Raw genomic sequence first — 72,089 nt, forward strand, 5'->3', positions numbered from 1 at the left:
GGTTTCATTCCAATGACCATTTTAGACTATAGTATTTGCATTAATTATTCTATAGTTTTTTTTGTTATTTATCTCTCCTATGTTTTCTTTCATATGAAGGCTCCTAATTTATAGGGAGTAGAGAGCCATTGTGAATGGTTGCAATCATTTGCAATGGACAACCCCAAGATTTGATTAATTAAATCAACTATTTGTTTATTTATTTATTTTTCAATTTAAAAGGCCAACTAATTTATGGGTTATGTATGTCATCATGAACTTCCTATTCAAATAATTCCCCTACTTCAATGGTCAAGACTCTCCTCCTTCATTCATGAGGTTAGGGGTTCAATTCCCATGATCTTTTATTGTTTCTCTTTTCTCCTTTATCTCCACCAATTATTTCCTTTAACCTTGGTATTTGAAGAGTACAATAGGTGAGATAGTAGACAGAGTTTTTGGTAGTTAAGGGGTCAAGTGTTCAAGTCTCCAAAGAGAATTAAGGTGTGTTCCTTTTTTTGTTTTATTCAATTATTTCTAGTTTATTTCTTTTTCTTTATCCATTTACAACATTAATTAAACTAAGACCCACCAAATAGTATAGTTGATCTAATGCCACACATATACTAACTATAAATGTATATTTATTTGGGTATATATGTGTGCACCCATATATAATTAGATAAATATATTGGACATCATGAAATCAAGAGAACATAAATTATATGCAAAATATTAATGCATCAAAGTCTCAACTTAAGATAAAAACCATTGAAAAAACCAAGTATCACAAAATCAAGTTAGAGGAAAAATCCCAAAAATTCCCCAAAAGGGTAGATAACTCCCTAATCAGGAATTCTAGGCTTAGGGTTCCTATATGGATCATCATTTCATCTTCCATTTTAAAAAAACTAGTTCAAGGATTTTGAGGTATGCTCAGACCTATGTAGCCAAGTGGAGTCAATGTTTGGTACCTATAAACACTTGCATCACTAACTGACAAGATATAATACACACACACACACGCACGCGCGTGCGCACACACACACACACACATACACACACACACACACACACACACACACACACACACACACACACACACACACACACACACACACACACACACACACACACACACACACACACACACACACACACACACACACACACACACACACACATACATATACATACAAATAATGATAGGCATGGAAGGAGGAGTGTGAAATCATGTAGATCTCCTAAAGAAGTGACTAAAATTTCCTCCCTTCATCCTAAAGACATGCCAAGAAAACTAAACATACACATTTATAAGGTACAATGATTAGCAGGATCAGTCCAATCTAATCAAATAAATGTAATAATTCTTTAAAATAATTTTATTAAGAAGAATGTAAACATTGATTGATCAAAACACTTTCTTCTAAATAATAAAGAGGGATGAACTAGAAATATGTGTCTCTTTATATATTTAGAGAGATATTTTTTAAGGTTCTTATTACATATTAGCTCACAATAGAAATATTGATCCAACTGCATACATATTCTAGAATCCAAATAATAAAACAATAAACCTCACTCAACTCGTGTTAAATGACATATTGAAGGTGCTTATTACATATTAGCACAACATAAAAATTGATCTAGCTAAATACATATTCCATAATTCAAATAATAAAACAATAAAACTCACTCAACCTATGCTATGTGACTTAGCTCAAGATCTTGCACAAAAATAATGTAGACCATGAAAAATGGGTAGAATTCACAACAAAATTTACAAAAATATATCATAGCAGATTTGTTAGAAAAAACAAGCCATAACCTAGTTAAATTAGTCTAGTTTCTGATTAGTTGGGTTGATTCAAATTCCTATAGAACTGTCATCAGATTAGGTACAATAAAATGAACAATCAACTGTTCCCAGCTAGCAAAATCAAATACAATTTTTCAAGGTGATAAAATTGCATATACATATGCATCACTTGCATGCCAAATGTGAAGTGCATTCCCCAACATATAAAAAATGCTTAGATATAAAGGATTCATGCACTAGCCCAACAATGGAAGCCAAGGATGTAACCATGCATGTATTGGCTTAGTCTCCCTATGAGGATCCCAAGTATCTATATCTGCTATTAATTTGGGCATCCTATATGATCCAAAAAGTTATGAAGTACTAAATCTGGTAGTAAATTCTCCCATGTCTCTAGAAAATGTAACATAGGTTTAGGGTCCCTTGGCTTCCAGTAGGAATTTGTAGTAGCTATTCTCACTACTGGAAGAATAACTTGAGTAAAGAGTCACTAGTACATTTGACCCCATTTTTAGACCAAATTTTTTGACCATCTATTAAAATGTCTTAGATTGGTTAGACTATGGAAAGGAAAAATATGCTTTTTTTTAATCCATGCCCATGTTGGTCAAAATTTTGACCAACACAAGCTTAACATGTAAAAAGGGCAATTTCAACAAATTTTATTGTATTCTATTCTTTAACACACATGTGGGAATTGAAGTTCAGGGCATGGTTTTTACTCTGCAACCTAAATAATTGGAAGCACAGACCACATTAACACAAAAACAATAGCTCAATTTTGTTCTAGTCAACTTGCTTAATGGTTTATCACCTATTTATATCTCTATCTAGCTTGTTACCTATTGAAGCTATGAATTCCTTCTTTTGAAACTGTAGCCACTCCCTCTCTTTCTACTCTCGCTTGTAGCTATTTGAAGTTCACGGAGCTTTGTGGTGGGTGTGGTAAGAATCTACATTTCCAGATGCACTTAATTTTTTTTCAAGTAAATAAAAACTTTGTAGATCCTAAACTTCTGAGGTGTTCACTTTTTTGCATTTTCATCACTGATAGCAATTGAAATTTGATCAAATTCAAGTTATGCCTAGATTATTTCTCTTTTGGGTGGCTTATCGTAAGATCTATTATTAGTAACATATTTTCCTAGAATTTCTTCAAATTTCTTCAGCACCAATTGATTCTCTTTAATTTTATGCCCATGAATTTCATTTTCTCTTCTAAATTGGTCAATTGTTCTCAAAATCTGAAGTGGGTTGCTCATTTTTCTACATTTTCTTTCCCATTAGAAATTGAAGTTTGATCAAATTTCAACATCTCTATTGTTTTTTCCCCCCTGGAATGTCATTTCTAAAGAATTTTATTCTTCAAATGTGTCTTGGGTGGTTAGTTTTTGTGTGAACTTTGATTTGGATGGAGCATAAATATTAGGAGATTGGTACATAATAGAGGCAACTATGATCTCCAACTTATGTGCTATTTTTGTGCCATAATATTCTTTAAATATTTCTCCTTGCAGTGGGCTTTCTCTACTTTGTAGGCAATTTAGCTAGTGTCAAGGTCTATGTGGTTTGGGTTACCCGTCTAGCTTTGGCAATGGTCTAGAGCTAGAGAGTAAGCTAGGGTACTTTTTGTCTCTAAAGATAGGCACATTCTTGAGTTACATTGACCTAATTTTGTGGCTTGCAAACATTAATTTGATAATTTTCTTCCTTTCTACAATTACATATTTGACAAATGCTTGTTAATGCACTTTATCAATTTGCCAATTTCTCCTATAGCTTTATCAACTTTCTTTATCTCATATTGTTTAAAAAAATTCATTCAAAAAAATTCATTCATCTCATATTGTACCATAGAATGTTATGATAAGGTATTGTATTGTTAATGGGATTTGCAATGATGCCCTTATAGTTTATTACCAAATGTAGAGGACAAGGGTTTTCCCAAATGTTTTTACATTCACCCTCATTCTCAAGATTTGTGCAAATTAGGGTTTTCTTTTCCATAGTAAGAAATTTCTTGATTGCATACTAAAGAATGGGTTTGAGTTTGAAGATTATTTAGGGAGTACTCTCATTGACATGTACCCAAAATGTGGGGAATTTAAGGGTGCATGCCAAGTGTTTGAAAAAATGTGTTAAAGAGAAGTGTTTCTACAATATTTCCAAACTAGACATATCCATTCAAACTAGACATGTCACTTTAGGGAAACATCCATTTGATTTATCCACTCTCATACGGGACAACAAAAGCCTAACATTTTAAACAAAAGTATTTTGAGCCATTTCTTATAGTTCTGAGTCCTATTTTGATGAAGCATTACCTAGAATTCAGTGTTAATGGAAGTTATAAAATCAGGAGCATTTGGAAAAATAAGGTCTATAACTTCTTCTTTGTGAATGGATTTATCTATTCAGAGACATAGTCTTTGGTAGACTCAGTTAGTAAACATCAAATTTTAGATCTTTAATCAGTTAGTAAACGTCAAATTTTAGATCTTTTAATAGGAAAGAGAGAAAAATATTGATTCCTTCAAAATTTATACTCAATCACAGTTGTGACCTCTCACTACTAACATACTCAAATTGGCAGCGGATGGAATATCATTCAAAAAGAGCCTTTGTTAATCATAATATTTTCAAAAAGGGTAGAGCCAATATTAAAAACTTAGGAAAATATGATAGAGTGATCTCAAAAGCCTTTTATCATGCTTCAAAAACATCATTATCTATTTGTTAAAGCTGATCACAAGGAAAAATACAACATAATCAAGCAATGGGGGACAAAGGCTCCAAATTTGAGCCATCCTCACAATAAGGTAAATATACTCTTACTTAGTACACTCTCAAGAGTCTATATATTGTACTAAAAGTAGCTAACCCAACTCTGTTACCATATTAATATTGATAGAGGAAAAGTAGTATGTTTTAAGAGTGAGTGGAGTGAGCCAAATAAGTGAGAGAGCCAACTAATGGAGCATTGATATAGGTAGAAGGTTCAAACTGTTCATAATCATTTCTATCATCAAAAAAGTGATCATTGCAATTTGGGCCACCCACAAGTGCTCTAATTAGAAGATTTGGATTGGGGGAATTTCTATTCAGGGCTTGGAAGCCTACACTACACCCAGTGGCCTGTGGATGCTAAGAAACTAAAGGTAGAGATGAGCCTCTATGGTGAACTCTCTCTGGGTACTTTGATCCATACCCAACCATGTACAATATATTCATGGGATTCGAACCCAGGATGTAGTCCACCTGCCCAAAATGAAGAAACAATGTCAGTCAATATTCCTTCAAAATAAGACCTAAAAAGTAGGGGCCACTTGAATGTTTAGAAAACAAAGATAAAATAAAAAAAAGGCCCTTTTACACCTTTTTTTGATTGTTAGTCCCATCATTACAGTTTTGACATCTAGTCAGTGAGTGTTCTTCACACCTAGTGCTTTGCTAGTGCTCTAAGCTTGCGAGGAGTTATTGCCATCCCTCCACAAGACACAAGATGTTTGGAGGTGGTGAGGTATTTTGTATAGGTCAGAAGTATGAAAGATGCATATGTAATGTTAGATTTGCCCTCTTTATTTGTGTTGGCCAAGTTATTGAGAGGAGAAATAAGACCTCTCCCTACTGTGCTTGGTCTATTTTAGTCCCCTCTATAGGTGTATTGTGGTTTTGTCCATCAACCAATAATTGGAAAACACAGAATGTTTCCATATTTCATATTCTTATCAGTGTAATTATTGAATCATATTTCATATTCTTATTAGTGTAATTGTTGAATCTTTGAGTTAGTTTTAGACTTGTTCATGCTTGTAAAGAATTTATTTGTGCTACAATAAATAAATGTTAGGCCAGTATATTTGCTTCTTTATCTTAGTTATCTTCTTTCTTAGTTTAAATCCCAATTATTAGACATTTGTCCGCATTGGAGTTAGTTTGGCATAGAAAGCTACATATTTTATTATATATATTCCTGCACATGAATCCTCTAACAAATTAGAAAACAATCAAACAATAAAAATAAATTAATCACTACATACCAAGGAAGTCTAAATATTTGAGTGCACTTTGGTTAGAGTTCACTACATACCTTGCATTTGTTCAGTATAAACCTTGGGTTCATATTGATGTCTGTGCTGGTCTCTATTACCAAAAATGAGATAGTAGAGAACTGCTAGTGTTATGATGGGAAAAATATGTTTTTCATTGTGATAGACTATTTCTAAGTCATCTATGTTGTTTCTTGCTATTGTCAACCAGTCTTTGTTTTCCTTGAGACCATGAACAAAATAATCTACCATTTTTTTGGTTCCTAATTTGTACAAATATACCTATTTTTATATTGGAGTTTCCTGATAACTAAATGAAGAACCATAGACCAATGGATGCAATATACTAAGAGATAGAATATATCAAGCAAAGGAAATGCTGAATTTAACTTGCTAGTCATTTATAACTAACTAAATTTTGTGCTCCCAACACACATGCACAACAGAACAAAAAAATTCCAAAAAAATGTGAAAGAGTTAATGAGAAATAAAAAACAACAACTTGACAACTTACAAGTTAGACCTAATCAATGCACAAGTGAATCACAATGAGAATCATTCAGGAGAATATCACTATGTTAGAAGATTTTTGAAAACTTATAAACTTCACTAATACTAGCCACCACAAAAACAATTGAGTCAATTATGTATAGCACAACTGTAGATTAATAGATACCAAAACTTAAAAGAGATAGATGATGAAAGTTATAAATAAAAAGTTGATAGACCAATTTGATATACAATACATCATAGGCTATTGTGCAAATTAAAAAGGCAACTTGAATAAAGACTAGACATAGTTCATGTAGAGAAACTAAAGCTCAAACATGAATCAAAAGATCAAAGTTCTCAAGCAATATTTAAAAGTTGATTGAAATTGAAATGATATAGCTTATAAGAAAATAGTTATCTGGAAATCTAACATGGTATGAGTTGAACAATATGTAGAAATTACAAAGGTGCAAGTACCCCACAAAATAGGTGCATTTAATAAAAAAACTAAAAGAAATAAAAGTTAATGAAGAGACAACTAACTTAGGAAAATTTTTTAAAATACCTTAAGATAACATAAAGTTATGATTACATGATAAATGGTGAGCGAGAGTGGGAGCGGTCAGGGGAGAGGACGGGGAGCACCCATTCAAAATTTGAAACTAGTCCAAGGCTGGAATCTACAAGGAAGGGAAATTAGAAACTAGGATCAAATGAGGAGAGTTTGGAAAAGTGTGGAGATGTAGTGGAGAATGGGGATGGGAACCCATGTGACAATGGCAGAGGACTGGACAGGCCTCTTCTGACACCTAAGGTGGGTAGGTCTTCCCTTTTTGGTGTCAAACTATCTGGTAAGTCTTCTTTCCCTCTGGTTAAGATCTTGTCTACTTTGGAAAAGCGTTCATTTGTGATTGCTATACCAAACAAGCTTGTTGATCATAGTATTGCATCTATGGCCTCTACTCTGGTTGGGAAGTTCATTGGAAAAAGACTAAAGATAGATGTGGTGAGAGCTTTCACTATGAAGAAATGACACCTTAAAGGCTATGTCAATGTTACAACAATGGTAAAAGGATTTCTGTCTTTTGATTTTTCTTGCAAAGAGGACTTGGCTAACATTCTTTATGAAGGACCTTGGAGTATAGGTCATTCTACCTTAGTGCTTTAGAAATGGTCATCAAAATTGGATCTCAGTGAATCTTTCTTTCAACAAGCATTGGTTTGGGTTATACTTCTAGAGCTACCTCTAGAGTTCTAGAATGAGAATGTTTTTATGGGAGTGGCAAATTCTTTTGGGGAACTTTTATCTATTGATTCAATTATAGCTTGAAAGAGTAGATTAACTTATGCAAGGCTTTGCATTGGTGTGAGGGAAGGGGATGACATGCCAAAAGTGGTGTGTTTTCACTCTAAGCTTAAAAGTTAGATTATGAAAGTATCCCCTTTGCCTACTTTCATTGTCTAAAAATAGGGCATAAGGAATATCAATAATCAAAGGTTAAAAAGAATAAGAAGTTTCTTTCTTCTTCTTAACAGAGGGACAAATTGATCTAGAAAAAGAAGAATTTCAAGAGTGGTCAGAAGGAGGGGGTTCTCAAGGACCCAACGATAGAAAAGAAAAAACCTTCTACTACTTCTACAAGGAAAGAAAATGATGTCTTGTGTGGACCAAAGATCAATAATCAGGAAAAGCCTCCTCCAAAGCCAAATGCGGTTGCAGTTCTAGTAAAGGAAATGAAGATTTTGGAGAGAGTGGAAGTTATAGATGTGCCACTTCTGAAGCAAAATGAGGTTGTTGTTTCTATAAAGTCAATGGAGATTCTAGAGAGAGTGGATATAATAGATGATGTTGGGAAAGCTGCCTTTCAGCTAGTAAAGCTAGTGGAAGAATCTATGGCATTTTTTGATGATAGGAAGGAGCTAGTTTTTGAAACCAGAGAAGATGAGACTGAAAGTGGGGAGAAAGAATTTTGTTCTAGCATCTTAGATAGCATAGATGTTCTTTCTAGTGAAGGTATAGTCTTGGTTTTAGATTATTTTATTGAGGATAGTACAGTAATGGTTGGGAACCTCTAGGACTCGGAGATAGAGAATCAATCAAAGGTTGGGGGGATCTTATCTCTATCATAGATGATGAGTTAGTGAAGGAAAAACAAGTGGAGCCATTGAATATTCCCATGACCCCAAGGAAGGCCTTAACTATATCTCACTCTTTGGATAAAGAGTTGGAGAGGGAAGCTTCTTTATCACCAAAGCCAAGAAAGAAAAGCTATAGGGAGCCATCTATGGCTTTGCCAATTGAGACAAGAAGCAATAGCACACTATATGTGGGACTTCAGTCTAGAAGAGGAAGAAGATCTGAAAAACAAGCTAGAGAGGAGGAGACCAAAAGAAGTTTAGCAAATGGGCATCAAAAAATTCTTTTGTAATGTACTACGACTACAAAATGAAGTTAATCTCATGGAATATAAGGGGCCTTACTGGTGCCCATAAGTAGGAAATTATTAGGAACATGATTAGAGATTAGAGACCTGATATTATGTTGGTTCAAGAAACTAAGATGAAGAAAGAGTTTTTGGGGAAAATCAAATTGATGCAGGAGCATCTAAAGGTATAAGGGCAATCCTATGTCACCTAAAAAATGTACTTAGACTTAGTTTCTATTTCATGTCTTTACATTTTTGGATACCCATTTGGCTCAAATAAAGGTTCCAACTCTCATAGTTCAACTATTAGTGCGTTTGAAAATCTTGAAAAAATAGGAGCATGTATTTGGGCCATCATTTCGATAAACTAGAAGGTGTGAATTGGCTAGATGAATGTAATCATGATTTAGAGCATTCCAAAAAAAGAATCAGTTCAATAGGCCCCATGGTTTGAAAGTTATTGCAATTTTTCAGGTTTTGGAGACCTCCTAAGAATGCTTCAAAGTCAGGTTTGGGGAATTAAATGACCTTGAAAAGGGTCAAAAAATGAGGGACAAGTGAAGTTGGTCCATAGGGCTATAGAGCGCTTCGAGAGCTTTCTGAAAATGTAAACGGTTCATCAATCGGAGCTATGGTTCAAAAGTTATGCCTCCCGAAAGTTCGACTACCGTTTCTGGATTCTTCTAGATTTGCACCGAATTCTAATGCAGCTTCTGAAACCTTCTATTTCGTCGATGGATGCCTACTAGCACTTTCTAGAATGTACTCCTAGTCCTTAACCCTTTGGGGTCTATTTAAGGAGATTTCTGGCATTGTAAAAGGTAGTGCGGAGTGGAGTTTGAGAGAAGGTGCCATAAGGAGAATTTATCTCCAAATTTATGCTATTGTAAGCCCTTAGGGCATGTTCTGAAGTTTATTTTCTCTGTACTATTTGTACTAGCTTATTTTATCAGTTAATATAATTTCCCTTTTCTGTTGTGTCCATTTTGTTCTTGGGTTGTGTCCCCATCAAGTGGTATCAGAGTGGGTTTTCCTGAGTGTGTAGACAGAGCACCGACTGTGAGGTAGTTTGCACCAGGACCGTGTGGATGTGGGTTCGAGTTAGAAGATGCCTCCATGAAGAGAGCATGGAGAAAGGGCCAGAGCTATTGATCCTGAGGAGGTTAGAGCCCTCTAGAGGCAAGTACAAGCATTGCAAGAGGAGCTTCGTAGAGGAGCAAATGCTGTCCCAGGTGACAATAGTGAGGATGACAATGAAGAGGAAGTAATGGGACCAGAAGAGGAAGTTGACAGGGAAGTTCTGAATCCTGTAGAGGAAAGGCTTTTTAGGGCCATTACTAAGTTTGGGAAAAGACCTACAATTGAAGTGGGTATATTTTCAGGAAATCTGAAACTAGATGAGTTGATCGATTGGATCAATGAACTAGAAGAATACTTTGAGTATGAGGATATAAGGGACCCAGATAGGGTTAAGTTTGCAAAGGCCAAACTGAAAGGCCATGCCAAAATCTGGTGGCAAGAGGTTCAACTAGAAAGACTTAGAAGAGGAAAGGAGAAGATCAAAGGATGGGATCGCATGGTGGACAAATTGAAGAAGCAGTTCATTCCTGTGGACTACGAGCTTGATCTGTTTAAGAAGATGCATGGGTTAAAGCAAGCAGGAAGATCAGTCCAAGAATATACAGAGGAGTTTTACCGACTCTTGATTAGAGCGGGGCATGTGGAAGCAAATAAGGAGAAGGTTGCTCATTATATTAGTGGGTTGCAACCTAGCATCGAGGAGGAATTAAGTTTGGTAAGAATGACCAGCATTGAAGAGGCATACCAGTTTTCCCTATGAGTTGAAGAGAAGCTGAATAAAAGGTTTGAAGGAAGACAAAGAGGGCATGGTCAAGGAGGAAGGGGAAGCAGTAGATCATCTGGAGGCCGCAATGAAACTCAAAAGAAAAATGAAGATGTGGGTACTAGCAAAAACCAGAGGAATGAGGGTTTCAACCGCTCCCATGATCAAGACTTTGGAAATCAAAGAGGAAGAGGTAGAGGATGTGGACAAGGAAGAGGAGGCTTCCGTGGTACCTGTTTCCATTGCAATGAAGAAGGTCATCATGCCTTTGAATGCCCTCAACGACAAGGAAGGACAGATAGGAGAGCTGAGTGCCAAGCTAGGGTTGCTCATGTGGATAAGGATGCACAATCATCACATTCAGAGGATGCAAAAAGAGGAGAGACCTTGGTAAATGAAAGAGTCCTACTAAGTGGTGAGAATGAACTAGGAAAAAGAAGGAGTTTGTTTTGTACCAGATGCAAGTGTGAGGATAAATGTTGTGACGTGATCATTGATGGTGGTAGCACTGATAACCTGGTATCAGAAGAGATGGTCTCTAAGCTAAAGCTCAAGAGGGAGAAACATCCCCAACCCTATCAAATTTCTTGGGTAAAAGATGATCATAAGGTCCTGGTAAGTGAACAATGTTTAGTAAAATTCAAAATTGGGAGTTACCATGATGAAGTTCTCTGTGATGTTATTTCGATGGATGTTTGCCATCTATTATTGGGTAGACCATGGTAGTTTGATAGACATGCAATACATGATGGACATGCAAACACATACTCTCTGACAAAGGATGGAGTTTGCCACAAATTGAAGCCCATGATTAAGGAAGGTGAAAAGGTATGTAACAGTGCTAGGATTTTTCTTGTTGATGGAAGGAAGTTTTTAGATGGCATAAAACATCAACATATGTGCTATGCTTTGATTCCTAGGAAAGATAAAGAAGGTAGTAGTGCAATACCATTTGAAGTTTTAGATTTACTAGGGGAATTTGGATATATTATCTCTGATAATGTTCCAGATGGATTGCCACCAGTAAGGAAAATCAGTCATCAGATAGACCTGATTCCAGGAGCTAGTTTGCCTAACAAGGCTGCTCACAGGATGACTCCTACTGAAACAGAGGAGCTAAATAGATAGGTTCAGGAGATGTTGAGGAAGGGCTTGATTCGAGAGAGCCTGAGTCCATGTGCAGTACCTATAGTACTTGCACCAAAGAAATATGGAGAGTGGAGGATGTGTATAGATTCTCGAGCTATAAATAGGATAACCATCAAGTACCAATTTCCTTTGCCAAGGATGGATGATCTTATGGACTGCTTGAGTGGAACTCAATACTTCAAAAAGATAGATCTGAAGAGTGGTTATCATTAGATATGGATTTGAGAAGGAGATGAGTGGAAAATAGCCTTCAAGACCAAGGAGGGTCTTTATGAGTGGTTAGTCATGCCCTTTGGATTGACGAATGCCCCAAGCACCTTCATGCGGCTCATGAATGAGGTACTTAAGAAGTTCTTGGGAAAATTTGTTATTGTCTATTTGGATGATATTTTAATTTTCAGCAAGACTTTGGAAGAACATTTACTGCATATTCGTAGTGTCCTTGAAAGGCTAAGGGAAGAGAAACTATTAATTAATCTAAAGAAGTGTGTCTTTGCAAAAAGGGAGTTAGTCTATTTGGGATTTGTTATATCACCTGAAGGTCTCAAAATGGATCCAGAGAAGGTAAAAGCCATCTTGGAATGGCCTACTCCAAGGTCTGCTACTGAGGTAAGATCATTTCATGGTCTGGTTAGTTTTTACAGGAAGTTTATTAAGAATTTCAGTGGCATATGTGCACCCCTAACTGATACAATAAGAGGGGATAGAAAAGAGTTCAAATGGACTGCAGCAGCTGCGAGAAGTTTTGAATTAATGAAGAAGAAGGTGACTGAACAACCTGTGTTGGCACTTCCAAATTTTAGAAAAGTATTCCAGGTGGATTGTGATGCTAGTGGTAGTGCTATTGGGGCTGTATTAAGCCAAGAAGGTAAGCCTATTGCATATTTTAGTGAAAAATTGAATGATGCAAAGAAGAAGTATTCTGTTTATGATCAAGAGTTCTATGCAATAGTTCAGGCCTTAAAGAAATGGAGGCATTATTTATTGCCAAAGGAATTTGTTTTGTATACTGATCATTAGGCATTACAGTACCTAAATAGCCAAGGTAAATTAAATCAGAGGCATATGAAGTGGGTAGAATTCTTGCAGAGTTATACATTTGTGTTGAAGCATAGAAGTGGAAAATCTAATAGGGTTGCCGATGCACTAAGTAGGAGACAGTTGTTGCTTACAAAAATGCAGGTTGAAGTAGTTGGGTTTGATGAACTCAAGAATTTGTACCCCAAGAATCCTAATTTTGCTGAAGCATGGAAAGCTTGTAAAGAACCTATTGCTGTAGATAGAACCAAGTGGTTAGACTATTTGATTCAGGATGGCATGTTGTTCAAAGGTAGTTAATTGTGCATTCTAAGGAGTTCCATGAGGGAAAATTTGATTAAGGAGAAACACAGTGGAGGGATGGCAGGACATTTTGGTCAGGATAAGACCATTGCCATTCTTAGAGAACATTATTTTTGGCCTCAAATTACACAAGATGTGAAGAAGTTTGTACAGAGTTGCCAGGTTTGTCAAGTTGCCAAGGGGTTTAGTCAAAATACTGGCCTATATCAGCCATTTCTTGTTCCATCAAGGCCATGGGAGGACATAAGTATGGATTTTGTTCTTGGATTGCTAAGGACACAAAGGGGTAATGACTTAGTATTCGTGGTGGTTGATAGGTTCTCCAAAATGGCACATTTCATTCCATGCCACAAAACTCATGATGCTATCCATATTGCAGACCTGTTTTTCAAAGAGGTGGTAAGACTACATGGTCTTCCAAGGTGTATAGTTTCTGACAGAGATACTAAATTTGTGGGGTATTTCTGGAGGACATTGTGGAAGAAGTTAAGAACAGACTTGAAATTTAGTTCCACGCACCACCCACAGACTGATGGCCAAACAGAAGTGGTAAATAGAAGTCTGGGCAATTTGCTGAGATGTTTAGTTGGAGATAAGCCCAAGGGATGGGATTTGATTCTACCACAAGCAGAGTTTTCTTATAATAACTCTGTAAATAGGAGTACTGGAAAATCACCATTTCAAATTGTATATGGGAATAGCCCAAGGACTGCACCAGAATTGAGGAACATAGAAAAAGGGGAGAGGAAAAGTGTTGAAGCTGAGGAATTTAATGAACACATCAAGTGTCTACATGAGGAGGTTCAAGAACACATTATCAAGATGAATCAAGAGTATAAAGCTAGGCTGATCAAAGGAGAAGACATAAGGAATTCCAAGTAGGGGATCTAGTCATGGTGCACTTATTAAAAGAAAGATTTCCAGTTGGTACTTACAACAAGCTGAAAATGAAGAAATTTGGCCCCTGCAAAGTTTTGAAGAAACATGACTCAGGAAATGCATATGAGGTGGAGCTGCCAGATGGTATTCACATTTCTCCCATTTTCAACATTGCAGATTTAACAGAGTATCATGATGATGGTGCAGATGAGGAGCTGGTTTTAGAGCCATGTCCAATTCCTGCTTCTAAGAAGGAGGAGATAGAAGACATTCTAGATCATCATGTGGGTAGGAGTACCAAAAACAGGTATTATGAAGAGTATTTGGTCAAATGGAAAGGACGACCGATCGAGGACTCAACTTGGATTTCAGCAGCTGAGGTTTCCCATTTGGGATTTCCTCTACCATCCATAAAGTGACAGGGTCACTTTTCAATCTACCCTAGGTGTCTGATGCAGGAGCATCCATAGGTATAAGGGCAATCCTATGTCACCCAAAAAATGTACTTAGACTTAGTTTCTATTTCATGTCTTTACATTTTTGGATACCCATTTGGCTCAAATAAAGGTTCCAACTCTCATAGTTCAACTATCAGTGCGTTTGAAAATCCCAAAAAAATAGGAGCATGTATTTGGGCCATCATTTCGATAAACTAGAAGGTGTGAATTGGCTAGATGAATGTAATCATGATTTAGAGCATTCTAGAAAAAGAATCAGGTCAATAGGCCCCACAGTTTGAAAGTTATTGCAGTTTTTTGAGTTTTGGAGACCTCCTAAGAATGCTTCAAAGTCAGGTTTGGGGCATTAAATGACCTCAAAAAGGGTCAAAAAATGGGGGATGAGTGAAGCTGGTCCATAGGGCTATAGAGCGCTTTGAGAGCTTTCTGAAAATGTAAATGGTTCGTCAATCGGAGCTACGATTCAAAAGTTATGCCTCCCGAAAGTCCGGTTACCGTTTCTGGATTCTTCTAGATTTGCACCGACTTCTAACGCAGCTTCTGGAACCTTCTATTTTGTCAGTGGATGCCTACTAGCACTTTCTAGAATGTACTTCTAGTCCTTAACCCTCTGGGGTCTATTTAAGGAGATTTCTGGCATTGTAAAAGGCAGTGCGGAGTGGAGTTTGAGAGAAGGTGCCATAAGGAGAATTTATCTCTAGATTTATGCTATTGTAAGCCCTTAGGGCATGTTTTGAAGTTTATTTTCTCTGTACTATTTTTACTAGCTTATTTTCTCAGTTAATATAATTTCCCTTTTCTGTTGTGTCCATTCTGTTCTTGGGTTGTGTCCCCATCACAAATTTAGTAATACCGTGACTGGGGAAGCCTCAAATTTAGAGGGTACATCTAGAGGCTTGTTAACCTTGTACAACATCAAGCAGTTTAAACTCAATACTGCATATAATGATGGCAATATCCTTTTCTATAGGGTGTTTCATATGTATTCCAATGAAAGTTGGTTTTTGTTGAATGTATATGCTCCCAACAATAAGAGAGAAAGGAAGAATTACTAGTCTAAAGTTGGAGAGCTAGTGTAGACTAGTAACTTAAAGAAAGGTATTATCATGGGGGACTTTAATACTCTATTAGTGTATGAGGAGAAGATGGGTGGGTTGGCACCTAATTGGGAAAGTAAACAGGATCTCTGTAGTTTTATAAATAGCTTGGCTTTTTTAGATTTGGAACTTTTGGGAGGAAATTTTACTTGGTCAAATAAAAGAATAGGCAAGGAATGTATTTAGGTCAGACTGGATAGAGCTTTAATCTCCCCTGACTAGTTGCAGTCCTTCTCTTGTAAGTTATCTCTACTCCCAAGAATTAGCTCTGATCACTCACCTATTTCCCTTTTGGTTTCTCCTATTGAACCAAGAAGGAATTTTCCTTTTAGGTTTGAAAAGATGTGGACCTCTTACCCTGACTTATTAGACAAAGTGAAATTCTAGTGGGGGATAGATGTGGAAGGTACTGCTATGTTTAGAGTTGCTAGAAAGTTGAGTAATGTGAAGAGAATGATAAAAGTATGGAATAAAATGGATTTTGGTCATATTTTTCATGAGAATGAGGATATTTCTATTAAAATTTCCTCTATTCAAGATAATATTTAGCAGGAAGGTTATAATGATTTAAATAGGGAGGTTGAGCTATCTATATTATCTGATTTGCACAATATCATTAGTAAGGAAGAGAAATTCTGGTGGCAAAGATCAAGAATTAATTGGCTAATGGAAGGGGATTAGAATACAAAGTTTTTCCACTTATCCACTCTCAAACATAGAGAAAATAATAGAATTTTAGGGATTAAGAAAGGGTATGAATTGCTAACTCAAGAGAAAGGTATCTCTGCTAAGGCGATTTCCTTTTTCTCCTCTCTTTTTGTCTTGGGATCTCTTGTTATCTAAGATAGATCAAAATGATATTATGTCTTGTATTCCTAAGATTATCCAACCCCATCACAAAAAAATGCTTTAGGCTATCCCTAATGCTCAGGAAGTTAGGGAGGCTCTATTCTCTTTGCTTGTTGATAAATCCTCTGGCATGGATGGGTTTCCTACCTTCTTTTTCCAATTTTATTGGCAGGTGGTAATGGATGGTGTGTTGAAGGCTATTCAGGGATTCTTTGGAGCTAGGAGTATTCTAAAGGAGATAAATTACACTTTTTTAGTCCTCATTCCTAAATCTCCTTGGGCCGTTTCTCTAGCTAAATTTAGACCTATCAATCTATGCAATTTATTTTACAAGATTATTTCATAGGTGCTTACTTCTAGGATGTTGAAAATTCTCCCTTTGATTATTTCTCAGCAAAAAACTAGCTTTCCTGGTAGACGGATATTGGACTCGATCATGATGGTACATGAAGTAATACATTCAATGGAATCTAGTAAAAGAGAAGGTATGCTAATAAAACTAGATCTCTCAAAAGCTTATGATCAGGTTGACTGGTCTTTTCTTGATTTGGTGCTTCAGGCTTTTGATTTTGATTAGAAAGTTTATAAGATTATTTCCTAGATTGTTTCTACTTCTTCTCTTGCTATTTTGGTAAATGGTGCTCCTTCAATTTTTTTTAAACCCTCGAGAGGCCTTAGATAGGGAGATCTCCTCTTGCCAATTCTTTTCATTATTATGGCTAAATGTAGTGGAAGGCTAGTTGAGAAAAATAAGCATGAAGGAAGGTTAAAAGGGTTAAAACCTTCCTCTAGGTGTGCTCCTTTTTCCCATTAGCAATTCATGGATGATACAATTATGGGAGGGGATGCCTCTATTAAAGAGGCAAAGGTAATGAAGGAGATCCTTGATTTCTATACTAGAGGTTCGGGACAACTTATTAACTGGGATAAGAGCTCAATCTTCTTTGTTAATACTCTTGAGGTCAAACAGAGAAAAATTGTGAGGATCCTTGGACGTGGAGTGGGAAAGCTTCCTTCCACTTATCTTGGGCTCCCTTGGGAACTAAACCTCTTGACTCTTTCTGGAATGGGATCATTGATAGGTTCATAAAAAAGTTGGTGGGATGGAAAGGAGGTTTGCTTAGTCAAGCTGAAAAATGCCAACTAGTTAAATCCACTCTTCAAAATTTTCTTATGTATGCTTTGAGTCTTTTTGGGATACCAATTAAATTTGCTAAGAAAATGGAAAAAATTTAGAGGGACTTTTTATGGACTGGTCTTGAAGGGAGAAAAAGGTATCCTCTGATGGCTTGAGATAATGTTTGTCTTTGAAAGTGTTATGGTGGGTTGGGCATTAGGAAATTAACCCATCTTAATAAGGCCCTCCTGGAAAAGAAGATTTGGTGCATTTTTAATAGTATTGGAGAATGGAGAGATATCTTTGTTATTAAATACATCAAAAGACCTTCTCTTTAGTTTTCACTTAATAATGAGGATATTCCAAAGGCATCGATCATATGGAATGGTATTTAGAAGGCCAAGGATCTGGCTAAGGCTAGGGTTATTTGGAAATTGGGTAACAGGGAGGATACCCAATTCTAGTCTGATAACTAGCTAATCCAAGCCCCCCTTATTAATAATCCTATTTTTGAAATCTAGGAAAATTTTTTTATAAGGCAATTTGGGTTAAAAGTTATTAATTATAGAATTGGCCAGGAATGGAGAGATCTTTCTCTCATTTCTAAGGATCTTGAACCAATTATGACAATGTTAAATTCTATGGTTTTCAGCAATAGAATAGATGAGGTTATTTGGGGGGATAATCCTAATGGCTATTATTTTGTTGCTTCAGGCTATAAGTCTCTTTGGAGTTTAAAGGAGAAACCCCCATGGGTGACTACATGGATACCTGGTCTTATTCCAAAGATCAATATCTTTTATTGGTTGGCTCTTCAAAACAAAATTATAACCCAAGATAACTTAATAAAAAGAAGCCATATTTTTCCCAATAGATGTATTTTATGTAAAAGCTAGATGGAAATGGGTAATCATCTATTCATCCACTATCCTTGTTCAGGGGAGGTCTAGGATTTCTTAACTAAGGACTTAGGGATTTGCTGGTGCATGTCAAAAAAATTTCTAGATTTCTTTAGTCAGTGGAAAAGTTTGTGCAAATTACTTGGATTTTTCCTCATTTTTACTGGGGAATATGCAAGGAAAGGAACAAAAGAATTTTTAGAGAAAAAGAGGAGCCTACTTTTGTTCTTCGGGAAAAGATTTATAGGAGCATCAAGGAAAATGACTAGGTTAGGAAGGGGGGAGATATAGAGAATGAAGGTAAGAAGAAGGAGAAAGAAAAGGATAGGAGGACAAAAAGATAGGAAGTACAATGGCTTCTTCCCTGAAAGGGACAACATAAAGCAAACTTTGATGGTGCTTCTAAAGGTAACCTTGGACTTTGGGTTGTGGAGGAGTTATAAGGAATAATTTTGGAGAAGGTGTGGCAACTTTTTCTCTTCCTTTGGGAGTCCAAACCAATCATTTTGCTGAAACTAGTGCTGCTTGCCAATCTGTTAAGTTGGCCTTTGATATGGTTATAAGAAAACTTTGGTTAGAAGGGGACTCTAAAAATATCATAAATTGTATTAATCATATTTCTCAACCTTCTTGGTCTATTGCTAACTTAGTTGAAGAGACCTATGCTATACTTGATAAATTTGAAAGTGTCTATGTCACACATGTGTTTAGGGAAGCTAACTCCATGGCAGACTGGTTTGCCAATGAGGGTGTCAAGCTAGACAAGTTGTTGACATGGCATTCAGGAAGGAATATTCTGGTAGAAGCCAAGAGTCTCATCAAACTGGAAAAAATCTAGGGGTGTACAGTGGAGATCTAATTGCTATTATGATTATTTATGGATACTGGGGAATGAGTTCAAGTAATAAAGGTATTTACAAAAATTCAAGCAGTTGAGGTTATTTGTGTCATTTCAACAAGTATTGTGGGTCAAAATTTTCTTTTGCTACATTTTATGGGGTAATGTAAAAAAATTTGACACTTTTTAGAGGAATAGAAACCAAATTTTCCATAGGTCTAAGAAGGGTTTGCAGAGAGTAGAGTTTATGAGATTTGCTAGATTTGAGAGTGAAGAGATGGTTGGTGAACGAATTAGGAAGGAGCCTATGGGGGATATGGAAAAATGGAAAAATAGGGTAAAGTTTGGGAAAAACTAGAGAAGGGAGATATTGAAAAATACATTGCAAAACTCCATGTTTTTGACCTAGATGTTACAAATAGCATGGTGAATTCATGGAAGGATGGGAAGGTGAAAGTGAATGGTGTTCTTTTCAGGTCACAAAGGAAGTAGTTGCTACTATGTTTGAAATCCCAGCGGAGGGTTTTAAATTCTTCATAGATAAGAAGCTATTGACGAACATGGTGAAGGATTTTGTGAAGATCTTGGAGGAGAAGAATGACCTATTTAAATGCAAGATGTACTATGAAATGGAGTCCATCAAGAAACTTTGGAGGTATGTCTTACGAGTTGTTATTGATTACATCACTCTAGATACCAGATTTGATCAAGTGAGAACGTATCATTTTCTTCTTCTTAATCACTTCTACCATGATATTAAAATTTCCTTTCCATACTATTTATTTACATCTATGAGTAAGGCTATTTCTAGTTTCAAGAAGAAACCCTCAGTTAATCCTGCTCTGCATGAGGGATTATTATTGTTAATTCATGAGTATTTCAAAGCTTAGACAATTAGCAATAACCCTTCGCATGATGCAGATGCTACTAAAGACATGGGTAGCTCTAGTTTTTCTTCTAATTTTGATGACATCTAGAGTATTAGCTCAGAGGGGGAGGATCCTTAGGTAAGACAATTAAAGGAAAGGATACAAAGTCACCTTCTACCATAATCCCTCAAACAAAGAGTCCCAGAGGACATCAGCAAAATTTTTTAGGTTAGGATGATAAGGAAAGGGAGGACATGGTTTTTGATTAAGAGGGAAAGGAGGAAAAGGTTATCAAATTAGAAGATCTTGTAGGGAAGAAATGGAAGAGGGAAATAGGTATAGATGAAGAGAGGGTTTTGAGCTAGGGGTTGGATATTTTGACTATTCCACTTTCCCCTATTCATTCCCAGTTTCAACCCTAGGAGCAAGAAAAGGAGGATATTGGGGGTGAGGGTGGTGAAGTAGTAATGAAGGAAAGGTGAAAAGCTTGGAAGAAATTCAAAGTCAGAACTGTGACAATGGGTATTGTAAGAGAGGTTATGAACCCCTAGATTTTGGTAGATAATCAGGACCAGTCCAAGTTTGAAGAACTCATTGATCCTACTATTGTGGAAATAACTGATAATGCAAGGGATATGGGTATGAATTTATTGAATAATGCTCGTAACAACATGATTGATAACTTCAGATCAATCAAGTGGCTCTATCATGAGTTGGAGGAGTTTAAGGAGAAGATTGGACATATGGAGAGAAATAAGAAAGAGCCAGGTTACTATTATCAGAAGGACCAATAATAGGTGGCAAACCTACTATTACAAATCTAGAAAGTATAGGATCAAATGAATGATCTTTGAATTTTTTGGGAGAAAGTATAAGGTATATAGTGAGAAGGCATCCTATACCAAGGTATATAACATCTAGATTTCCTATACCCTTCAAAATAACTTCAAATTTAAATCCTATGTAAGTGATGAAATGTGGTTTCTATTTCCACTCACTACAATTTCATGTCTAATTTTTGTCTTTTTTATTATGTTATAAGTTTTCATTTCGGATAATTAGGCTTCTATCTTACATCAGTTAGTTGTATCTCCTCAAATACAACTTATTGAAATTCATTATCATCAAAGGATCATTTAGTAACTTAGTGCTTAAGTCATATTTGAGCCTATTGGGCCATCATCATTTTGATTGTAAAATTAAAAAAAAGTTGGTCATCTCTCCCTCCTCTTCTAATATTCTATTTTATCTTTAATTTACACCAAATAATATCAAATATTTTCAAGTGGAAATAAACTTGATGAGGCTATAGGCTTCATTGAAGTGCATGTTTCAGATAGACCATTCTTTAATATTGAGGAGTTTATTAATCCATGAATGGTGTGAAACAAGTACACAAATCTCTTTTTATTAGTTAAAAAGGTAAGAGTTGTGTTATTATAAGAACAAATTGTATCCATTTTTACTCATGTTTTTCTTACCATTAAATATTATTTAGCTATGTTTAGAATATTGAGATCTCATTGAGTTGGTTATTAGAAATAAAAAACTAACAAGGAATACATATTTCTATTTTTTTTGAGTAATTTTTTTTCATGCTCCTCTACTTCCTTTTACTCTATCATGGATAGTTCAAGAGCATCATTTGTAATACCTTCATTTGAAAAATGTGATATATTGACTAGACAATAAGAAAACATGTCAACTTGATGTATCTTCAAAGTCTCTTGCATTGATTCACAATTCAAGGGTAAAGGAAATATGAAGAGGAGTCATAAGCTAAATTCCCAAATGGAAGAGCATAATACTCACTTCAAGAACCTCATTTTAAGGTACAAATTTAACATCTCTGAACAATTTATTGCACTTAACTATTTAAAATACTTATTCCCACATTAGCCATCTCCAATACTGAACCACTACCCACAGGCTAGTAGGATGTTTGTGCTTTGATACCTCTGTAAGGTGTTGCGTTGTTTCATATTGAAATTTTTGTAACCTAAAATCTAAGAAATTTTGTCAAACAGTTTTTTTTATTTTACTATTGTGAAAACCCAACTAATTTTTCCTTCAAATAAAATATGAGGATTAGCTTCTATAGTTTGCACAAGCTCTGTCCTTTGCTACATGAGAGTTAGGAGTCATACTGGGCTGGATACTTGCATAGGTTCTTTGTGAAAAGCATTTTATTATTTTAAAATAAAGCATGGAGTAATTTTGAAACTAAATAGCAAACAATTTTTTTACTATAGATTTGAATTTCTAATATTTACAAAAAGTATTCCACCAATATGAACACCATGCACTGCTGACTACTGCTATGTAATATACTAGCCCTTGTAAATTTGATGTATTGCTTGAGAAAAGAAGTATATTATTTATAATTAGAGGGTAGAGCCATATAAAGAATAAATATACCTATTAAGAACACGCTTTCCCCTACTGAATGATTTTCAAAAGGTAATTTCCATCTGCGTAGAGCACACATAGATAAAATCTAATTCATATTTCCTTTTATATCTCACTGAAGACCATATATTTCCTCGAGAAAAACATTGCTATACATTAATATGTTTTGATATTTTAGTCATCTTTATTAGTTGATTCATTAATCACATTAGTCATTGCTATCAGGATTAGTCAAGGCATGTTGCTAACCCCCATCTAACTTCTACCTTCTCTAACTAAAGTCAAGGTGAACAGAATATTGTCAAAGTAGAAAGATTTTGTTTGAATAAAATATTTATAATGATTAGTCTACATTTAATCTATAGGTTGGAGATCTTAAAGGAATATTTGTACTTTTAATGGTCTAGATACATGTGTTACGTACAAAATTTGGTCCCTTGGACATGTCATATGGAGGTGGAATAGGCAAGTTCTTTAACTTAGGAACCATGCTATGGGTGGCATTTTCTTAATGCATGGTGATATTCTTTCTTTTAATATTTTATAAATGTGTCATTAGCTATATATTGCTTGTTGTGAGAGAAATTTGTTATGTTGGTAAGAGTTGATATTTTGGCATTTGCAATCTTGGCTTTTCTATATATTTCTTTACTCAACTAATCTGAGTTTTTCATATTATGCACCCAACACAACACTTATATATCATCATGGGAAGCTACTACACTTTCAGAGGTAGATAACCCTTGTAATACTTTCTCTTTCTTCCCTCTACCATTATAGTATTTCTAAATGGTTAAGCCAGGGAATAGAACCTATTTGATCTAGTGATCCTTTAAATATAATAAAAGTGATTGAATAAAATTTTAATGCCTAGTGCTATGTCTTATTACCATATAACAGCACATAAAACACACAAAGGTGAAATCTTCAAAATTTGAAAGCATATAATTCCTTAATCTCCACAACTAATGCTATTCACAGCTACACGGATATTTACAGTAGTATGTGACAATCTTTCTATTTTGTTCCTATCTTTATATTAATTTAACAAAAAATCAAATATTCTAGAAAACTAGCTATACTTAAAAGCATCTTTATCACTTATAAGGATGAGATTGAAGATTAGGCCAATTGACTAGCAAAAAATTATAGGTAAGACTTATTTGGCTAAATAAAATATTTCACTTAATCACTATAGTGACGTACAAGATAGATTAAGTCAAAGCACTTCGAACTTGAACACATTCACACTGAACCTGTGCATAGGTTCCTATTTGACCTAAAAATTTAATAGTGAAGTACCAAGAAACTACTAACATGAATGGAATTCTTCATCAATACCTTGTCTATTAGCATATTTTCTACCCTGTTGATTTTTTTCCTTTTTCTCATATCGCAATAGGATACAATAGATAAGAAACTATTTAGTGTTTCAGGGAAGGAAAAGTAATCCTATATTGAACTTATTTCTTATTTTCTCCTTTGTAGATGCTCTTCGAGTCTTTGAAGATGGAGATTTATAGACTCTTGGATTGATGGATTATGATGAGAAATTAACTCATTCATTCACTACACACCCAAAGATTGATCCAAATACAGGTAGCATAACAAGTTCTATTTTGATAGTTAAAACTTAATGCAGTTAAGAATGTTCAAGTAAGCTATAGGCTATTTTAGAACAAAAAAGAAGAATCAAATAATTGTAATGCATTGTCAAAGTTTAATCTGATCACAATAGCAGAACACGTTTAGATTTTATAGTTAATGTAATTACTCATAAAGGATGTTTGAGAAAGCTATAGACTGCTTTAAAATATAGATTTATGCGCTTGATCACTTTTTCCATTATGTGCAGGAGAAATGTTTACATTTGGCTACCAACATACTCCTCCCTATTGTATTTATCAAGTTGTCATGAAGGAGGGAATAATGCTTGATCTAGTTCCCATAACGCTTTCAAAGCCTATCATGATGCATGACTTTGCAATAATTGATAACTATGAAATTTTCATCAATCTTCATATCTATTTTTCCCCAAAGGTATTTTTATTTCAGAGTAGTCTTATATCATTGCCTTGCTGTTTAAAGAGTATGAAGAAGTTATTGGAAACTATCTAAACTCAAATATTTTAGTTGTATGAATAATGTATTTAAAGCCTTAGAACTTTATATCATTTTTATTCTTCATAAAAAAATATAGGATAGAGGTTGTCTATACATCTCTCCAAAATAAATCAAATTGCTCAATTTTACTTGTTGCTATCTTAGGATATGGTGAAGGATGGAAAATTCATTATTTCTTACAATATTATAATGAAAGAATGTTTTGGTATACTACCTTGATATTCCAAAAATATCTTAAGATGAGATGGTTTGAGCTACCAAACTGCTACATATTTCATAATGGTATTGTTAAGACACAAGCATAATATTTTAGTATTGTCTCAATAACTTGTAGATCATTTTTCCTTAAGTTTCCTTCAAGACTCATTTTTCCTTGCATTTTTTAATGTTATATTTAATAAAATTACATTTTTCTCTTTTACAAATAGTAGTGGATAAGTTCATATTACTATTGTCAATTTTATGATTATCCCGCATAGGCTGGTCAATCACTGTGAAAACAAGCTAAGATATCTCTTAGGAGTCTTATATATCTTTTCTGTTGGACACTGTCTACTAAATATTATCCAATGCATGGGAGGAGGGTGATGAATTTTTCCTTTACACTTGTCAATTGGTTGACTTGGACCTAGAACTAGTTGGTGGACCCATCAAAGAAAAATAAAAACTTAAGTAGTTCTTTTGTGCTTCGGTTACTAAACCATGCATAAATAAAGGATGAGTCATTAGATATTATCTTTTTTACTTTGGTGATTAGATATGAGATGCATTTCAATTTAAAGAGTGGGAAGGCTTCACAAAAGAAACTGTCAAAGTCTACAATAGATTTTCCAAGGATTAATGAAAAGTATATTGGCAGGTAAGACAATTTTGAGTGATTATATTGATACATACCCTCTTCATAGAACACTACTTCTCTAATTTTGTCTCCATTTCTAGTCGATCCTATTGCCTTGGATACAAGATTGATTGGGAAATATCTAATTCTACTTTATGATTGAAAATGCATGCAAAAAATAATGTTATGTGTATGGTACTAAACTAGATTCAGTAGCTAAGGTCAAGGGACTTGTAAAGTTTGGTCTTCATGTAGAACCTAAGGCGGGAAAGTTTCACATTGAAGTTGGAGGCAATGTGCTAGGGGTTTTTGACTTTGGACCTAGAAGATTTGGTTCCGGGGCAATATTTATACCTAGGGATTCTGGGTTAGATCTGGAGGAGGATGATGGTTACTTGATCTATTTTGTTCATGATGAGAACATTGGTTATGGTTCTAGCTTACACTCAATTTTTTTGCATCCTGAGTTGTCTTATATTTTTCTCTAGAGATGATAAGAAGAAACTTATATTTATGTGAAGGCTATTGTCTCTCAAATACATGATGAATAGGTTGTCTAGTACATGCCACTATTTTGAGAGATATAGTCTTTAACAAAATGGCTCAGAATAATAACAATACCGTAGCCAATATTGAAACCAAGATTGAGATAAATCATAGTATTTACTACTAATCACTATATTAGTAGGTGACATGTTAGGAAAAAAAAATTATGTTAGAGAAATCAACAGTTATGAGATGATCAATCAAGAGGAAACAATTGAGAGCTTAGAGTGACACAATTTTCAAATGATCATATGAAATGAAATGGGCGTGCAAGTAGAAAGAAACTAGAAAGACATTACGTATAGATGAAGGCATGAAATGAATGGTTTTGGAGCACTTAGCACAAACACTCAACATTTAGTACATATAATCATTTGAGATCAAATGGGTGTGTGGGATTATATGCATAGTGAACAATAAAGGAGGGAATTGAACCCTTCTTGAGGCTAACACTTGTTGAGGTCCACTTCAACAATGGCCCTTCCTATGAAATTGCTATCTAAAACCTTTCTAATGAGATAATGTGTTATGAGATCTTTTTCAGTGGGATGGAATGTGAATCCAGGAGGTAGTTGTGCATCACCCATTTCATGATTGTAACTAAAGTTAAGAGCCTCTATTATTGAATTTTCTTCCCTATCACCCATATTCATTTCCTTTGCTATTCATAATTCACATGATGCATTTATTCTATTTATTTTGATTGTGGAAATATAGTTTATGACTATAATCAAAATGAATTCTATATATAGTTTATGACATTTTTTTGAGGCATTCTATAAAATAGTTCACATGCCTTACCTATGATTTGATATTTTGCATGCATCTTGCACTCTCTCATCTGGTTGATGATGGACTAAAGAGAGTGATCTGAAACGATGATGCTAAAAAATGCACACAATCAAATCCAAAATGAACTTGCATAACAAATGGATTGTGAAAATCTGATATTGTTAATTTTGCATGCAAGTTCATTTTGGATTTGATTGTGTGTGTTTTTTAGCATCATCGTTTCAGATCACTCTCTATAGTCCATCATCAGTCGGATAAGAGAGTGTAGGATGCATGCAAAATATCAAATCATAGGCAAGGCATGTGAACTATTTTATGGAATGCCTAAAAAAAAATTCGACCAAGCATTGGTCAAAATTTTGACCAATGCTTGGGGGTTTTCTACCAAGAATTGGTCAAAATTTCAACCAATGCTTGACAGTTTTCCACCAAGTCTTGGTCAAAATTTCAACCAATGCTATGTAGTTTTCTACCAACATTGGTCAAAATATTGACCAATGCTTGGCAGAAATTGTGCCAACAATTTTGAAATTTTTTGACCAACATATTGGCCTAAATTTTGACTAGCCAATAAGTTGGTCAAAATTTTGATGAGAATTTTTTTGACCAATTGGTTGGTCCAAATTTTGACCAGCCTAGGTTGAAATTTCAACCAATAATGGTCAAAAAATGAGCCCAAATGTACTAATGATTTGAGTGAAAGGAGTTGAAGAAGAAAGTTCTACTTCTATATAAATGTCATAATCACGAGGCTCATTCCCTTGTAGAAGCCTCTTCCATAATGACATTACCTATAAACCATGCAAATGATGTTGAAGTGGTCCCCAACCTTGAAACACTCTTATAAGCAATGGTAAAGCAAATGTAGATGTGATAAATGAAAAATTGCACAACTTGTAGCCATTATATATAAAGAGAGATCTTTTTGAAGGTTCTTATTACATATTAGCACAACAAAAAAATTGATTGAGCTACATACATATTCTAGAATCCAACAAAAAAAAAAAAAAAACTCACTCAACCTGTGCTAAGTGATGTTATCTCAAGATCCTGCACAAAAATAAAGTAGACCATAAAAATGGGCAGATTTCACAAGAAATTTTACAAAAACATATCATAGAAAATATGTTTAGAAAGAAACAAACCAAAACCTAGTTAAATTGGTCTAGTTACTAATTAGCTGGGTTGATTACAAATTTCTATAGAACTATCATCAGATTAGGTAAGAATAAAATGAACAATCAATTGTTCCCAGCTAGCAAGATTAAATATAGCTTTTCAAGGTGATAAAATTTCATATGTAGATGCACCACTTGAATGCTAGGCATGAAATGCATTCCCCAACTTGTAACAAATGGTTGGATATAAAGGCTCCATACACTGGCCCAATAATCGAAGCCAAGGATGTAACCATGCATGTATTGGCATAGTATCCCTGCAAGGATCCTAAGTATCTGTTGGTGTTATTAATTTTGGTATCCTATATGATCCAGAATGTTATGAAGTACTGAATTTGGTAGTAACTTCTCCCATGTCTCTAGAAAATGTAGCATAGGCTCAAGGTCCCTTGGTTCCCAAGAATTTGTAGTAGCTATTCTCACTACTGGAAGAATAACTTCAATGAAGAGTTGAATGAAAGGAGTTGAAGAAGCAAGTTCTACTTCTATGTAAATGCCATAATCATGAGGCTCATTCCCTTGTAGAAGCCTCTACCATAATGACATTACCTCTAAACCATGCAAAGGATGTTGAAGTGGTTCCCAACCTTAAAACACTCTTATAAGCAACGGCAAAGAAAATGCAGATGCATTACATGAAAAATTCTAAGGTGATTAGATGTTATTTCAAAAAAAGAAAAAGTTTTGACATGATAATTATTCATGTTTAACACCATTTACTTGCACATCGATAAACCAATAGATGGCTAAGTTAAAGGAAAAAATAATTCCATTGTAATATGAACTAATGAAAGATGTAGAAGAACCAATTGAACACTAGCATTGGTGTTTGATCCTTGATAGCTTTCATTTCAACATTCAAGTTTTCAAGATTGGTCAACACCCTTGCTTATAGACCTCCCATGTCAAGCACTTTTTGTACTATTTCAAAACTATGTTCTTGCTTCTAAGCTAACAGTTCTTCAGGTGCATTTTCTTGTAAAACATTAATTATGTTGAAAAATTGTAAACTCTTAGAAAATGCATTCTTATTTTCTATTACAATGGATAGGCTTCACTTGAGAAAAATCAAAATGAAGAGGCATAAATACATTGGATTTTTTTGTCAAAACTATATGTGCAAATATAAACATTAAGTACAATAGATCTAACATTTTTGTAGATAGAAACATTAATTACAACAAAAAAAATTTCTTTCAAAACCATATGTGCAAATATAAACATTAAGTACAACATGTCCAATATTTACAAATATACACATTAATTACACCAAAGTTTTCTTTCAAAACCATATGTGTAGACTTAAACATTAAGTACAATATGTCCAATATTTTTGTAGATATACACATTAATTACACCAAATTTTTCTTTCAAAACCATTTGTGTAGGTATAAGCATTAAGTACAACATGTCCAATATTTTTACAGATATACACAACCAACTCAATAAGTGCACAAGAATAAGTTATTCCCATGAAGAAGGATCATGCCATATAATACAAGGGAATTTAATCAAAATAAGGTACCAATGAAGAGGTATTTATTAGATTCATCTTCCTCAAGTGAGGAAAATGTAGGAATGGAAGAAGAAAGTGAGACATTTAGTATGTCTTAATCAAGGAGATTGACTCAAGGTCAAAATATTAGAAATAAATTCAATAAGAGCATGAAATTTTTCCTTTCTCAAGGGGGCTCATGTTCTTATGATGATGAAAGTGAAGGTGAATCCAATGTGCCCTTTAGGTAAAAACTTTTGTTAGATACAATTGTTCAATTGTGTGTTGTCTTTGATGTCACATAAATGTCATAGTAGTCATTAGACAGTGTTTACTGAGCTTAGAAGGTCAGCAAGGAAATAGACAGTGTCTACCAAACTCAAAAGGTAAGCAGGTCAATAAACAGTGTCTACTGAGCTTAGAATGTCAGCAAAGTAATAGATAGTGTCTATCGAGCCCAAAAAGTTAGTAAAGATAGCTTGCAGTGTCTACCAAATAGACAGTTGGTTACCGAGCCTTCAAGGTAATCAAAGAAATTTAGTTCTTACCGAGCTCACTCGATAATCAAAGAAAATATGACACAAATAGTTCTTACTGAGTTCACTCAGTCATCAAAGGTAATTTGGTAAAAGCAGTTCTTACCAAGTAAACTCGGTAGCCAAAGGATTTTAAGATATTGTAATGTTAACCGAGTCATGAAGGTTAACTCTAGAAATTCTTGGAAGTAGTATTTACTGAGCAGGGTTGGCCAGTAAAGGACATTTTTTTTTTAAGAATAATATTTGGAGCTGATTGATGAATGGTTTATTGGTAAATATAACATGTAAAAGGGCTGAATTGACAACCTGGATGGTATAAGTAAGAAGTCAAGTTGTGAATTCAAAGAATGGTATGGAGATATGAGAAGTTAATGTGATATGAAGACTAATTATTGTGAAAGTGAATTTTGAAGAATGATCAGAGATCATTAAGGAGCAGCAGAGTCATATTTGATCAAGGAGGATCTAATGATGCTGAATAGAGATCTGTATCCAACATATTCAGTTGCATCTTGTTCAGGTCAATTCATTGTTACTTTCTAACCATTGTAGCAGTGATTTCAAATCTCTTAACAGAGTTGGTTTAATAGCCATTTGTAAATCCTGTAACAAGGTGACAGTTCAGTTGAATTGTTCTAAAGAGCTCTAGCAAGGCCACTCCTAACAAGGTGAATAAATCCTCTAACAAGGTCACACCTAATAGTGTGTATTGTAACCTTTAATAGAGTTGGCTCTTAATAGGGCTCACTTTAGAAGAGTGAAAATTGGTGACTAGTTACTTGGTGGTTTTTCTCATATTGGGTTTCCACATTAAATCTAGTGCCTCTTGTGTTCATTTTGTTTTCAGTTACATGTATGAATGCTTAAAGATAAGTAATAGCTTAATTTATCAAGTTGCAACTTTTGTTTACCAAGTATCAACAGTAACTAGTTCATTAAGACATCTAAGGGATTTGTGTATTAATTTTTGTGAGTAACTGTTTCACCCTCCCCTCTCTGTTACTCTATCTTTAATTCCAACAATTGGTATCAGAGCTTTTGATGCTTATAGGAAAAGATTTCAAAGATCTAAGCTAAAGATCAGGATGTCTTATAAGAGGGAAATTTCAAAACTTAATAGGGACAACTTCTTAGCATGGCAAGGATTGATGAGACTTCATCTAGCCTCTATTGGAGACACAGGACTAAAATACCTTGATAAAAAAATATGCAGAACCAGCTAGTACACTATATGTCAATGATATTTCTAAAAAGAAGACCCACAACATTATGATGATAGATATAGCATCTGCTCTAAGTTATGAAGAATTTGATGACATCAAAGACTACAAATCCGCCTTTGAAATGTGGGAAAAGCTAAAAGAAATCTATGGAGGAGATGATAATGTAAGAAGAGCCAAAGTAGAAAGTCTGAGAGGACAATTTGATCAAATGAGGATGAGAGAGGATGAAAATATTGCAAAATATGTTGAAAGATTCAAAGCATGTGTTAGTGCAATCAAAGCATCTGGAGGAGATATCAAGGAGGAGATAGTCATAAGTAAAGTTCTTAGAACTCTACTTCCCATTTATGAATCAAAGTCTCTGTAATTCAAGAAAGAATATGTGAAGCAAATCATAAGATAAATCTAGAAGCCATAGTTGGAAGATTGACTGCATTTGAGCTAGACAACTATGACAACTATGTTCCAGCTGCCAAGAATGTTGAATCAGCATTTGAAGCCAAGCTTTCACTTAAAGAAAAAGGGAAAAAGATGAAGGAACCACAATCAGAAAGTGATGAAGAATTAGAACAAAGTTTAGATAGTGATCTTGAAGTGGTTGAAGCTCTACTAGCAAGAAAATATTCAAGTGGCAAAAGAAAATACAAAGGTAAAGTTCCTTAAATCTATTTCTCTTGTGAAGAAATTGGACATATTGTTGCTAGGTGCCCAAATAAGTAGAACAAAGATGAGAATAAAGGTCACAAGTACAATGGCAAGAAAGACTTCAAATCATTCAAGAATAAAGGTAAGAAAACATGTTTTATGGCTAAAAATTCTAATGATTCTGATGATGAAAAAGAAGATGAAATTATCTACATTGTTGTAAAAGATGAATCTAATAATGATGAGGAAATGGCACTAATTTCCGTTATGAGCAAAAATGATGCATAGATCATAGATACATGGATCATAGATAGTGGTTGTTCTCATCACATGACTGGTGATAAAACTAAGTTTGAATACTTTGAAGACTATGATGGTGGTAGTGTAAGATTTGGTAACAATGAACCTTGTTGTATAAGAGGAAAAGGAAGAATCTCTCTAACCAAGGAACTTGTGTGTGATAATGCATATTGGGTAGAAGGACTAAAACACAATTTTTTGAGTGTGGCATAGCTACTCAATAATGGATTCAAGGTAGAATGCATGCATGGAAAAGCAAGATTGCTGGATGGCAAAGGAAAGCTTATTGGATTTGGAACTCAAACAAAAGGTAACTTATTTTATCTTGAACTTGGTGAATGTTCATGTTTCATTTCTCAAATTGAAGTAAGTTGGTTACGGAATAGGAGGTTGTGTCATGTAAACTTTGACAACTTAATAAAGATTAGTAAATTCAGAAAAGTAAGAGGTGTTCCTGACATAAAGAAACCTGAGGTTGGTCTATGCAAGAATTATTAAATTGGTAAAATGGGAAAGACTTGTTTTAAAAGCAAGAACTATCAGACTGAAGAAGTTTTAGAAATTGTGCATAATGATTTATGTGGACCTATTGGCACTGAAAGTTATACTGGTGAAAAATTCTCCATTCTATTTGTTGATGATTATTCAAGAATGATGACTATCATGTACCTTAGAGAGAAATCAGAAGCATTTGAAAAGTTCAAATGGTATTTGGCCAAAGTAGAAAAGGAAACATGCAAAAGACTGAAATGCTTAAGGTCTGATAGAGGTGGTGAATTCATTTCACATGAGTTCAATAAATTTTGCATTGAAAGAGGAATCAAAAGATAGGTTTCAGTACCTAGAACTCCAGAACAAAATAGAATAGTAGAAAGAAGGAATAGATCTATAATGGATTGTGCAAGAACCTTATTGATTGAGAAAGGCATTGCTATCAAATACTGGAAGGAAGCTATCAGCACTGCAATTCATACCTTGAACCGAGTACAGCTGAAAAAGGACTCATTCAAAACACCCTATGAATTATGGTATGGCTACAAACCCAATGTAAGTTATCTAAAGGTATTTGGAAGAAAATGTTACATTTTGAAAGAATCTAAAAAAGGTAAATTTGATGTAAAAAGTGATGAAGGAATATTTTTGGGATACTCTTGCAAGAAAAGCTTATAGATGTTTGAACTTATCTACTCACAAAGTCATAGAAAGTGCACATGTGAAAGTTGATGAGTTTGCAAAAAGAACAAAAGAAGAAAGCAAGAAGGAACCTGAAGACTACAAAAGTTTTGTTTACATTAAACCTGATACAATACCAAGTATTACTATCAACCAAGAATCTTCAACTCCCAAGCCTTCATTAACCAAGTTGCAAGAAGTTACCAAGTCAGCATCTACCGAGCTTCAAGAACTCAAGTTGCAAATAGAAGTTACTGAGTTTGAATCTACTGAGCCCGAGCAACCTGAATCAGAACCAAAAGTTGAGATACAAAAGGATAACAATGTAATTCATTCAAAAGGCAAGGAACCTGTGTTAGCCAAATATGTTAGAAAGCATCATGCACCAGATCAGATCATTGGTGATAAATTAGAAGGAACAATGGCAAGAAGTAAGTCGAAAGGCACTTGTTTACTTGCTGATTTTGAACCTAGAAATATCAAAGATGCACTAGACAATGAAATTTGGATTGAAGCTATGAATGAAGAGATAGAACTGATAGAGAAAAAAAAAACATGGACTCTTGTACCTAGACCCAAAGACAAGAATGTGATTGGAACAAAGTGGGTATTTAGAAATAAACCAAATGAAGATGGTAAGGTATTAAGGAACAAAGCTAGACTACTATGCAAAGGATACTCTCAAGAAGAAGGTGTAGACTATGGAGAAACTTTTCCTCCTGTTGCAAGATTGGAAGTGTTAGAACCATACTTGTATATGCTGCATATAAAGGATACAAAGTTTATCAGATGGATGTTAAGTTAGCATTTCTCAATGGCATACTAGAGGAAGAGGTTTACATTAGGCAACCTGAAGGTTTTGTAGATCCAGACAAGAAGGACATGGTCTGCAAGTTGCATAAAGCATTATATGGTCAAAAAGCCCCTAGAGCATGGTATGAAAGATTGCATAACTATCTTATTCAAATTGGTTTTCAAAGAACTAATGAAAATAGAAGTTTGTACATTAAGGAAGAACTAGATAATAAGATTGTTTTGGCAAAAATATTTGCAGATGATACTTTGTTCACAGGAAATGATGATCTTTGCAAAGAACTTTCAGAACAAATGGACAAGGAATTTGAAATGTCAATGTTTGGTGAGATAAAATTCTTTGTTGGTCTTCAAATTCAATAGAACAAGAATGGCATCTACATCACTCAATCTAAATACATCAAGAAGATACTGAAAAAGTTTGGTATGGAAGATTGCAAACCAGTTGGGACTCCTATGTGTACTAGATTAAAAATCACCAAAGATGATGAATTAAAGGAAGTGGATCAGACATTGTATAGATCTATGATTGGAAAGTTGCAATATGTAGCGCACACAAGACCAGACATTGCCCTTGTAGTAGGAATTGTAGCAAGATTCTTAGCAAAACCAAAAGAAAATCACATGATGGCAATCAAAAGAATCATGAGATACTTGAAAGGAACTGAAGAATATGGACTATGGTATAAACTTGGAGGAAAATTGGATTTAAAGGTGTTTACTGATGCAGATTGGGCAGGAAATATTGATGACAGAAAGAGCACAAGTGGAGGAGCTTTCTTTCTTGAAAAAAAGGTTGGTTTCTTGGACAAGCAAAAAGCATAATTGTACATCTCAATCCACAACAAAAGCTAAATATGTTGCAGCATCAGTAAATTGCTCAAACATTGTGTGGTTTAAACAATTATTGAAAGGTATGAAGCAAGAAATCATAGAACTAGTTGTTATGTTTTGTGATAACACAAGTGCAATTAACATCTCCAATAATCTAGTGATGCATTCAAAAACCAAACATATTGCCATAAAATATCACTTTGTTAGAGAATTGGTGCAAGAAAAGAAAATAATATTGGAATATGTGCATACAAAGGAACAAATTGCTAACATATTCACAAATCTTTTACCTAAGGATGCATTCTTGTATCTAAGAGGTAAGTTAGGGGTCATTCCCTTATCTGAAGCTCACTAAAATACAGTTTTAGTGATGCATCAATAGGAACAGACTTGAAGATCTATCAGTTGATGTAGCAAAATCAATGAAAATATTGCATATGAATCAATACATCAGGTATAATGCTATTAAGTTGTTTTGAGTTATCTTTGGCATGTGTTGTCAAAGAGGGAGAATATATATTGTATATTGTCATATCTTTCTAAAATTTTCAAATAATAAGAGTTTGTGTAAGAGGGAGAAATTATATGTAAGAAGGAGTTTTGCCATTAGAAAGACTTGTTTTCAAATTTCATTCTGCTATGACATATTGTGTTGCCATCAATGCCAAAGAGGAAGATTGTTGGATACAATTGTTCAATTGTGTTTTGTCCTTGATGTCACACAAATGTCATATCAATCATTGGATAGTGTCTACCAAGCTGAAAAGGTCAGCAAGGCAATAGATAGTGTCTACTAAACTTAGAAGGTAAGCAAGTCAATAGATAGTGTCTACCAAGCTCAAAAGGTCAGCAAGGCAATAGACAGTGTCTACCAAGCCCAAAAAGGTTAGTAAAGATAGTTTGCAGTGTCTATTGAATAGATAGTTGGTTACCAAGCCTTCAAGGTAATCAAAGAAATTTAGTTCTTACCAAGCTCACTCGGTAATCGAAGAAAATATGACAGAAATAGTTCTTACGGAGTTTAGTCAATCATCAAAGGTAATTTGGTAAAAGCAGTTCTTATCGAGTAAACTCGATAGCCAAAGGATTTTAAGATATTGTAATGTTAATTGAGTCATGAAGGTTAACTCTGGAAATTCCTAGAAGTAGTATTTACCGAGTAGGGTCAGCCAGTAAAGGATGTTTATTTGTTTAAGAATAATATTTTGAGCTGACTGATGAATGGTTTATTGGTAAATATAACATGTAAAAGGGCCAACTTGACAACTTGAATGGTATAAGTAAGAAGTCAAGTTGTGAATTCAAATAATGGTATGGAGATATGAGAAGTTAATGTGATATAAAGACTAATTATTGTGGAAGTGAATTTTGAAGAATGATCAGAGATCATTAAGGAGCAGCAGAGTCATATTTGATCAAGGAGGATCTAATCATCCTGAATAGAGACTTGTATCCAACAAATTTAGTTGCATCTTGTTCAGGTCAATTCATTGTTACTTTCTAACCATTGTAGCGGTGATTTCAAATCTCTTAACAGAGTTGGTTTAACAGCCATTTGTAAATCCTATAACAAGGTGACAGTTCAGATGAATTATTCTAAAGACCTCTAGCAAAGACACTCCTATTAGGGTGACTAAATCCTCTAACAAGGTCACACCTACTAGTGTGTATTGTAACCTTTAATAGGGTTGGCTCCTAACAGGGCTCACTTTAGAAGAGTGAAAATTGGTGACTAGTTACTTGGTGGTTTTTCCCATATTGGGTTTCCACATTAAATCTAGTGTCTCTTGTGTTCATTTTGTTTTCAGTTACATGTATGAATGCTTAAAGATAAGTAATAGCTTAATTTACCGAGCTGTAGCTTTTTTTTACCAAGTATCTACAATAACTAGTTCATTAAGACATCTAAGGGATTTGTGGATTAATTTTTGTGAGTAATTGATTCACCCCCCGCACACCCCCCCCTCAGTTACTCTATCTTTAATTCCAACAACTTCTATAGAAACTATGGGTCCCCAATGAACTTCCTCTAATAAAAACTAATTTTTGTATTGGAGATAGGATATCTCCCATAACACCATCCTCATTACATGGTTGGGCCTAATTTTCATGGATGACATAAAGGTCTCTTACAACAAGGTTGTTGAATTGATGGAGTATGCTAGACCTTTCTATAATTACAGTAGTTTGATGCAAATTTTAAGATAAAAAAAAAGTATGTATAGGTATGCATTCATTGTAAATTATATACAAAAAAAATTTAGTGAACAAAGTAAAATAGTAGCTATATACATTGGCAGAAGGCCAAAAACATCAAGGAATATTGCAAGTTTTATAAATAGTACATGACCTACATTAACTAAGAAGTAACCCAATTGCATATTTGAGGTGCGCAAGGGAAAACATGTATTTTTATGTGCAATAAAATCAATACATGAAGGCAAAGAGCTTCTTATTGATTACAATTCAAATCACATAGATACAAACAAAGTCACTATCATGGGTGAGGTGGTACATACTGTGCACATTTAAAATCAACTCCAATCAATGAATCCGACACACTATTAAATTTTTACATTTTTTTACAAAATTGAATAATAACACATGTTTTAAAATTTCTCAATGATTTGTTTTTAAAATGTAGGGCTACACTATGGATTAATAGCTATAGGATACACATGATGGTAATGGTTCTTCTTCCTAATAGGTAAAACTCATTTTCATTGTACAAATTAGATACAAGAAATATTTTAATGAATACTTTTATTATGATTTATTCTTCCCTAGTATTTTGGATTGATTTTAAATATAGAGCTAATAATATTGCTCTCACAAACAAGTGCTAATTAGGAAAAGGGAAAGGAAAAATTAGTCTATGAGGATGAGGAGCTGCATGATGATCTAGATGAATTTATTATTGATTTTGAGTCAGCCCCTGATCTTGTTGCTACATTGCAAAAGTTGATTCATGATATAGGAAGAAGGATATCACAATTGGCATCAACTCAACCTCAGACTCTTGCAATACAAAAGATGGAGGATAAGTTGATGAACCTAGTTTGCACATATACAATAAGTATTAATGTAGTTTTTAATTATAATAAAAGTTTAATAACAATTTTTATGGTATACTCTTTTCTTTTTGTCATTAAATAAAATTCTTATATTTTATTTTTTAAGAGGACATTGAGAACGTATAGGGGCGATCCCCCAAAGGATGAAATTTTAGGTGGTTCAAGTACATTGCATGTTTTATCCTACACTTGTGTTTTTGCTCAAACAATTTTTTTTTTAATAGCTCTAAAAATCTTGTTTTATTATGCTCCAACAATCTCATATTTTAGATCCTACCAATGATCCTCTGTTCACTATGCTTCTTGCTACAAGTAATAGAACCAAAGAGGTGCTATCGACTACAAATTTGACAACATGTAGCTCAATGATAGATGTAGTGGCATTGCCTATTGGAAGTAGATTCCTCTTTTCCTCTCTCATTTTTCATGTTTTTATTTCACTTGAACTATTATTTCTTAGGCATAATTTTGTAATATTGGACTCATTTTATGCAGAAGGTGATCAGGACCTTCCTAGGTGTTCTCGTGTTAGATGTATAAGAACAATAAAGAATTGTGACCAATTTTGTGTTAGCAATGATGATGGTCTTCCCCTGAAAGTAGCCCAACTTCTAAGTACTTTAAAGATTGATCCTTTCTTTCACTATACAATCTTATACTCATAATCAAATGCACTAACCTCTCGTGTAGTCCCTTGCAATAACTAATAATCCCATTATTATTTTGTAGGGAATAATATATTTTATGAAAAACTTAATGATGAATGTTTGTATATATTTGAGCTAACCATATGCATAGGGTATCATATTTTGATTTCATCAAGTTAGATCATTTTTCCTTAATTTGATCAATTTATTGAAGTAAATCAAAAGGTAGCTTTAGTTCATTTATGAATCTAACTATTTTTTTCTTTTCTTAAAAGGTAGAATTTGCAAGTGAAAGAGTTAAAGGACTAACTCATTGATTCCATGAAAACACTTTTTGGATCGAATATCTTTCAAATACTTAGGATTCTTGAGAAAACGGGCCAAGATTTGAAGTATATTAGGAACAACTATAGGACCTGACTGAAAAAACCCCTTGTTATGAGTGGCCCCCCTATATTCCTATTATTGAGTGGGAGAATCTCAAAAAGGATGCCACTAAGATAAAAGCAAGAGATGATGGAGAAATGGCACCACTCTAGGAAAGAAGGTATGTCATAATATTAAGAATGAAATTACGTAATAATTACTCTTATTACTTATGTGATCTAACATATTTCAAACTACACATAGGTTTCTTGACATATCAAAGACAACCAAAGCAAGAAAATAGAAGCATGGGCAACACAAGCTTAGCTCAGGTGGATATTCAAAATTTGCTGCATGAGTTGTAAGTATAAGTAAACAAAAAATTATATGTAGATATTTATAAACTATACAAAATTTGGTCTTTATGAAATTGATTACAAAAAAATTCATGATACCAAGAAAAAATGTAGGCCATAGAGTTTTAAAAAATAACTTCTCAAGAGGACAAGAAATTAGGCTACAAAAAAGCTATACTATCGTGGTTGAATGACTTCGAGCAATGAGTGCGCAAGGTTCTTCTACTGGATCTATCAATGAGTTAAATAAGTCAGTCAATTTTTATTTCAAATTGAATACTTTAGCAATTACTGTATTTGATATTAAGTTCCAAAAATATAAATCTTTATATTTGTTTTAAGTAAGGAAACAATAATTATATATTTGTTTAAAACTTTAAAGTGAATACATTTATATGTATTAAAATGAATGATTAAGATTTCTCCGTATTTGTCTTGTATTTATATATATATATAGTTGATAAATGCACTAATTATTTACATTGGATTGTAGCCTATCAATCCTAATACATTAGCCGAGCACCATAGAGGCAATGATTCAAATGTAGATCCTAGTGCTTAAGGTATATATTTTCTATTCAATTTTTGATTTTTGAATTATTAATACAAGTAAAAATTTTAAATTCAATTTGGTGTAGTAATACAAATTTAACTATATTATGTGTTGGGATTAAGAAAACATCTTGTGTTACAGTTGCAAGGGATGTAGAGGTTGTTCCTAAAGAGGGTGTTGAGGTCCAAGCTGATGGGAAAGATGACATGGTTGGGCAAGGTAAAGAGTGCTACAATGTTCTTTAAAATATTTAAAGTCTCAACCTTTTTAAAAATTTAACCCTTTTATTTGTTATTGCAAAGGACAGTGAGTGCATGTCCATGGGTAAGAAGAAATATTGATGATGACATGGATATGCCTTAGCAAAAATATAGGGAATGACAAAAAAAGTAAAAAAGTAAAAAAGAAATGATTCATGTGAACTTATGTAACTTATTTATGTAACTTATTTGATAATGATTGATGTTTATGACTAGATGTTTTATTTATGTTCTATTGAATGTCCATGTGAATGTTTTAATAAATCTTATGTTTTAATGTTAGTGTGAATATTCCAATGAATGAATAAATATATTTATGTTCTATTGAATGTTCATGTGAATTCTCTTATGTTATATTTTATTAATAGAATGAATGAATTTTATATGTTAATAGGGAATTCAAATGTTAGAGGGGGGGTGGTGGGCAAATAAGCTTCCACCTTCATGTGGTTGGCCTTGATTAGTAGAGAATATTAAACTATTCTTGAAACCAAGTGAAGCTCAACATTAAAATATGTTTGGATGGCAACTAACTATGTGAGTCTCTTGGTTTAAGGAAATGTAGAAGGACACCATAGTCAAACTCATTGATTTATGAAATTTAGTTGAAGTGTATGAAGTATGAAAGAATGTCTTTATATGGGATTTCCTTAAATTATTCCTCTCTAAGGTATTCTATTATTTCTATTTATATACAATCATGTTTGATTGCATTATTATTTTTGCATCAACATCTTGGATCACATTCTATGATTCATTTTATAAATAAGAGAAATATATTAGAAAGTATGATCCAATGTAAATAACATAATTAAAGTATTTAGCTTGATTTCTTCTAAATTGCTTGCAGAAATGATGTTGTTGGGATTTATCTCTCTTCTGCTTACTATTGGGTAGACAAGAATTGTAGAGATTTATATATCTAAGAGCTTAGGGGACTCTTTCCTATAGAGATTAAGGTCAAGTTTTTTTATTAGTGACTCACACATAGTTAATTGGTTAAGCTACTACCAAGCTCAATAGTTACTATTGAGCTAAGTAGTCTATATATATAGTTGCTACCAAGTTCTACAACTACTACCAAGTTTCAAAATCTACATTTAGTTCATGTGAAGCAGTATCTACCAAGCAAATCAATGACAATGCTAACCAAGCTTCACAATATTAATTGAGTTGCATAGTGTCAATTATGTTCTCCAATGTCTACCAAGATCACAGTGTCAGTGATGTGAATCTAGTGTTGATTGAGCCAAGAAGTGTCAACCAAGTGATTCAATTTTTATTGAGCTTGTAGTGTTAGTAATGTGAATCTAGTGTTTACTAAGCCAAGGAGTGTCAACCAAGTGATTAAGTTTATATTGAGCTCATAGTATTACTGTTGACCAATCCATGGAGTATTAACCAAGTGATTCCATTTATATGTTGAGCTCTATAGTATTCACTGAGTCACACAAGTGATGATTAGGTTCAAGCCACTTGGAAGTGATTAGTATAAACTGATCTTCTATATCTACCAAGTGTATTATGATGTTGAGTGTTGACAATGGTTATCGAGTATCAGAACATTATTGAGTTAGTTTTTAGAACCTGAGTGCCAGCAGTTGGGCCAACTTTGCGATCTTGATGGAAATCTATGTTGTAGCCAACTTTGATGAACTATGATTTGGATTGATATATAAGTAATAACTTGTATCATATCCAAATAAGTAAGTATGAAGTGAATATAAAGAGAAGTGTGAATTGAGAAGGCTACAAGAAGGGAAAATACGGATTTATCTATCACAACAAGGTGATCTTCACATTTCAAAGAAATCTCAACCAAAAAATCAAAGTTGTAGAGCAAAGATTAGCCACTAGTTCATCCTAACAAGTGTATCAGTTAAATCCTTTAATAGGATAGACTTAAAAATCTTTGTCAAATCTCTTTACCAAGTGCATACTTTATTGTATGTTTTAAAAATCCTTTAACAGGGTGGACCTAGCAGTCCTTATTGCTCCCAATAGGGTAGATCATCAGAAGTGATCATCTATAAGCCTCAATAGGCCAACTTTATATTGCAATACTAAAGCTTGTGGGTATCATCCCCACACCATTTTTACTTTCTATTTGGAAGGTTTTTAGGTCACCATTTCTTGTGTCAAATTGCTATGAATGTTTATTTTATTTCATTCTTTCATGCATACAATTATATCAAAATATTAATGATAGATTAATTGGTGAAATAAGTAAAAGATTTATTCATTCCTTATTTACCCCTTCCCTCTTAGTAACCAGCCTATCTAATATTTCCAACAATTGTATCAGAGCTTTGTGGTTCTTAGAGAAGAAGTTTAGTAGCTTGAGCAAATATTAGAGGCAATGGAGGTATACAGGCTAGATAAGGCTATTGAAAATGAAAAGTTGGATTTGGAATTAGCCATTGGTCAACTAAAGTAAGAAAAGGAGCAATTCTTTGAATAATTGAAAAGAAGAAAAGATCTTGCAATAAAAATGAATGATAATCTCTACATTGAAGAAATAATTGAAGATATATATGTCTTGAAAAAAGTTCAGATGAAGCAATCAAAGACCTATTAGAAAAGAATTCCAATCTTCAAGAAGAAGTCAAAAAGCTAAAAAGAGAATAAGAAATCTAGTCAATAAGATTATATGAAGTCCTAGAAGAAAAAGACAAATCTAAAGAAGAGATAGAAGAAAATAATAATGAAATTCAACATCTATCCCTTCAACAAACAGACTTCATCGATCAGCTCACCTATGCAAATGAAGAACTCATGAATCAAAAATTAGAAAATAAAAGACTATGGAATGATCTAAACACTAAAAATAAAACCAATGAAAGGATAATGAAATCTCAAGAAAGCTTGAATCAACTAAATAAAAAAAGTGAATTTAGACAAAAAGGAAAAGTTGAAATAGGATACAAAAAATAAGGTCAATCATCCAAGCAAGGAGCTCAAAAGAATCAAAGACCTACATGTAGTCATTGTAAGATAGGTTATACATCAAATAAATGTTGGAATAATGGTAAAGTAAAATTCAATGGAAAGTGTTACTATTGCAATAAACATGGTCATAGAGCAAGTGAATACAAGGAGAAACCTAAGTTTGAAGGTAAATGTCACAATTGCAAAAAACAAGGACACAAGTCTTTTGAATGTAAAACCAAGATACTAAATCAAATAGAATAGATTGTAAAAGAAATATTTGGATGGTATTACAACACATGGTATAGATGCCACTATTGTGGAGAATTTGGGCACATTGGAGTAAATTATGTGAAACATCACATTAGCAAAAGAGAAACTATTAGAAGATGTTTTATTTGTATAGAACTTGGACATCTTACTAAGAACTATATGACTACTATAAGAGTTGAAGATGAAAAGAAAGCCAAGGATGATAATATCAAAAAGTAGATGAAGTGGCAATGGATTCCAAAATCTTCTGAGGATGCAAGTCTGAGTCATGAAGAAGATGTCACTCAAGAGTTGGGTGACTCAAGTAGCTCAACATGAATTCCCAATGAGATTAATTGGAACTAAAACTTTGAAGCAAACATCTCACTTCAGTTCTAGCTAGCATGAAGAAGAGATCCATATCAACATTCAAGATACAAAGGGATCACCAAGTAATTGTAGAAATTCAAGACCTTACCAAGCTAGGTCGGGTCACAAGACCCTACGAAGCAAAGTCAGAATACAATGAAACATTGTGTGGACAATAAGTAATGATGAGAGCATTGAGCTATGAATGACTCTATCAAGCATTGAGTGGAAGATAATCTATCACCAAATGAGAAAATGTACCAAGCATTTATGGCATTTTAAAAGTGAAAAATTGTTAAAAGGAAGGAAATCAAATTCATTTTTCACCATGAATTTTTGAGAGCTATTTGCAAAGAGAAACTTTTGTGCTTCCAAATGATCTATGTGATTTTTGTTGAAGATTTTTGTATTTTCATAATCCCTACCAAGCATGGTATCTTCTAGCAGAAAAACTATGAAAAGATCTAAGATGTTGGTTCAAGGAATTGATTGGAAGGCACTAGACTTCAAGTTGAGTCTGGCAATTACAGAAGCACTTGACCCAATTGGAGATCAATCACAGATTCCACCCATGGTATTACTCATTCACAATATCTATTCATATTTTTTCTATTTAATACAAGAACTTGGAACTCTAGAGATGGATGGGACTCTAGAGATATTATGTGTGAAAGGCATACTAAAACCCAAGAATCAACATTTAGAGACCAAGGGTTTAACACACATTCCACATATGCCCCAAGAATTTCAAATAAAATGGATAAGGTTTATCCTCAACTATGTACACAATGGGTAGTTATGGTTGGAGTAGCCCATTCAAATCACAAACAAAATGATTCATAGAATCACAGGGCTCCCAATGTTGAACAAAGCCAAGACTACCAAAACCCTATGTTAGGTAGAACTAGAAAACAAGACTCTTTCTGAGTGGGATGGAAGAGGAATGAAGATCATAAATGTAACTAACATGGAACTAAAATTTGGAATTCATGTGATTTCTCATAAGATCTACAACTCTAGTCATCTCAATAGTGTGTTACATGAGGTAGTTGATCCAGCTCTCAAGATAGTGAAGAACATGTCCTTTGATCTTGTTGAGTTGACATTGAATCAGTTCAACAAGAACATGGGGAGCATCAAAACTTCCAAAAAAAATCCATGTAAGTTTGGTTCATTCTTAACTTGTTTATTCTTCTATGCACAAAAATTCTTCCCTTCTAAAGGCTCAATCATATGGAGAAAAGATGTACCAGTTTTATATTAGATTAATGAATATATAGAAGAGATGGGTGAAAATTTTGTTAGTATCATGAACAGCTATTTTGATTCATTCAAGGAAAAGATGAATAATAGATATAGAATACCAAAGAAACTTGTAGAAAACTACAAGGATGATATTTGTTTTATGGTAGACTATGAAAAAGTGTACATTCAAGTAGTCAGACCTTGAGTGGTATGGGTTAAGCCTCTAAACTATGAGGTTAACATTGATAACACTAAGGATATCATTGAGGCACTGCTAAATAAACCTATAGATCCCAAGACCACATATTTTGGTACTTATGAAGAAGCCAAGGAAAGAATAGAATTTGAAATTAAACTTCCTCAAGCACTTAACAAAGGAAAGAAGATGATAGCAAAACTAAGGCAAGCAAGTTCTACTCTCCAGTTGATAGAAGGAAAAGGAGATGGTGTGGAAGAAGACAATGAGGACAAAGATGAGGAAACCAAATTAGAGGAAGAAGATCCTATAAAGAAAGGTAAGTTTACCATAACCAGACCTACCAAATCATCCCCAACTGCATTTACAAGATGGTCAGTTAAGACCAAAAATAAGTTGAAGTTAGGAGAAGAAGATGAAATTGAACAAATTATCTTGCAGAAGCCACCTCCTACACTTCAAGAAAAGTTGAAGAAATTAGAAGAAGGAATTGGTATGGTATTCTTTAAATTCCTCAAATATGAGTCAAGGAATGTAGATGAGAAAAGGAAGATTGAGGATGATGTTATGAATAAACTAGGTAGATGGAAGTACTCTCCTGATGAACTTGCACAATAGATACCTAATGAGCTTAAGCAAGCAATCAAGCCTAGATGGGAACATCCAAAGAAGACAACAAAAAACATCTTTGAGTAGACTCTAAGGCAACTCATGCTGATTCTAAGCAATAAGGAAGTGAAAGAATCAATGAAGAAGAACAAATAGAAGTTCACTCTAGAATTGAACACATGCATGATTCTTCTCAAAGACATTGAATATGTGTAGCTACATGGAAGAATATTTACAAATTGCATCAACCAAGTGACTTTTCCATCCGTGTTGATGAAAAAGATGATGAAGATGATGATAAAGAAGATATGGAAACAAAAGAAGATGTAAATATGGATAATAAAGAGGAAGAACAAGAAGCTGCTGATGAAAGTCCCCTTGAGATTTAGAGTATTGAGGAAACTAATCTAGAAAAGATTGTAGCAATAGTGATGACCTCATTTCCTCACTCTGAGAAAAGATTCAATGCCATCAAGCTCTGAGAAAGATTTTGTCAAGTTGGTTGTGGCAAACACTGCAACTCCAAGAACCCAAAAAATCTTTGCACCTATTCAACTAAGTACTACATTGACTGAAGTGATCAACACTTCATCTACCAAGTAGCAAGTGCCTCCCTCATCATCAAATTTAATAATATAGCAACAAGGTATTTCTACTATCAGTGCCATATCTAATTTTTTTGCTAGCCCCTCTATTTCTACTATTATTTCTATTCCACATATAGTAAGTACAAGGATAGTTGAAAACAAGTCTCAACCGAGTACTAAAGTTTCAAATAAGGATAAGGGTAAAGAAGAAGATATTGAACTAGATGAGGATATAGTTATCCCAAAATGGGATATCTCTACTTTGAATCTTGATCAAATGAACATCATGGGTGAATTATTGCAAAAGAGATCTAAGCACAAAAATCTTAAAGAAGAGAAGAGGATGAAAAACCAAGTGCTTGAAGATGTAAAGAACATATTTGACAATGCACTAAGTATTGAGGTTGATAGTTCACAACATATTTTGACTTAGTTAGTAGAAGTTTTCTAGAAATTCAATAAACATTTGAATGGACAAGATAAGTTGCTACTAAGAGTGGAAAGGAAATTTGGGACAAGGTATTAGAACAAGTAGCATAGAAAATTGCAATAAACCGAGTAGAATTGTATACTATTCTCAGTTCATTGAAAACATCTGCAAATAATGTAACTTCATTATTTAGTAAGTTGTGTGAAAAATCTATCTTCACCAAATAAATTAATGAAAAATTATCCAAGATGAATATTTGAAGGCAAGTGTACACCAGTTGTCACTTGACCCAAGCTATAGTTTTTTTCACTATTCAAAAATTAGACATCTTACAAATTTGGAAGCAAATTTATTAATAAAAGAAGCCTGAATTAGGGCCAGACTTGTAGATATCCAAGGCATGATTCTCCCGAACATGGATGCATTGTAGAATCACATTGCACATGCCAAGACACTCATCCATGAAAATAACTTCTCCATAGCTGATCACATGATGGAGTTATTAGCAGAAGTGTAGATTATATTGCATACAAGCAAGGTATTATAGAAAAATTGGGACAAGACAATGGCATTGATTTTGAAGGTACATTCTAATTTCTTGTCACATTCTGGTACCACTATGTAGTATACACCTTTGGCATTTATGTTGAAAGGGGGAGAAGTATAATATAAGATGAATGTATATATGAAGAATAATTGGGAAAAGTATAATATGAGGTATATATGTGATATATGTATTGGGGGGGTTATATTGTATTAAACAAATACATGTATAGATAATAAAAAAACATCTTTTATAGAAGCAATTTTGAAAAATCTCAAAAATAGAGTATGTTACTGAGTTGAAGACATAGGATGGAGATAAAAAGAATGTTTTGACTTGAAAATTTTGAGTGTTCAATTTTGGATTGATAAGTGTTTTTGTCACTAAATCCAAAGGGGGAGATTGTTGACATTAAGGTCAAGTTTGTTTATTAGTGACTCATACTTAGTTAATTGGTTAAGGTACTACCAAGCTCAACAGAAGCCAAGTAGTCTTTATATATAGTTTCTACTATGTTATATAGTTGGTACTAAGTTGTATGGTTGCTACCGAGTTTCAAAATCTACATTCATTTCACATCAAGCAGTATCTACCGATGATTATTGAGAGTGCTTAATGAGCTTCATAGCATTAACCACATTGCAAAGTGTCAACTATTTTCTCTAGTGTCTATTGAGCTCACAGTATTAATGATGTGAATCTAGTGTTGACTGAGCCAAGGAGTGTTAACCAAGTGATTCAGTTTATACTGAGCTTGTAGTGTCAGTGATGTGAATATAGTATTGACAAAGCCAAGGAGTTTCAACCAAGTGATTTAATTTATACTGAGCTTGTAGTGTTAGTGTTGACCAAGCCATGGAGTATCGACCAAGTGATTCAATTTATATGTCGAGTTTCATAGTGTTCATCAAGTCACATAAGTGTAAACTGAGTTTAAGCTACTTGGAAGTGATTAGTATGAGCTAAACTTCTACATCTATTGAGTTCATGATGATGCTAGGTGTTGACAATGGTTGTCAAGTATCAAAACATTGCTGAATTAGTTTTCAAAAGTTGAGTGCTAGAAATTGGGCCAACTTTGTGATCTTGATGGAAATCTATGTTTTAGCCAACTCTGATGAATTATAATTTGGATTAATATATAAGTAATGACTTTTATCATATCCAAATAAGTAAGTATGAAGAAAATATAAAGAGAAGTGTGAATTGAGAAGGCTATAAGTAGTATATGAGACAAAAAATATTTATCTATCACACCAAGGTGATCTTCACATTTCAAAGGAATCTCAACCAACAAATCAGAGTTGTAGATCAGAGATCAACCATTGGTCCATCCTAACATGTGTATCAATTAAATCCTTTAACAGGGTAGACTTAATAGTCTTTTTCAAATCTCTTTACCAAGTGCATACTTCATTGTACATTTTGTAAATCCTTTAACAAGGTGGGCCTAGCACTCCTTATTGCTCCTAACAGGGAAAATCATCAAAAGTGATCATCTGTAAGCCTTAACAAGCCAACTTTATACTGAAGTACTAAAGATTTTGGGAATCATCCCCATCCTAGTTTTACTTTCTATTTGGAAGGTTTCTGGGTCACCATATCTTGTGTCAAATTTCTATGAATGTTTATTTTCTTTCATTCTTTCATGCATGCAATTAGATTAGAATATTAATGATTGACTAATTGGTGAAATAAGTAAAACTTTTATTGGTTCTTGATTCACTCCTCCCCTCTTAGTAACTTAGCCTATCCAATATTTCCAATAGCCTCAGAAAAAGAAGATAGTAGTGTTAAGGAGACATAAATATTTTCAATACATAGAAGGCTCATGTTCATATCTTCTCATGAAACACCATTAAGGCAGAGCTTGGCAATAGATGAGGTTGTAACTAGTCATTGTGCTTTAAAGATAGAATTTTTTTGTATATTTAGATCAAATGGAGATATTTTTCTAATAGAGAGAAAAGTAAATGATCTCATCATTTCTTGTTTTGATGTAGGGTAAGGTTCCTCTTATATCACAAGATGGATTGCATCAATTACATATCTTTATTTTTGTATTGGCAGTTTCTCATGTCTTGTCTTGCATTGTAATTATGACACTAGGATGGGAAAAGGTATGAGTCACTAGGATTTCCTCCTTTTATTTTTATATTTTATATTTTCTCATTTAATGATTGCATTTGATAAATTTTTTTGTAAATTGGGAGACATGAAGAAGAATTTGAATAGTAGAAACAAATGATATTGGATCATTCTAAAGTATACATTGATTCATGATATATTTTTTAAATTTTTAAATGAACACTGTCATACAAATTGACTTGATATGTTGGGAGGTAGTAGACTTAAAAGGAGAAAAAAATATTCTAGGGTATATGAATACACCATAATTCATGTGCTTGTGCATTCTATCATTTCACAATGTTCTCATGAACTATTCCCATTATTTCTTTTGAGTGTGGTGATATGTTGAATAATATGATAGGGAAGAAGCAGGGGATTCTAAATTCTAGTCAAAGATTTGTCTTCAAAACATGGCCAAATTAGAAAAGGATACCACCATAATACACCATGTACTTGAACCTATGTTTCATTTTTTTGGATTTAGCAAACAATAGTCCCTTAAAAATGAACATGCAAACCTTAATGGAGAAAGTAGGGAATTTTTATAATTTCACAATTTATAATCCTTGTTGTAAATTACAATACAAAAAAGTCAAACTTCAGTAGCTATATCTCTAGGTTTATATATGATATCTATTGATTTGAATTTCAAAATTTACTTTCAAAATACTTTGGTTAAGTTATAATTTATACATGAATATTTTAGTCACTAGTTCCAAATTCCAGGTTAACCTTTTCATTTTAATATTTTATGATATTTCATGCTTTTTTTTTTTGTGGTCAATTTGCATGTCATTCTACTCATTTTCTATTGTCCATGCTTATTAAACATCTTGATCACAAGAATGTGGTGCAACAACCTCAAATGTAGATTAATATTATTGAAATTTATGCTATCCTTGCACAACAATCAAAATTACAAGCTTCTGTTGCAATGGTGTTGCCATGTTTGATCTAGCAAGGCATTTGTGTAAGAGCATGCATTGTACTTACGAGACTTCCAATCTTATTGATGATATAAACAACTAGGACAAGTCTTTTTAAGTTTCAATTGGAGAGTGTCTAGTTCAATTTGTAGAAAGGTGGTAAATTTAATAGTTCTTTTCCTTTCTTGAATGCACATGTTGTTAGACACATATGGAATTAGTATTAAATATCCACTATTATGTAGAGTTGGTCAATATAATTGGAAAGTTCAATTTATTTAGATACAATACTAAAGAGGTGCCAAGAAATTACCTAAGAGAACAAGAAATGCCTATAGACAAGTAAAGTGGATTTTTCCTAGCAAAACATAGATGTTAGTTAGTAAAGAAGTTTCATCACAATAAATTTTGGGTTTTTAGGTTGGCGATGTTGGTCCAATTCTTGACATGATGGTTGTCTCATTGGAGAATCTTTCTACAACCACTATTATAGCCAAAAAATAATTACAACAACATATCTTATTGTACATATCATATCATCTATACCAAATCATTCATATTATAATAAGACATGACTTTGTTCCTTATATTCCTAGTTATTGCTAGCATCACTAGATAATTACTCAAAATTTTGGGCTTTTTTTTAAAGCATTTGAGGCACAAGGGTTCTCAAGACATATGATCTCTCTTGTCCAAACTTTTTTAGGAAACAAGCTCTCTCAGGTTGAGTTGACATTAAATGGAACTTTTACTTTCCTCACTATTTACTTAGGCAATATAGCCTAAAAATACACCAACAAATTTTGAGGCACTTGCCAATACTTATAGTCTTTCATTATTGTTCTCTCAGGTCAAGGTAATCTATGTTTTAAATTTTAAGTTATATGCCTAACTTGCTCTTTAGTTGCGTCAACACTCTGTTTGAGGAATATTGCTTACTTAAAATGCTCATGTTTTTCTTTACAAGTTTTTGCCTAAGTATATTGTGAATTTATTTACTTGGACATAAAAGTTGGATCATGGAAAATATGATCCATATTATTTCAATGACTTCAATCATTCTTTAAAAGATATTAAAATGTTGATTCACAGCTTGTCCTCTAGCTCATGGGTTGGAATGAGATTTAGGGTGTGTCTGCACGCATGCAGAGCTCAACCAAGGTGGAGAAAATGTAAGAGGTGGTAGGATAAAAATTTATTCACTTTGGTCCCTTTCCTACAATTTCACCTTGCATCTAAAATAACTTCTCACATGACACTTTATCAAATAGTCTAGTACGTTGTTCCTACCACAACTAGAATGGAGAAAAGACATTTTAAGTAAGATGTCTACATATGCTGCACACATGCTTTTTACAATTTGTTCTACCAACTTCTTCATTTTTTTGCTACCAAATATTTACAAGTGAAGTCCACGATGATAAATGAAATAGGAAATTAAACTCATCTGGAAGTATGTTGAAGATGGCTATGTGAATTTGAGGTATTTAGCTAAAACAGTATGCAAGCAAAATTAATGATTTCAATTTTGGATAAATGCTTACGAGAGCACAATCATGAGGCACTAGCTCACAAAATTCACACACAATGTTTAAATGGCTACATTGATTGTGAAAGACACCATTAATGGAAGACACATCATCTTTTGAGAAGGGTCTATATGTTCTAATAATTATTGTGGCCCTCAAACAAAAGTTGTGGACAACCATTGCCAACAACAATGAGTGTTGAGAATTATTGAAAGGCAATGAACTTGGGAAATGTGAAACCAAACAAATAATGTCATCATTGTCTCTCTCTAACTGTACATCTCTTCTGCTAGTCATAACACTAAGTAGCTTGATAGCTTGCATCAGTTCCAATTGGTTAAGCTTTATATTTTAATTTTGATGGGTTTTAAGTGTAATTTGTTTAATTGTTTGTAAATATTTTATAAATAGTAATGTACATTAGTTTGAGAGATCAGTAATAAGGTCACATTGTATATGTATTGATAGTTTTCTTGTCTTATTTTCTTGATGTCAACAACTATAATATTAAATAGAAAATTATAATAATTTGAAGTAGATTACATCCAATTTAAAAGTTTCTTTTAGCTAAGCATTTATGTATGAAGAGATAAGTTTGTCAAAGTCATTTTAGATTGTACCTAGTTTTGATTAGACTGTTTGAAATGCATTAAATAGATTACAAATAGAATATTCATATATTTATTTTAGTCACACATTGCCATCAACTTTCTTTCTAAACTTTAAATTTTTTGATCTTTAAATTGGAACAATCCTATGAATGTAGATCTATCTCAAGTTAGTTCTATAGCGATGGATCTAATCCCCCCAGAGAGCTACAAGAGTACAGTCATGAGACACTAGCCCACATAATTCACACACAATCCTTAAATGGGCACATTGATCATAAATTTTCATTCATGCCCATTTTTAAAAAATAATAATTTAGTAAGTTGTCACAATTACAAAGGCCTATCGGATAGAAATTATTGTTACATGTTGTCTCAATTGTGATGGCCTATTTAATGGATAGTCATCACTCCAACAACATTGTCATCACAAGATGTCAAAATTGTGATGACTTGTTTAATGGGTTGTCACTGGCCCTGCAACACAACCATTGCACTAGCGACAACTTACTGAAAATGTAAGTCATCATTTTTATGATAGTAGACCATCACAATATCCATGGCATGGAGATGGACTCTTTCCCTTTCTTTCTTTCATATTGTGATGTCTATAGGCATCAAAATTGTGATGGGAGCACTTTCCATTTGAATTTGTGACAACAAAAGTTTGACACCCATATGACGAGAGTGAATTCCTAGTATTGTCACTTGGGCAATGGGTGGCTCTCGCAATTGCGACAACTTTCCATTAAAATTTGAGCCCAAATGTAATAGTAAAATTTAAGAATTGTAGAGATAGTTAAGGAGGTAATTACACATTTTTTAGAGGACATCAATCCCTATCAAGGTCGAGTAACCAATCAAAAAATTGGAAAGACTAAGCAGAAAAAAGGGAGAGATCTGGACTGTTGATTATGACCTAGAACCTTCTCTAGTTATTTATTTAAGGAGGGTCTAAACCCTAAATAAGTATGATAGTGTATATGCATGAGGAGAGATGAAGTGATAGTAAAGGAAGACTATGCTTGATTATCAAAAGTAGAGATCAGACATAACAACCTAGGAGTGAAGGGAAAAATAAAGTATATGAGATAAGGAGATCAAATTAGACAAGAAAAGAGAAGATCAGTGACCTAGCATCAAAGTGTCAACTAATGGTCAATTACTGAGACATTCTAACAAGTGAATCAGGGTAAATCTCTTAACAAAGTCATTTTGACATATCTATTTAAATCTCCTAACAAAGTGCTTACTTGGTTGTAAATATTAAAACATCTAATCAAGGTAGAATGAATAAGTCTTGTAAGATCCTAATAGGGCATACCTCACATAGTAGATCACCAAAAGTGGTCAAACATTGTATCCTTAATAGACACACTTTATTGCTATAGTAGTGAAGATTTGTGGGTGTCATTCCCACCCTAGTTTTACCTTCACCTTGGAGGGTTTTTGGGTAACCACATCTTATGTGTTTACATTTACTTTCATGTTTTTGGATGTGATACACACTTAGATCTATTTTAGCATAATAATTTATGGTTATATGGTTTATGATCTAGATATGAGATGGGTTAAAAGTGAATGCATTTGATTTTCTATTTTTTTAAGGAAGTTAAAACTTTTTGTAGACCTAAATTCATCCCCTCCTCCCTCCCCTCATAGTATCTTACTTTCCCAATAGCCTTTCAACAATTCATATCAGAGACAAGTTTTCTTAGAAGAAGTCTAACAACTTGAATGGTAAGATATTGGAAATAAAGGCTTTCAAACTGGAAAAGATCATTGAGATTCAGAAGCTTAACATCTAGATCATATTGTAGCAACTTGAAGCAACAAGAGGGGAGTTTAAAAAAATTCTTAAAGAAAAGAAAGCACTTGGCTATCTAATAGAATGATACTCTATATGGAAAGACACTAAAGGACTACTTAAAGATGAAAATTCTAGAAAAAGTGATACAATAATATGAGATCTATTGGGAAGGAACAACACATTGAATGAAGAAGTAAGAGCACTCAAGAGAGAACATGAAATCTAGTTAGTGAGATTGTGTGATGCAAAGAGGATTAAAAAAGCTAGGGCCAGGGGCATGCCTGCCTATCCAAACACCTTGTTGATTTAAAAAAAAAAAAAAAAACAACATAGAGAACAACACTAAGGGGAGGGAGGGAGGGAGGGAGGGAGGGAGCGGGGGGAGAGAGAGAGAGAGAGAGAGAGAGAGAGAGAGAGAGAGAGAGAGAGAGAGAGAGAGAGAGAGAGATGGAAATATTATGACAAGCTAAGTAACTAAGAGGAGAGGGGTGAATCAGTAACTTCTAAAATTTTTATAATACTTTAGCAATTAAACCTTTATGTGAATTCTGATCTAACTTCAAAACCTGAAAGCATACAAAACACTTCAACACAAGATTTAGTGACCCAAAAACCTTCCAAATAGAAAGTAAAACTAGGGTGGGGATGATACCCACAAGTTTTAGTATATTAGTATAAAGTTGGCCTTTTAGGGCTTACAATGATTAATTTTGATGATCTTCCCTATTAGGAGCAATAGAGACTGCTAGGTCCACATTGCAAAAGGATTTACAAATATACAATGAAGTATGCACTCGGTAAAGAGATTTACATAAGACTGTTAGGTCTACCTTGTCAAAGGATTTGACAGATCCACCTGTTAGGATGAAACAGTAGCTGATCTCTGATTTGCAACTTGATTTTCTAAATGAGATTCCTATGATTATACAAATTACCTTGCTATGATAGATGAATCTTTGTTGCTCCTTATATTGCTATAGTATTTGTAATTTTCTCTTCTACTCTTCCCTTTAGATTACATTACTTTCTTGACTGATGATTTGGATGTGATACAATACATATATATATCCATCCAATTACATAATTACAAAGATGACCACAATACAAGTTTACGCAAATATTACAAAGTTGGCCAAAGTGTAGAAACTCAAGTTTTGAAAATTGACTAGGTGAGGTTTTGATACTTAACATCCACTATCAATGCTTGGCATCATCATGCACTCAATAGACATAGAAGCTCATTCCATACTAATCACTTCCAAGTAGTCTTTAACTTGATTTGCACTGGTGAATTGATGAATACTATGAAACTCAGCATATAAACTAAATCACTTGATTCCCATTGCATAGCTTGGTAAACACTATTACCTTGACCTCAATATAAACTAAGTCTCTTGGTTAACATTGTGTAGCTTGGTTAACACTAGAATCGCATCACATCAACTGCAAACTTAGTAGGCACTATCCAACTTCATTTAGACTAGTAAACTCAACATACAATGAGATGCTCATTTACACTATTGTTCATCAACTCTGTAGCAATTGCTTGGTTCAAATTGAAATTTGTCAAAAGGACTTGGTAGCAACTGTAGAACTCGGTAACAACTAAAATGCTTGGTTAACACTGTTAACTATACAATATGCTTGGTATGAACTCACAATCTAAATAAGTGTATGTCACTAATAACAAACATAACTAGAATGTCAACAATCTCACCCTTTGGCATTAGTGACAAAAACACTTATCAGTCAAAACTAAATTATCCATCACCTTATATCTCCAATTCAGTAGAGTATATTGTTTTTCAAATTTTTGAGAATTGGTTTTGTAAAGGATACATTTTTGTACATGGTAATGCTTCCTCCATGATATAATATATAGTATACTATACATACAATATACATTTTCTTTACACTTTTCTTACAATCTTTCCCCCTATCTTTTTATATCTTTCTCCCTCATTTTCTTTAAAGCTTCTCCTCATAGCTTCTATATTTTCTCCCCCTTTTTGACATTAATGCCAAAGATTTATACTATATGTATTTACATAGTAATGCCAAAATGTGACAAGAAATCTGAATGTACATATGAGTGCCAAAGTCTTATCCCAATTCTCGTTCAAGACCCTACATGTGTGCAATGCAACCTACACTTCTGCTAATAGTTTAACCATATGGTCTACAATAGAGAGATTATTGTCATAAATGAGGGTTTTTGAATATGCAATATGCTTCTATAGTGCATCCATGTTAGGGAGAATCATATTCTATATATCTATCAAAGTAGAGTTGATCTTGTCCTCTTCTCTAAGTAGTTCTACCTACATATCTATTAGAAATTTGATTCGGTTGAAGTGAGTAGAGCTAGAACTTGGGTCAAGCTGTAACTGATGTGTACTTTCCTTCATATCTCCATCAATTTTGGCAATTTATCATTTATTTCTTTTGTGAAAATTGATGTGTCACATAACTTACCAAAACGTAATGATACATTAATACAAGAAGTTTCCAGAGAACTCAAAATAGTAGATAACTTTACTTTGTGAATGGAAATCTTTTGAGCAATAAGTTTTAAGTCCTTATTCTCAAACTTTTTCTCTACTCTCTACAATAATTTATCCTATCAATTTAGATCTTCCTTGTATTTCTAGACTGCCTCTTCCAATTGATACAAAATTGGTTGAGAAGTATCAACCTCTATACCTTTACCCTTTTCCATAATGTTCTTGGAATCCTCAATTATCTTGAACTCCTTATTCCTTTCTTCTCTTAGCCTTTTCTACTTGGCTTTCTTTGGTAGAAGTTCACCAAAGGTTTGCATCTGATCTAGAGTTAGATTGGAGATGTCCCATTTGGAAATGACAATCTCCTCATCAAGATCTATATCTTCCTCCTTTTCTTTACCTTTACCCAAAAAATTTGTGCTTGGTTGAGGCTTGGTCTTAACTATCCTTGCACTTACTGCTTGTGTACTTAGAATGGAAACAATAGTAGAAATAGTAGGACTCACTACAAAAATTGATACTACACTCATTGTAGAAATACTAGTGGAAATACTTTTTGCAGAAAAAATTGATGTATAGGGTAGAACTTGTAGCTTGGTAGATGAAGTACTTGGTACTTTAGTCAATGGAGTGTTGACCTAGACTAGTGCAAAGATTGATTGAATGTTTTTTATTAAGGAAAATAGGCTTTAAAAGGGCCTTGAAACCCCAAACATAGATAAAATAGTCAACAATATAATGTTAAAAGCTACCAAGAGCTAGAAAGCAAAAGAAACTACATCCCTCAAAAAGAAAACCTATGAAAGCCCTAGGGAAAAACACCAAAGAACTAGGATAGGCCGCCAAAGGCCAGGGAGCATTAGATAATGTCTCTGAGCATCTTAGTAGCACTAATTTTGAGCTTGAATAGCTTGCACACCTCCTCTTTCATCTTTGAGAGCATAAGATCAGGATTAGAGTATCTTTTTTCTTGGCACTAGATTTGGTACATTTCCTGGTAGCATCATCATGAGTCTTGTCCTTAAGGGTGATGTCCTAGTCCTGTTCCTTGTAGATATTTTGACCTTCCCCAAAGTGAATGAACCTTTTGATATTTTCATTGTCCTTGAGAATATTAATGTTCTACTTAGCTATGCCTTGCATAGTCTTATTTAGCTCAAGGGCTCTAGTATGCATTGCATCCACTTTATTGTCCATACTCTAATCATCCTCACTAACACTATTCTTTAGGCTATAAGTATCTCATGGTACATCCATTTAGTGGTCCTGCAACTGTCCACTACACTATTTTTTGCATTGTTCAAAACATCCATCTCTAGATTCTCCCTGGAAATATCACTGAGGATAACCAGGGCTGGATTAATGAGCTATTCCACCTAAATGTTGCCTTCTTCATTTTCTCTAACTTGGGTTCTAATAAGTTCCCTTTTGATACCTAAATTGGCCTATGCATGGTCAAAATTCCTCCATACCACCTTCCTTTCCTTCCTAGTAACCAAGCATCTATAGGTGGTAGTGCCCACTTCATCATAGCCCTTATCATGTTCCTACTCCTTCCTATCAATGGGGTTCTCCTCTAGCTTCTCCCTTTCATCCCCCTATTTGTCCTTGTTTTCTTCCAAGCTTTTCCTTTTGTGCTTACTAGTCCTTGTCATCTCTCTCTCTCTCTTTGTGTTGGCTGACACTTTGATGATTATGTTTCTCTTTCTCTTCCTTCACTCCTTGGCCTCCACCTCCCTGATATTTTCCTCTTCCTTTGCACTATCACCTCCTATGTCCATCCCTTCATCCTATCTGTTGTAATCCCTATTCAACAAGGCATCATTATCCTTTGCGGTCTCAAGGAGTTCATCCTTCTCCTTACTATCAGAAATATGGGTTCTTTTCCCCATGCTCCATTGGGGGAGCTTTGAGTCCTCATAGTCCATGTATAATTTCCATTTCTAAAGGTGAGCAAAGCTCTTCAAACTCCTCAGAGTCTCCTTTAATTTTCTTTCCCTGTTTCCTATCTTTGACATGCTTGCTTATAGTCCTAGCTTTGAAATAATCATAAATTAATAGTAGCAGACCCTCATGGAGTGCTAGGTTTCTAGTTCTCTTGTCTTGATACTTAGTTATAGTCTCATTCATAGAAGAATAAAGGTAAAAGGGAATGGAGATTTTCAGCCCATACCTAAAATGGTTGAGCTGAACAAAATAGTAGGTACAGATGCGATCAAACTTGGTGTCGAGGGTTATGTATTTGATGATGACCTGAAGCAAAAATCTCCAAAGAGGCTTAATTGACCTAGGAAGAAATTGGGTGTCTTTCTTCACCAACTCTTTCTTCTCCTCTTGATTTTTTGTAAACTCCACAACTGCTTTCCTAGAAACCTTCTAGTCTCTATAGAACTTCTTGCCAATAATGGGGATACTAGTGACACGGGGGATAATTTCTTCTATGACCAAGAACTCCACCCTATCAATTTCAGCCTTGACCTCATTCTAGTTTTTGACCATGATTTTGGTAATTGAGGGCTTCCATCTGTGGAGGTGGTCCATGTAGCTAGTGATTTCACCCTTCTTCAGGATGTCCCAGACCTTAGGTCTTCTCCTTCACTTTTGAGCCTCATCCTTTGGCTCCTGTCTGTGATATTCCCCCACCATGGTATTCTCATAACCTTTATCTGTGCTACCAAGAGTCTTCTGAGCCTACAAGTCTTTGGCCCTTCTTATTTTCTTACTTATTTTCTTCTCCTTGTGATTTAGCTTCCCTTTCATAGTACTAGAACTGGGTTGATGGATTTTATGGATATGGATGGTAATTGAAATATCATACTTCCACATCAAAACTCTACATCTTCCCCATAAAATATTAATTACCTTATTTAGTTCACACATATTGGTACTAATCTCAGCCTGTGACTAACTAATTTTCATCATGATATTTAATTATTCCCAATCTTCCTAGGATACGATCCTTCTCAATGACTTCATTAACTTCTGATGGGATGTCAAATCCATCCATCCATTTGGACACCACGTTATGCTTGACTCCCCAATTTGCCAACTTGTTTGCCACCATGTTAACCTCACGGTACTCATGTGCTACATAGGTTTTATCAAAAGTTTGGAGGTCTTGGATGCATTCTCCTATGATATTTTTTGTCATCCAAATCAGCCTATTTCTGCCATTGAGGTAGTCAATTATATTTTAAGAGTCTCCTTCTAGCTAGAGGAACTTAACTCCCATTTCCTTAGCTAACTTGATAGTCTAATGAGATGCTATGGCCTTAGCATAATGATTGGTTTGGCTCCCAATGGGGGCAATGAAAGCCACAATACCTTTTCCATGCTCATTTCTAATGATGCCGCCTAGCCCAACTTTTCTCGGGTTGCCTTTAGCCCCCCCATCAAAATTGGCCTTGAACCAACCCTCAGGTAGGAGAGACTAGCAACATCCCTCTCTATTATCTTAGGCTTTAGAGTTAGGAGTGGGGATGGGACCCTTAGAAATGGTGTAATTTTCTATCAGAGCATTAAAACATTTATGGAAAACCACCTTCGCATTCACCCCCTCATCCTTGAAGATACAGTTGTTCCTCTCCTTCCACACTCCCCAAAAAACATGGGGTAAGGCCCATAGCCACAAAGTCTTGGAATCTTTTACATCCAATGATTTTCATTAAACAAAGAGATCCAGAATGTTGGAAGGAAAAACCCAGGATACATTAAAAAAGGATAGGAGAAGAGACCAGATAGAGAAAATGAAAGGGTAGTGTAAAAAAAAATGAACAATGCTCTCACTATTATTTTTACATAAAATGCACCTATTGGGCATCGTGTCTAGAAAAAAAAGTTGATCTTCAGAATAAGGCCAGGAATCCAAGCTTTATCCCAAATTGGGGATTGGTCCTGAAGTTGAAGAGACTCATAGCCAGAGGCCACTGAATACCTACCATTACCAATATCCCCCGAAACAATAGCATCTTTATCATGAGATAAGGGAATGTGGCTGACCATGTCCATAAGCAGCATTAGATCCACAAACACTCCAAAAAGGTCTATCTACTAGTTGTGGAGTTTGTAGTCACTCACCTTGCTACCATATCTTTCAATGCAAACATTAGCCAAAAATTTAAAATCCTCATTATCCCAAAGTGGACTAGAGCTAATCCAATTATCTTGCCAAAAATTGATATCTTCACCATTACTCACTGACCACTTGGCTTTACAAAAGGCAAGATCCTTGGATCGCATCAAACCATTCCATATGAAAGATCCACTAGGCTGAGTATCTCTATTGATGAACTATTTAAGATTAAGGTTGGTAGCATATTTGGACAAAAAAAAATCTCTCCATTCACCAATATTATTGAAAATTATCTGAATTTGTTTACCCTTAAGGGCAGAGTTGAACTGCTTCAGCTTGCGAATTCCCAAACCTCCCTACTTCTTGGATTTACATATAGAATCCCAAGCCATCAAAGCCTATTCCTTGCTCTCATTAAGCCCTGACCACAAAAAGTTCCTTTGAATGGTTTCAAGGTGGCTATCCACCTTAGAGGGGATGGAAAAAAGGCTAAGGGCATAAGTGGGAAGATTTCTAGAGAGTAGACTTGATTAGAGTAAATTTGTCTACCTGACTTAAAGTAATACCTTTCCAACTAGCTAGCTTCCTATTGAACCTGTCCACAAGACTGTCCCAGAAAGACTCAAGAGGTTTGAGTCCCAAGGGGAGCCCTAAATAAGTGGACAGGAGCATGTCAACTCTACACCCCAAAATATCAACAATCTTCTTTTCCCTTCTAGCCGGGGTGTTAAAGAAAAAGACCAAACTTTTGTCCTAGTTGATGAGCTGTCCAGAGGCCCTAGAGTAAGTCTCTAGAATTGTTTTAATAGATCTAGCTTCCTTCATAGAGGATTCACCCCCCATAATAGTGTCATCAAAAAACTGTTGTTGGGTGAATGGGTGAAAATTAAAGGACTCAAAGAAGGTTTTAGTCCCACCAGATCCCTTCTCCTCCTGCTAGAATGAATAAGCCTACCCAAGCCTTTAGCTAGGATGATAAAAAGGATGGGAGATAAGGGATATCCCTATCAAAGACCCCTAGAGGGTTTGAAAAAACTATAGGGAGCACCCTTCACTAAGAAAACAAAGGAAGGAGTAGAAACCAATTGTGAGATTAGCTCCCTCACCTTAGCATTGAAACAAAAAGCATCAAGAATGTTGTCTAAAAAACCCCAGTCCACCTTGTCATATGCCTTAGAGAGATCCAATTTGAGAAGAAAACCATCATATTTACCTACATCTAGAGAATGGATAATCTCATGGACCTCCATAATGAAATCCAAAATTTTCCTGCCAGGGACAAAGCCTAACTGTTGGGGAGAAATGATAGCTGGAAAAATGTTGATGAGTCTGTTGGCAAGAACTTTCACAAAAGTCTTATAAAATGAATTGCATAGACTGATGGGCCTAAAATAACCAAAGGAGTCTACCCCAAAAATATTAGGGATGAGAACTAGAAAGGTAGCATTAACTTCTTTCAAGAGATCTCTAGCACCAAAGAATTCCTAGACAACTTGAACAATATCCATATGAATGATATCTTAGTATAGCTGAAAAAAGAAAGTAGGGAAACCATCAAGGCCAGGGGCATTCTTAGATGGGAGATCAAAGACAACCTTTTTAATTTCCTCATACTTGGGTATGGCTAGTAAGTCCCAATTCTGATCATGACCAATGATTTTGGGGATGCAATTGATAACCTCATGCTGATCACCTATATCCAGATTTAGGTCCTTGGAGAGCATCACTAAGAAATATATAATGGCCTCCTCATCTATTGAGTTATCATCCTTAAGAGTCTCATTCCCCTTTTTAATCTCATTGATTCAAGTGACTACCCTATGTTTCATAGTAGATAAATGGAAGAATCTAGAATTTTTGTCACCTTCCTTTAGCTAAATAGCTTTAGATCTTTTCCTCCAAAACATCTCCTCTTTCCCAACAACATTATGGAGCTTAGTAAGGATTTATTTTTTAGCATTGAGAGAGACATCATCATATCCCCAGTTTTGGATGTCATTCTAAGCCTCAACCAAGTTCCTGAGAATCTTTTCTTTGTCCTAGAATATGTTGGTAAAGTCAGACTCATTCCACTTGTGGATCTTAGATTTAATATATCTAAGTTTCTTGGCAACCTTATACATCACAGTCCCATCCACCACTATGTCCCACTACTCTTTAATTTTGGAGCATGAGCTTGGGTGTGACATCCACATTTTCTCAAATCTAAAAGGAAAAGCATTCTTTCTATTAATTTTTTCCAGAGAAGATTGATTGAATGTTGTGCTTGCAGTGCTATGCACAATCAATCCTATTGAGACTATCTTTGTACTTGGTGTTGTCAATGTTTTGCTTGGAGAGTGAGGAAGTGAGGCTATATCTACTACAACAATCTTAACTAGGCTGATTTCCTCAACATCTGGTGTACCTTCCATAGTAGCCTCTTTCTCTTGTTCTTCTTCATCATCCTTCTCTTCATCTTTTTCTTGATCATAATCATTATCCTTGTCACTTATACTAACTAGAAAATCACTCAGTTTGTGAACAAGATAGATATTTTTCCAAGTATTTGTTGCATTCTTCACAACATGTTTTATTTCATTTAACAAAATAAGACAAGTATTGAATCTTAAAGTTAATTTTTCTTTAAAGATTCTTTTACTTCCTTGTCATTTAGGTTTGGCATAAGCTTCCGCAAGGTTTTCTCATGAATATCTTTTGCAATTTTCATTGATTGTTCCCATCTTGGCTTGATTTTTTCCATTAAAGCATTGGGAATTTGTTGAGTGAGCTGATTAGGTGAGTACTTCCATTTACCCATTTTCATCATCAATATGTCTTCAATCTTCTTTTTCTCATCAGTTATTTTGGTCTCATATTTTAATGTCTTGAAGTTTTTTTATTCTAGAACCTGATTCCAATTCCTTCAGTCTCTCCTCAAATGTGGGTGGAGACCTCTTAAAAATTATGTCTCCCCCTTCTTTGTCTACTTTCTTCCTAAAGGATATCCTAGTGAATACTATAGTAGATGTCTTTGTAGGCTTAGTAATGATTACCTTGCCCTTTTTCTTCAGTGGCTCCTCTTCCTCTGATTCTTCATCTTCACCTTTTCCCTTAGTCAATAGGAGAGTGGAACTTTTTTTCAACTTGGCAATCCTCTTCTTGCCTTTGTTAACTGCTTGACGGATCTTGATCTCTAGTTCTATTCTAGCCTTAGCCTCATCACATGTGCCAAAATAAGTAGCCTTGGGATTAACTGGCCTATTTATTATTGCCTCAATTATATCCTTTGTTTCATCAATATTTACCTCATATCCTAGAGGTTTCACCCATGCAATTCTAGGCCTAATTGCCTGAATGTATACATTATCACTACCCACCATAAAACAAACATCATCTTTGTAGTCCTCAAGTAGTTTCTTGGGGATTCAAAATCTATTATTCAATTTCAAGTTGAATTCATTATTTTCTCCCATCTTAGCAATGTATTCATTTATCTGATAAAGTACTGGCACATCTTTCCTCCAAAAAAAATACCTTGTGGTGGAAAGAACTTTTGAACATAAAAGAATAAACATGTCAATAGAGAGCCAAACTTACATGGATTATTCTTTGACATCCTGATCCTCTCCATGTTCTTGTTGAACTAATTTAACAGTAGTTTGGCAAGGTCAAGAGAAAGGTTCTTAACTACCTTGTATACCAAGTCCACGGCTTCACATGAACACTATTCAATCTAATCAAACTATAGATTTTGTATGCAATGACATGAAGAATAAACTTCAATTCCATGTCAGTGACACTACTAATTTTCATTCCCCTACCATCCCACCTAGCTAGGGTTTCTTCTCCAATTTGACCCAATCTAGGGTTTTATTCATTTTAGCTTTTGCCAACATTGGGAGACCAGTGATCCTGTCGATCATCTTCTTGGTTATTAGAATTAGTTGCTCCAACCACAACTGATGCTTGTGCATGTGATTGAGGATAAACCTAATCCATTTCACTTGGAAGTCTTATGGCATGTGAGAAATATGGGTTAAACCTTTAGCCTTGAGATGTTGGTGTTCAAGTTTCAATACACCATTAATGCATAACTCCTTTAAACATTCATCTATTTCCAGAGTACCAATATCTTGAATTACACATTTAAAATGAGAAAGGATATCATTGATCAATAGTATCTTGGGAGGGATTTGTGACTATGCTCCACTCAGATCTAGGATTTCAGTGACTATAGGAGTGAGCTTGAAATCTAGTGCTTTCCATTCTAGACCATGAACCAACATGTCTAAACCTCATTTCACTTTGTTGTTGGTAGCTGCCATCTTCACTCAATATGGTTTGAGAGAATTCAAAAAAAATTGGTAACAATTTTCTAAAATCACTTTATTGCTCTTAAAGACCGCTCTACACAATCTGCTTAAAAATTCAAAGTAAAAATGACTTCAATTTCATTCCTTTTATCAAAATTTTCCATAAATGCCTAGTACAAATGTTAGATCAAATTGATAAACTATCATCCAATTTTCTTGCATTGATTACTTAGTAGAGTCTTCCATCATCCGGTAGCCATATAAGATTTAGTTACTCTTGACCTCGCTTGATAGAGTCTATGACCTGACTTCATTCGGTAAGGAAGGTAACTCAATAGTAACTGGTATTTCTTACTTGATGATCCCTTTGCATCTTGAATGCTGCTATGGATCTTTTGTCCTATCAACTGGAACTTATTTAGATGACTTCTTTAGCAGCTTAATTCTAGTTCTCCTATGAGAAATCAAGTGGAAATGGTGGAGTCACCCAATTCTTGAGTGACTTGATCATCATTGCTCAGAATTGCATTCTTGGTAGACTTTGGAACCCAATGCTATCCCATTTTTTTTTTCTGATGTTATCAACTTTTACCTTCTTTTCATCTTCAATTCTTCTAGTATTCATATAGTTCTTGGCAAGATGACCAAGTTCTATACAAATGAGACATCTTTTGGTAGTATCTTTCTTTCTCATGTGATACATTACACAATTCATTCCAATGTGTCTAAATTCTCCACAGTAATGACATCTACACCAAGTGTTATAGTCCCAACCAAATACAACTTTCACATTTTGTTTTGCTAGATTCAATATCTTGGTTTTTCATTATGATGACTTGTGCCCATGCTTCTTACATTTGTGACATTTGCCTTCAAATTTTGGTTTCTCTTTGCATTCATTTGCTCTATGACCATGATGATTACAATTGTAGCATTTTCCATTGAATTTTTCTTTCTCATTGCTCCAACATTTGTTTGAAGTATGACCTATCTTACCATAGTGGCTACAAGTGGGTTTTTGGTTCCTTTGAGCTCCTTGCTTGGATGATTCTCCTTCTTCTATATATCTAATTCTTGCTTTTCCTTTTTGTTTGAAATGACTTTTCTCATTCAACTTATTCATTTCTTCTTGGGATTTCATCATTCTTTCATTGGTTTGCCTTTCAATATTTAGATCATTCTACAATCTTTCATTTTCTAATCTTAGGTTCATGGTTTCTTCATTTGTATTGGTGAGCTAATCAATGAAGTCTACTTACTAAAGGGATAGGTGTTTAATTTCACTATTCTTGCATTCTATCTCTTCTCTTATCTTTTTTTTTCTCTTCCATGACTTCACATAATCTTACTAACTAAATTTCTTGCTCTCTTCTTAGTTTTCTTAATTCTTCTTGAAGAGTACTATTCTTCTCCAATAGTTCTTTGATTGCTTCATCAGCTTCATTTGAATTGCTTGAATATATGTGTTTAATTCTTTCTTCAATGTAGAGTGAATCATTCATCTAGATTGCAAGATATTTTCTTCTTTTTAGGTATTAAGAGAGTTGCTATTTTTCTTTCTTGAGTTGTCCAATGGCCAATTCCAAATCTAGCTTCTCATTGTTAATAGCTTTGTCAAGTCTAAATACCTCCATTGCCTTTGATCTTTCCTCAAGTTGTTAAACTTTTCATTGAGAATCAAAATGCTCTAATACCAATTGTTGGAAATATTATGACAAGCTAAGTTACTAAGAGGGGAGGGGTAAATCAATAACTTCTAAAACTTTTATAATACTTTAGCAATTAAACCTTTATGTGAATTTAGACCTAACTTTATGCATGAGAAACTGAAAACATGAAAGCATACACAACACTTCAACACAAGATTTGGTGATCCAAAAACCCTCCAAATAGAAAGCCAAATTGGGTTAGGGATGATACCCATAAGCTTAAGGCTTACAATGACCACTTCTAATATTTTACCTTGTTAGGAGCAATAAGGACTGCTAGGTCCATCTTGCAAAAGGATTTAAAAACATAAAATGAAGTATGCACTCAATAAAGAGATTTACATAAGACTATAAGGTATACCTTGTTAAAGGATTTGAGTAATCCACCTATCAGGATGAAACACTAGTCGATCTTTCATCTACAACTTGGTTTGTTGAATGATATTCCTCTAAGTGTACAAATCACCTTTTTGTGATAGATGAATCTTTGCTACTACTTATACTGTTGTAGCCTTTGTAATTCACTCTTTTGCTCTTCCCTTTTGATTACATTACTTCCCTGCATGATGATTTGGATTTGATACAATAAATATATATATCAATCCAATTACATAATTAAAAATTTAGCCAAAATACAAGTTTACACAAATATTACAAAATTAGCCAAAGTGTAAAAACTCAGGCTCTGAAGACTGACTTGGTGAGGTTATGATACTCAACATCCACTATCAATGTTTGGCATCATCATGCAATCAATAGATGTAGAAGCTCGATCCATACTGATCACTTCCAAGTAGTCTTGGACTAGGTTTGCACTGGTGACTCAGTGAATACTATGAAACTTAACATATAAATTGAATCACTTGATTCACACTGCATAGCTTGACAAATACTATTGCCTCAAGCTCAGTATAAATTGAGTCTCTTGGTTAACACTAGACTCACATCACATCAATTGCAAACTTGGTAAGCACTCTACAACTCAGTTTAGACTGGTAAACTTGGCATATGCTGAGATGATCAATTTACATTGTTATTCATCAACTCTATAGTAACTACTTGGTTCAAACTAAAATCTATCCAAAGGGTTCGGTAGCAACTGTAGAACTTGGTAACAATTGAAATGCTTGGTTAACACTATTAATTGTACAATATGCTCAATATGAACTCACAATTTAAATAGATGTATGTCACTAATAAAAAATATGACAAGAATTTCAATAGAGAGAGAGCACCAATATTTTATTGATCATCCAATTTTCAACATACATGTCTGGCTATAAGTCCTTCTGGGTTATGAGCAACAAGATTTAATAAAATCCTAGACTTAGACTTTTCATAGGTCATTAATTTAGACTTGAACTAACTTTTCAACTTTGCTATTAAACTCATGATCCAAATTAAATAAATAAGTAAACTTTCACTAAGAACCAATCATAGAAAAAATATCTCAAAGAAGGAACTGAGTATCAACAAACATCAAGATCACTTGACACACGAAGGAATGCTCAACCAACACTGGATAGATCAACACATACAGGAACTTGACATCCACTGCAATTTGACAATTACTGCAACTTGACATTAACTACAACTCAACACTAATAGAAAAAATGAAAATAATTAGAAGGATTACAAGGAAACCCAAGATGCTCATACATTAGAAAATTGGGGTTGAAAGAAATGATTCTCCTAAATCATTGAGATATCACAACCTAAGCTCAATCCAACACAGGTTGTGAAATCCATGTAGCATATTCAACTGGTATATTCTTCCAATCCACAAAATATTAATAGTAATATTTTCCTCTTATTCTTTTACAAACATTTTTATCTAATATCTATTCAATCTACTTCTTAGGAAAATCATCTAGTATAATTACTTCATCATCTCACTCATGATACTTATGAAAATCAACAACATTGAATATAGGAGATATCCATGTCATTAGGTAACTCAACTTCATAAGCATTATCATTTTCAAAATTCCTCAAGATCTTACAAGGTCCAAACTTCTTCATCCTCAACTTACTATACTTTCTTATAGGAAATCTGCCTTCCTTCAAATGAACCATCACCCCATCACCAACTTAAAAAACATGATGTCTCCTAGACATATTATCATTATCCTTATACTTCTAATTACTTTGTTCCAACTTCAACTTCACTTCCCCATGCAAACACTTCATAGAATTAGAAAACACTTCCTCTTCAACACTTTTCTTTTCTACACCAACAACATCCTTCAAATATGATACTCCTCTAGGTTGTTTTCTAGTAACAATCTCAAAAGGTGTTTTCCCTATACTCCTATTCATAGAATTATTATATGAAGACTCAACTTGTGTCAATACCATATCCCAATTACTTGAATTATCTCCAACTAAACATCTCAATAAATTACCTAAAATTTTCTTCACAACATCTATTTTTTCCATCTATCCATGGATGGAATGCAGAACTAAAGTTCAACTCAATATCTATCTTCTTTCATAAAGTCCTCCAAAAATAACCAAAAAATTTACTATCTTTGACAAAAAAATACTTTTTGGTAACCCATACAATCAAACAATTTGTTTGAAGAAAACCTTAGCATTATGCACAACATTTGATATCTTCTTACATGGTATGAAATGTGCCATCTTAGAAAATATATCCACAAAAACAAATATGGAATCATATCGTCTTGCCATCTTAGATAATCCAATAAAAAAATCCATACTAATGTCACTCCAAGGTTTCTTGGGAATAGAAATAGGTGTATACAATCCTATATTCTAACATACTCCTAACAAACTTTTGAACATCATTATATGTACATGGCCAATAAAACTCATCCTTAAGAAAACTCAATGCCTTATCAATTCCAAAATGTCCAACCAATCCACCACAATGCTTTTCTTTAATCAAATTAATTCTCATAGAACTTCTTGGTATACACAACTAAATTCCAATATAATTGGTACTCTGTACTCTCTCCACATCTCATTAAAATTAGGACCAGTATCATACAAATCCTTCATCTCATCAAAACTAAGAACTTCAACCTTTATCTTGGTCAAAAAAGAATGTCTTCTACTCAATGCAGTTGCAACTTGGTTAGTAACTTCAATTTTAAGCTTGATCACAAATGTGAAACTTTTCACGTACTCAAACCAATTCATACGTGATGCAAATGACTTAGGTATCCTAGGATTTCTTCACTCTAAATGCTCCTTATTTTTTCCTAACCATCCAATGGCTTAGGATCTCCAAGATCCTTGGGATCAAATTCTCCTCCAAGGTATAGTTGATCTTTGTGAGATTCTAAGCTTACAAGGGTGAACTAGTCCAACTAACTCCCAAATACCTAGTATTCTTCTTTAGTCTTCCCTCCTAGATTCCCAATCTTCTCTCCACACACTCCTTTAGACAATTAATAGTCTTCTTAACCATCTAGAGTCATTTTGCACCCTTCACCGATCTCATTTATCTCCACTCCACTAGGAGACCTAATTGCCTAGCCCCTATTAGGCCTAGTTTATTTGTTTTGAGATACAACTTCCAAAACCTTCAAATGACCTCACAAAAGTCCTTGAAAATATTCAAGATACATGTGAGTACTTCCAAAATCCAAAATCTTAGCTTCTAGTTGTACCCATTACCCTAGTTTCTGTTAGGCCCTTGTTTTAAGCCTATTAATTAGACCTCTAGACTTATGAGCATAAAAAATTGCCAAAATAGTTCCCAATATTATTTTCTACTCCTTCCACCACTAAATATTGTTAGGTAAATATCTAGGGTTTCAAAAAACACTTTCCAATCTTTTCCACAAGGCTATGGGTGGACATGCCAAAGCACTGTTGTCCCTATCCTAGCTTACCTATTCTCAATAGCCAGTCATAGGGCTTCCAAATTGGCTAAGGAAAAACATTTAAAAATACAAAAAAACAAAAAAAAAAACATTATTTAAATTCCCTAACCTTACTTCTCCCATGGTTTTAGTTAATTCCATTGGTGGGTTTTTAGGTTAGAGCCATTTCTTGCCAACCAACACTGTCAAGGAGACTGCAGACTAGTGACCTTAAAATGATTTAACTCTATAAAATAAAAACTTGAAGACAACCTATCTAATATAAATAAAATATAATTTAATCCTCTACATTTCCATGAAACTTGGTCTACTCTACCAATCTCTAAAAGCTATAAAACCACAAGAAAATAGTACAGTTCTAGCACAATACTACCACAAATGTCTGTACAGAAGTACAAAAAACTATATTTACAATCAAAATTTTCATTAACCTTCTCCAAGCATTGAATCCATACTTATATCTCAAGCATGGGTTGTTATAACTGATCTAACAAAAAATTGCTCTATTCTTGCAAAAGTTGTCAAAGTTGCTTGAGCAACTTTTTAAAATTGCTAGCATCTTTTTGCATAATGAGCATTTTGGCTCATTTTGACAACTCTATGGTTGAGTGTGAGAACCTTGACCCTAGATAAGGTACATAGGTTCCTAAATCACCCCTCAAACCCATCCTACATCAAAAGAACAATGTTTCACTATTCTAAGCAAGAATATCAACTTTTAGCAACTTTTTACATAGTGAGCACTATAGGCTCTTACAAACATATGGTTGATTAACCTTACATCCAACCCATTGTAATTTATTCAACACATGCAAAAAAAACTAAACCAACCCCCAAAAAACTTAAAAGAATCAAAAGAGGAGGTTCCCTACACCATACTCCCCTAGGACAATAACTCAAGTCCCTTGAGTTAGGAGGTCTTCAATGGTGACCCCATGTTGCAGAATGTCTACCTCTATCATCAAAGTAGCCTCAAAATTAGGTAGTCCCTACCACTTGATGAAGTACTCTTTTTAGTTACCCTTCCTAGTCTACCTAAGGACTTTAGAATCCAAGTTACTATCCAACTTCATAGGTGTAGGAGTAGGCAAGTCTTGTACCCAATCAACATCCTCCAAAGCTCCAAGAGTGGATTGAACCAAGTATAAGGGTGGTCCCTTGTGGTGATATAGATCCAAAACTTTTAAGATTGGAATAATTTCCAAATCAAGAGGTAACTCCAC

At 34.1% G+C, this 72,089-nt stretch overlaps 1 pseudogene; it reads left to right on the plus strand.

Annotated features, from left to right (window-relative positions):
- Positions 1-8,073: 8,073 nt before the first annotated feature.
- On the plus strand, positions 8,074-46,257 carry LOC149534710 (carotenoid 9,10(9',10')-cleavage dioxygenase 1-like; annotated as a pseudogene).
- The last annotated feature ends 25,832 nt before the right edge of the window (positions 46,258-72,089 follow it).

Source organism: Cupressus sempervirens, chromosome 10, assembly GCF_028749045.1.
Source record: "Cupressus sempervirens isolate cs-2001-9-10 chromosome 10, ASM2874904v1, whole genome shotgun sequence".
NCBI classification, from domain to species: domain Eukaryota; kingdom Viridiplantae; phylum Streptophyta; class Pinopsida; order Cupressales; family Cupressaceae; genus Cupressus; species Cupressus sempervirens.